The sequence below is a fragment of the Lynx rufus genome, unplaced genomic scaffold, assembly GCF_022079265.1.
Source record: "Lynx rufus isolate CCGP_SWC_20201006 ecotype Redwood Valley unplaced genomic scaffold, mLynRuf1.p SCAF_8, whole genome shotgun sequence".
In the NCBI taxonomy this organism is placed as follows: Eukaryota; Metazoa; Chordata; class Mammalia; order Carnivora; family Felidae; genus Lynx; species Lynx rufus.
Genome location: NW_025814896.1, coordinates 31,142,011 through 31,214,099, shown reverse-complemented (window position 1 = coordinate 31,214,099; position 72,089 = coordinate 31,142,011). Strand labels below are relative to the sequence as shown.

The window sequence follows — 72,089 nt, the reverse complement described above, 5'->3', positions numbered from 1 at the left end:
TCAGAGAGTGCAGGACTGCCCCAATCCTGCCTGACACCGGCTCCCCGCCTACAAGGATGTACAAACAAGCAGCCGAGGAATTAGTGAGACCATTAGCCTCCATGTGAGCCGAGAGGCCAGGTTCGAGGGAATTGTGTCTTCTAGCATTGAGTTGTATGAGGAATGTCATTGAATGTGGAGCATCCTTGATTAAACAGGGAGAACAAGACTGATCCCACAGGGTTGGGTGCTCCATGATGCAAGGGACTCTGATAGATTTCTCTAGAACGTATGAGCAGCAGAAAATTATGTGGATACCAAAAAAAAAAAAAAAATCGATGGAGAAAGGCTGAGGTCCAGAATGCACCAGTGGGTCATTATGATTTCAGCTCCTAGTTCGATTAGATCTTGACCTTTGGAGGGCATTTCTAAATAGAGTGGGCTTTAAGACACAAGGTGCCATGCCAAACTGTATCCGGAAGGGTTAGTGAGTAGGAAGATCACCCACTATATCTTGGCTTCCTGAAGAGAAGTCTGTTATGTGCTTGGACTATATGCTGTGCCAAAGGAGGGATAAGGCCAGCTAAAACAGCTCATGGCCTAATGGCAGAACTGAAACGTGTTTCGGAAAATAATACTGATGAGATAGTTGTGTAGCTGTCTAGCTGCACTCAATTTCTTTCTTTCTTTCTCCCCCCCCCTTTTTTTTATTATTTATTTTTGAGAGAGAGACAGGGTGCCAGCAGGGAAGGGGCAGGGAGAGAGGGACACACAGAATCCAAAGCAGGCTCCAGGCTCTGAGCTGTTAGCACAGAGCCCGACGCGGGGCTCGAACTCACAAGCCGCGAGATCACGACCTGAACTGAAGTCGGATGCTTAACTGACTGAGCCACCCAGGCACCCCATCAATTTCTTTCTTTTTACTGGAGTCTACTATTCACAGAAAGCTGAACATATCCTAAGGGCACAGCATTGTGCATTTTTACAAACTGAACACACCCATGTCACCTACACCCAGAAAAATAAATCGAACGTGACTGCACCCCCGAAGCCTCTTTGTCTCCCCGTTGGGTCCCTGCCCTCCGGCCTATGCTGACCACTGTGCCGACTCCTTACGTCCTAGATGAGCTCTGCCTACGGTTGTACTTGGTATAGAGAGAATTATGTAAACAATCTTTTGTGGCTGCCTTGCTCAGCTTGGGTCTTGTAGAGTCAACTGCATTGTCAGTTGCCCGTTCCATTGGGACACTCCTCCACAATTTTCTTCTCTGTTCCCCTGGCGGTGGGCATTTGGGTGGTTTCTGGTTTGGGCTCTCGCCAAGAGTTACTGTGAACATTCTGACACGTGCTTTTTGGTGGAATGGGATTGCTTTTGTGTCGGGTGTGAACTCTGAGGGGTAGACCTGCTGGGTCATAAAATATGCCTGTGTGCAGCTTTTATATTCTTAGAATTCTGATTATTGCTTTGGGCAGATTTTAAATACCACCTTCCGGGGCACCTGGGTGGCTCAGTTGGTTGAGTGTTTGACTTCAGCTCAGGTCATGATCTTGAGGTTTGTGAATTCGAGCCCCGCGTTGGGCTCGCTGTTGTCGATATGGAGTCCACTTCAGGTCTGCTGTCCCCACCTTCTCTCTGTGCCCCTCCCCTGCTCATGCTCTCTCCCTGTCAAAAATGAATAAAACATTTTTAAAAATCTTAAAAAAGACCGCCTTCTCCTATAGCTTGCCCACTCTTTTCTTTTTTTTTTCTTTTTTTCCTTTTTATTTGTTAATGTGTATTTACTTTTGAGACAGAGACAGAGCGTGAGCAGGGGAGGGGCAGAGAGAGGGAGACACAGAGGCTGAAACAGGCTCCAGGCTCCGAGCTGTCAGCACAGAGCCCGACGCGGGGCTCGAACTCACGGACCGTGAGATCATGACCTGAGCCTAAGTCGGCCGTTTAACCGACTGAGCCACCCAGGCGCCCCCACTCTTTTCTTAATCACAGACAAGTGTCTTCCTTTGGGGGTCCCATAGCTCTCGCCACAGAGCCGAATAGTTATACAGGGTACCCTTGCTGTTTACGGGCTCATTTGAGCTCCTAGAAGTCAAAGGACCATGTTTCACTTGTCCCACACGTAGCACAGTGCCTAGGATCTAGAAGCACAGGAATTCCCTCATATCCCTTCCTATCTGTGACTTGGTTGAGGACAGTATAGCCAGAGTCACACACGGGTCACAGCTGCCAAGGCGGGCCGTGTGCCAGGAGGCAGGCCGAACCCTCCAAATCACAGCAGGTCACACACAGAGGCAGCAAGAGGAAATTTTACAGGGTTAAATGCAACAGTTTAAGAATTTGTTTTTGAAAAATCAAGGGCAGCATGTGAAGAGCTATCATGGCAGTAGCCGGAATTCTGTTGGCATATAACTGTCTAGAAGTGTAACCAGAGGCCACAGAGGAAGCACATGCTTGTGTCATTTCCCCTGTAGTCCCCTGCCCTTCCCTGCCCAGATGGCAGCAGGTGCTGGGCACCGGGTTGTGTGGAGTTGACTCAGGGCAGGGAGGTGTGATGATGTGTGCGGGGCAGAGGGTGCGGGAGGGTTGGGAGCTGAGGAATCTCATGGCATATCAGGGAAAACTGAAGGCAGTTACTCATCTTGCATCCCCAAATGTTCGTGGAATAGGATGTTTGTAAGTGAGAAGACAGAGAGCCACCAAAGCTCTAGAGCACAGGTAATGGGGGGAAGGCTGTGTTTCCAGGTGGTCCAGAATGGGGTGCCCTAGGAAAGGAGAGAGACTCCAGCCTGGAGACCCCAAGAGGGGCAGAAAGTGCCAACCTTGGCCGCCATGTTGGAATTCCCCACTTGGCTGCCCACCACTTTTCTCACTTGTCTCTGATGTTTTATTTATTTATTTATTTATTTATTTATTTTTAATTTTTTTTTTCAACGTTTATTTATTTTTGAGACAGAGAGAGACAGAGCATGAACGGGGGAGGGGCAGAGAGAGAGGGAGACACAGAATCGGAAACAGGCTCCAGGCTCTGAGCCGTCAGCCCAGAGCCTGACGCGGGGCTCGAACTCACGGACCGTGAGATCGTGACCTGGCCGAAGTCGGACGCTTAACCGACTGCGCCACCCAGGTGCCCCTCTCTGATGTTTTTAAGATGAATAATTAACTCGATGATTTGATGAGCAGTTTGTCCTCTCTCCCTGACATGCAGGAAAATGTCCAAAAGGAGAAAGGTCTGCCTACCTGGAGCAGGTGAAAGGGGCTAGCTATTGTGTTAGGGCAGGGACCCCTTTGTTACTCGGGTTGACTTTCGTTCTCAGGGGAGGCGCTGGAGATGCTGCAAAGAGAGGGGGTGGGAACCAGAGGCCCAGGTTCGAATCCCCACCCTGCCATCTTCTGCCTCAAGTGACTTCAGCTCTCATCTGTTAGGGACAGCTTAACCTTCTCCATCGTGTAAGCTGCCCTCCATCTCAGAGAATAAATGGTGTATTTACCAGACATCTTTGGCGGAGACAGAAGTTCAACTGAGAATCTGTTTCCATGTTTGTGTAAGAGGTCTCATGCCTCCCCCCAGTCCACCACTATTAAGGCTTATCAAACATTGCTTCACACTGTTGGCATCACAGACTCCAATACAAATCTTTCCCACGAAATAGTATAAAGGCCAGTAAGCTAAGATCTAAAGGCTTCGTTAACACCTGGACGTGTGCTAGCACGTTCACTATTGGCGTGCCAGAAATACTAATGAAGCGTTTACTGTTGTGAAGGCAACTAGCAGAGGCCAAGGAGGCTTATGCCAGGGGCTGGGTCTGTGATAGAGAAAGGAGAAAGAGAGGAGCACCGTTGAGACAGGTCACACTCGGTTGGGCAAAAGTAGCTTCTGAGCTGCAGAGCCAACCAAACTGGAAAATGCAGGTCACTTCTTGGAACTGATAGCTGCAGGGACGAGCTCTAGCAGGATATAGGAATGGGGGATCCATAATCTTAAAGAGAAAAAAAAAAAGCTTTTATCAGAGTATAACCCACATGCAGAACAGTGCACATTTTAAGGGCACGATTCAATAAATTTCCACAAAATGAATCATCTTCTGTAATTAGCAGGATATTCCAAGCCCTCATAGCTACCCTCCACCCAAAGGGCACCCATGGTCCTGACTTCTATTGCCCGCGTTGGTTTCACCCACTTCCGTAATTTACACAAATGAAATCATGCAATACGTGCTCTTCTGTGGCTGGCTTCTTTACTCACCATCGTGTCTGTGACATTCATCAGTTCTGCGGCCTGGAGGTGTTATTTTTCCCTTCTCATTCCCGTACGATACATGGTTGTATAAGCAGACCACAATTTATTTATCTATTTACCCCTTGATGGACATTGAGGTGTTTGAGACTATAATGACCGCAGTTCCTGTGAAAAGTCTCATGTACGTCTCGTGGTGAACATAAGCTCTCATTTCTGTTGGGCGAATCCTCAGGTGTAGAAATGCTGTGTCATTGGATAGGCGTCTGTTTGGCTTTAGCCACAGATTGAGCTGTGGAAGAGGGCTGTGGTGTTCACTGTGCACCTGCTGCATGGCCGCTCCCCTGTATTGGAGACTTCTTTTATTTTTTTTTTATTTTTATTTTTTTTAATTTTTTTTTTCAATGTTTATTTATTTTTGGGACAGAGAGAGACAGAGCATGAACGGGCGAGGGGCAGAGAGAGAGGGAGACACAGAATCGGAAACAGGCTCCAGGCTCTGAGCCATCAGCCCAGAGCCCGACGCGGGACTCGAACTCACGGACCGCGAGATCGTGGCCTGGCTGAAGTCGGACACTTAACCGACTGCGCCACCCAGGCGCCCCTGGAGACTTCTTTTAATTCGCAAATAAACAATGGCAGCAGTTGGGTGACCAGCTGTCCCGAGTGTTCCAGGGATTGAGGGGGCCCCCAGGACATGGGAAAGCATGGGACAAGCCAGGACAACTTGGTCACCTTCCTTCACATGTGTACGTGTAGCGGATCTAAAACTATCCCTTACACTTACCATTGTGAAATTATGGGGGTTATTAGGTGCACCAGTGGATCTTATTTCGTGAGTTTGGAACAAATGTAAACTGAGTCAGTGTCAAAAGTTTTGATAGCTGTATTTCAGCATAATTGGTTTCCCGTGTAACCTCCATATGTTTATTTTATGCATTTAAAAATATTATTCTGAGCAGGGTCCATAGGCTTCATCAGACTCACAAAGGGATCCACGATAGGGATAGATATTTCAGCTGGGCCTTAACATATATATAGGAGCTTGTATGAATAGTGGAGAGGGCAGGGAAGACATTCTAGGTGGAGGGAACAGTGTGAGGAAAGGGGATTCATGTTGCATTTGAATACACCTTGTAAAATTAGGCTTGGGAACATGATGGTCATAAGCCGTGATCACTGGTATTTGTGATTCAGGAAACAGCCTGTCGGCTCAGTGTTTGTGATGGGATGTCCCAGGCGGGGATTATCAGAGCATAGAGGAGGCAGCGATCTTGCGGTAGAAGTCTATAGAGATGACTGTCGGGAGGAAGATGATGAAGCCAGTTCTTGAAGGGACGTGAAAACGGGTGGGGGTAGCATCCTATTACAGGTGTGTGAATGGAGGCCCGGATTGCCAACGTGACGGCTGGGGCTGGGGGCGGATAGAGGGGACGGTTGACGTCTTCAGTGTTCTGTTGGATTTCTTTCACGACCCTTTTGCCCTGCAAGTTTTCCCATTTGACTCAGCTTTGGGGTGTGGAGGAGAGGCTGATACTCACTGAACAGTGCATGGGTCTCCTTGATTTCAAGCGCTGACTGGGTCCTCTTGCCCCTTCACTTTAGCTGCCATCGGGAAGCATCTCAGATTTTCCAACTGGACACAAACCAATGCCTCTCTTCCATCTCTGCTGATCTCCTGACCCAAGTGCAAGTGACACGTAAGTGTGCAATGACAAGGGTCAGGTATACGTGCAAGGAGGGAAAGCCAAGGGGAAGGAGAGCCGATGGAGGGAAAGCCAAAACATCACGTGTGTGATTCGGATGGGCTGTCTGGTTCTTAAAGGCTCCAGCGAGGCCTCTGAGCAGGGCAAGCAGGTCAAAATGAGTAAGACAGGGATGTAATGTGGGCAGCTCAGAAGCTAAGGTTCACATGAGGGCTTCCATTTCTCCAAACCTGGCATTCATACCTCCCAGTCTTGCCAAGGAGTCAGCACGTTCCATGGAAGGGTGTGTCCTTACTCATGTGCATAACTTGCCTATGAGGTGAAGGAACATCTGGGGCTGCCTCCACTGGGCAGATCAAAAAGTCAGGAGAAACGCCATCTTTGGGGAAAAGGGTAAAGTCTCCATCAGGTGGAAGAAAGGTGTCGAAATAGTCTGTATGAGGAGTAATTTGTAATTTAGTAAAAAAAAAAAAAAAAGGCCATCACTAGACTCATTACAAAAACTGGTGCATGAAGCAATTTCCTGAGTCCCTTACTCACTGATTGACTGACTGACTGATTGATCCATTCTTTTGTTCATCAAAGGCCCAAAGCTTTTTCTTGAGGAAATGTTGGTATTTAACACTGAGTAAAGGGTTTGAGTTTCTGCCGCCTATGGGTTAACAGGTCTATACACCTGCTAATGATTTTGTCAGTGCATAATACGAGCAGGTCTTTTAGGAAAATGTATCCCAGGAGGCTCAAGAAGGTTTTAAACTCAACGGCTCTGTGGCTAAATATTGCTGTTCTTTCTTTTCAGGTAGACTTTTAATACCAGGTTAAGTCATGTAGTTACCAAGTAGTTAGACGTTTCTGAAAGGATAATGTTGGTTTTTTTTTAAAGCTCATTCTTACACAAATGTTATTTGTTATTTGCCTGAAACGTTATTAGTTTAAATCTCAAATAAATGCCTAAACCACCCCCTACCTTCGCATCACTTCTTCTTAGATAATTTTATCTAAGAAAGATAAAGAAAATTTATCTATCTTCGTAGATGATTTTATGCTTAAGACAAAGCTTTGTTGAGATATAATTCACATACCATAAGATTCACCATTTCACAGTGTAAATTTAGTGATATGCAGCACAGAGTTACTCATTATCTATCTAATTCCAGAATATTTTTTATCAAATCAGAGAGAAACCCCAGATCCATTAGCCGTCCCTTCTCATGTCCCCACCTCTCTCCAACCTCCAACAACCAACAATCTACTTTCTGTCTCTCTGGATTTGCCTATTCTGGACTCATACGATAAATCGACATAAATGGAATCATACAATATTTACCCCTCGGTGACTGGCTTCTTTTACTTAATATCATGTTTTCAAAGTTTGTCCATGTCGTAGCATGGATCAGAGCTTCATTCAGCGTTTTCATGGCTGAATAATACTGTATGTCTGTGTGTGTGTGTGTGTGTGTGTGCACGCGCACGTGCGTGTGTGTGTTTTACTGTTTGTTGTTTTTTTAAAAAAATTTTAGTTGACGTACAGGGCAATTGGGTTTCAGGAGTAGAATTCAGTGATTCTTCACTTATGTACAACACCCAGTGCTCATCCCAACAAGTGCCCTCCTTAGTACCCATCACCCATCTAACCCATCCCCCACCTCTGTCAACCGATAGTTTATTCTCTATCATTAAGAGTCTCTTGTGGTTTGCTTCCCTCTCTCTTCTTTTTTCCTACCTTCCCATATGTTCATCTGTTTTGTTTCTTAAATTCCACACATGAGTGAAATCACATGGTATTTGTCTTTCTGTGAATGAATTATCTTCCTTACCATAATACACTCTAGCTCCCTTATTGCAAATGGCAAGATTTCACTCTTTTTGATGGCTCAGTAATATTTCATTGTATATATACCACATTTCTTTATTCATCAATCAATGGACTTCTGGGCTGTCTTCATAGTTTGGTTGATAATGCTGCTATAAATATTGGGGTGCAGGTACCCCTTCATGCCTGTGTTTTTGTATCTTTTGGGTAAACATCTAATAACACAATTGTTGGATTGTAGGTTAGGGTTTTTTTTTGTTTTCTGTTTGTTTGTTTTCTTTTGAGAAACCTCCATACCATTCTCCAGAGCAGCTGCACCAGCGTGCATTCCTACCAACAGTACAAGAGGGTTCCTCTTTCTCTGCATCCTCACCAACACCTGTCATGTCTTGTGTTGTTAATTTTTGGCTGAATAATATTGTTGGGTCTACACCCTTCACCCTGAAGGATACAAATGTTCTTCCATTTGATACTGTGGTTTTACTGTGGCAAACTGGGAGATATGGAATAAAACATATCTGTTGTGCAGTTACTCTTTGAGTGAGTACATTAAAAGCAAGATGGTGATTCTCACTTAGCATTTTCCATAAGTTGGCTGGACACAGCCAACATCCCATCCTGGTTTATTCACTGAGTTCGTCTCCTGGCCGATTCTGGGGAATGTGGCAGCCCAAGCTGGTGGAAATCAGGTACACAGCAGAACCACAGTGGACTTCTTCCAAGGGTGACGTGCAAACTGTTGCTTCTAAAATTCTCAAAGCTAGGCATCGTCTCTGACGTACTATATTAGGGCAAATCTGGGCTTGACTGAGCAGGTAATCATTCATTCATTCATTCATTCATTATTCTCTTCATTTATCAAAGGTCCAGAGATAGTTCTTGGGGAAACATTAGCCCTGCCCAATGGCCCTAACTGGAAGCAGGAACTCTCCTTCTGGGCTCTTTCCTCAACAGCCTTGATGTCTGCATGATGCCATGGAAGTAACAAACCCATTGTGTTTCAGTTGCTCCCTGGAAGGCAATGCAGAGAAAAAGGTCTTCAGGTGGTTGGAGGAAAAAAGCCTCCTCAGAGGGCTGGAAAAAAAGGAGATTCAGAGACATGGAAGGGAACAGGGGAGATATGGCATTGGCTGGAAAAAGGAAACACAGTCTCCTTCCTTGTTGGGTTGTCTGGTCTGTGAGTCTAGACAACGATGAGGCCACCTGGCACACAAGTGGGAGGGTCAGGAATCTGTGAGGTTCTCCTGCACTTTGGAGTTAGGGCCTTGGGAAGGTGAGCTTGGGCCATAAAGAAACCTGAATGGACGCATGCCATGTGTGGGCAGCCATTGTGAGCAGGGTGATGGGCACGCCTAGCATTCAGGGTTTGGCAGCGTGAGGGGATAGGATCTTGCCAGCTTTCTATAGCACCCACTGAATCGCAGCTAACGCTCAGATTTATGTTAATTAACTCATAATCAGCATAACCCTAAGCCAGGTGTGTTTGTGGTGTATTTGTGTGTGGGAGGAACATTATCATGCTTAGAGTTTTAGATCGTTGTCGGTAGAGGCCAAACTAAACAAATTTGGCTCACCATGAAACTCTTCGTTCTGTGCCAGCCCTGGGGGCGCAGTGGCCGGGTTTCGGGGGCTGTCTCCAGAACGGAACCATTTCTGCTTGCAGTGTGACGGGCACTGTGAGCTAGGCCAATTGGCAATCCTGAGTGGAGCGGTGGGCAGTGGCCCAGTCTGCTGAAGGCACAGATGATGGCATTTCCATTATAAGACACGAGTGTGTGAATGTGGGGCCCTCGGAGTCCCGGGAATGCCTTTGATGGTGACACTGACACACTGCTATGATGTTTCTAGAACACAGATGGTATTGTGGGCTCAACTGTGTCCTCACAAAATTTATATGCTGAAATTCTAGTTCCCCAAACCTCAAAATGACTGTATTTGGAGGTGAAGCCTTTATTTTTTTTTAAATTTTTTTTTTCAACGTTTTTTATTTATTTTTGGGACAGAGAGAGACAGAGCATGAACGGGGGAGGGGCAGAGAGAGAGGGAGACACAGAATCGGAAACAGGCTCCAGGCTCCAAGCCATCAGCCCAGAGCCTGACGCGGGGCTCGAACTCACAGACCGTGAGATCGTGACCTGGCTGAAGTCAGACGCTTAACCGACTGCGCCACCCAGGCGCCCCTGGAGGTGAAGCCTTTAAAGAGTTAATTCAAAGTTAAGTAACAAGGAGGCCGTGACCGCTGTCCTTATGGAAAGAGATTAGGACACTGACACACAGAGGGGAGACCCCGTGAGGTCAAGGGAGAAGACGGCCATGTCTGAGCCAAGGAGAGAGTCCTCAGGAGAAACCATCCCTGCTGAAGCCTCGATCTCAGACTTCCAGCCTCCACAACTGCGAGGAAATTAATTTCTGTTTCTTTTAAGCCACCCAGTCTGTGGCAATTTGTTCTGGTAGTTCTAACAACCTGAAAGCGATGGTATAATCAGCAAGGAAGGCAATGAAAATGGGGTGTTGGGGTGACCGGGTCAAGCAAGGGCGCGAAGGGATATGGAGTCACTGAAGACTGGTACCTTTGTCCAATACAAAAGTTAAGACAATGAGCTTGTTTTTGCTTATTTGTTTGTTGTTTGTTTTTAGAGAGGGAGGGAGGGAGGAAAGGGGCAGATTTGCCAGGACAGTTAGGGAGGACGGGCTCCCAACCCACACTCACTCTGGCGGCCTGTACCTTGGGGGCTCCAGGAGGTGACCCATGCTCTAGGGGACCATGGTTTAATTGGAGGGGTCCACCACCTGTGAACAACCTTTGGGCCTGGCTGAAGGTCCCCCCTGAAATAATGCTAGGGGGCCACGTATGGGACAGTGAGCAACAGAGGGTCTGTTCAGGGGAGGAGGAATGTTGGACCCAGCTTGCTTTTAGGATTGCTGACCCTTCCTCCAGGTTCTGCTTGGGGTCAGCTAAGTCCCCTGAAGCTGGAGCTCCGTGGGAGACCAGGGGGCACCATTCACAGAGCCCGTGAGCTGCGCACAGTGCCTCAGGCCTGGGACCTCTGAGCCAAACCGTTAAATATCACCGCAAACCAAAGGCGAAGTGTTTCCACAATATACTTTGAGGAACACGCTATTTGTGTGACCTTGGACAAGTGACAGAATGTCTCTGGGTATCAGGTTTCTAAAATAGGGATCTTATGAAGATCAGATAAGGCCTTTCATGCCCAGTGCCATGCATGAAGCTGTACTGAAGTCTGAGAAAACACTAGATCCCTGGAGACCTAATGGCCAGGCTGGTATGTGCCCAGAGAGGAATTAAAAATAATCGTTACAGATCTTTTTCTCCTTATAAAAGCAGTATTTGGTCACTGTAAATTTTCTGGAAAATAGAAAAATAGAAAAATAAAAACTCACCTGTTATCTACACCCAGCAATAAGCACTTTAACATTAAGGCCTGTGTATTTCTGGTATTTTCTTTTTCTGTGTGTTTCTATATTTTATTTCTTTGTCTTATAAAAAATGGATAGGTTCTTATAGGTTCATACTCTGATTTTCACTTAAAATCGTGTTATGCACACTCATGTAACAAACAATTCTTTTGAAGTGTGATAGTTGCAATGCAGCATTCTGTTGCACAGAAACAACTGTAATGTAAAAAAATGGCAGTAATTCTGGTTCACTATTATTATTATTTAGTTTTTTAATGTTTGTTTGTTCTTGAGAGAGAGACAGAGACAGAGTGTGAGCAGGGGAGGGGCAGAGAGAGAGGGAGACACAGAATCTGAAGCAGGCTCCAGGCTCTGAGCTGTCAGCACGGAGCCCAATATGAGGCTCGAACCTACGAACCATGAGATGGCCCAAACCAAAGTCGGATGCTTAGCGGACTGAGCCACCCAGGTGCTCCCACTATTACTGAGCCAGAACTTCACAGGGCCAGTCCTGGCCTGTCTGAAAATATACAGACACTTGCATGGCTTGAGAACATTTGACAAACGAATGACTCTTGCAAAATCCTTCCCTAGTTTCCCCCTAGAAGCCTGAGGGAAGGGCTGCTGCTAACAGTTGCAGGCCCTGGAGGAAGAAAAGAGTCCAAAGGACAGCTTGCAGCCCGTGGCTGCCCTCTCCTCTCTCCACCTGGATCCAGCCAGCACTTTGTAGGCACCTCAGGTTCGTGGGTGTGGGCACCGGGGCCCACGTGTCCAAGTTCTTTCTGAGCTCCCTTCCCCCACAGCTACCCCTGGCTATCTCTCTGACATTGAGGTGTGTATACCCACGGTGTCCACCTGCGGAAGGTCGAGCAGGTAAGAGGACTGTATGAACCTTGGAAGTTGGTTTGGGGCCATTTGGTGGAGAATGCCAGCATCCTCGGTACTCAGAATCTAGTCTAGGAAAGGGGGGCAGTGCAGGCCTAGAAGGGGACCCTTTGAAGTACGCAGCGAGGGCAGGGGCCCCAGAGCTCCAGCCTGAGGGCTATGAGAAGCCAGTGTCTCATGTGGCCTGGGGGGGTGTGGGAGAGTGATGGGCCCTCCGAGGCCTAACTCCCTGTCCCATTTGGCAAGGCTGGAGTCTGGGGAAGCTCAGGAGATTAAGGCTCCCACTGTGGTGGGAAGCAATACAAACCCAAATTTCCATCCAAAGCAGCGGACACTTACTTATTTGGTCTCAGCCCCAGAGAGGTGGGAAACACAAGTTGACACGTGACACTTCCCCAGAAGAAACCTCTCTGGGAGTTAGAATCAGTTAAGTCAATCGTTTTCAAATTGTTTTTTTTCCTTTCTTTCTTTTTTTAAATGTTTATTTTTGAAAGAGAGAGAGAGAGAGGGAGAGACAGTGAGTGGGGGAGGGGCAGAGAGAGAGAGGGAGACACAGAATCTGAAACAGGCTCCAGGCCCTGAGCTGTCAGCACAGAGCCCGATGAGGGGCTAGAACTCATGAACCGTGAGATCATGACCTGAGCCTAAATCGGACGCTTAACCACTTAGCTACCTGCGCTTAACCACTTAGCTACCTGGGTGCTTTTTTTTTTTTTTTTTTAAAGAGAAAATTCTTTTAGCACAACTCACAGGAGTTGGGAAGTAACAGGAAGAAAATACGGGGCCTGAGGTACATGTTAGATCAGGACTTTGGCTCTCTGAGTATCTATGCTTTGGACATTTGAAGTCTTCTCAGCGGGCCACTCTTGAGAAACTATGATCGGCAGGTAATGAAGTTTATTTTTAAAGAATTAGGAAAATGGCCCAAACTGAAAAGAGTTCTAGAAATTTTTATGTTCGGGATTAAGTTTGAGGCTTACTCATGGATGAGTCATGCTTTTGAAACTTAGGTGTCCGTTCCAGCAGTTTTGCGAGCGATAGGGTTCCGACGCGTGGACTTCTTTCTTGCCGTTTTTAGGACAAAGTTGATGCTGCGATCGCTACTGGATATTGGCATTTCCTAAGGTATTAACAAATACTGTGAGTTCAACCACCGTCATTTCCGTGATTACTTCCTGCTCTTGGTAAACTACAGTTGTGAGAGAGAGCCTGCCTCGGAAAATGGAGAGAAGCACGGGGGGGGGGGGGGGGGGGGGTTGCCTTACAGTTGTGAGGAGCTCAGGAAACGAGTATGGGACTTGAAGCACTGTGACAAATGAGTGGCCTTTGTGGACCTGAGGTGTCAAATTTCAGCCCAAAGGGAGGGACTGCCCCTGGGGCTCCCAGGGTCTGGGAGATTTTATGAGCTGAGACTGCGGGTGAGAGGGGTGTGTGTATGGGGGGGAGGGGCAATCAAGTTGGTACCTGAGAGCCTGTTCAGTTCCAATTTAGTCAAGAAAATCCTCTATTTCAAAATCCAGGACAGAAAAGCAGCTTCCAGAGTGCCAGGACTGTCTTCCTCCGTTGCAATAGTGCCTTTGGCATCTACCCAGTGCCAAGGACACTCAAGACATTTGCAGAAAAAATGAAAAGGTAGCAGGGAGCAGCTGGCATGCGTGCCCGGAGCACAGCTGAGGGCAGGATCGCGAGCGGGTGCAGGGGACACTGGTCACCACAGGGGCGTGGGGACTGCACGAGCCGCTTTGTTCCAGTTCACCCCCACAATGGCCCTGCCAACACAGGGCACAGTGGAGAACATCACTGCCAACACCACAACACGCTCACTTAGCTCCTGTTTAATTCTGGTCCAGATATAGAACATTTATACAATTTTTTATACAAGTACATGCAAAGTTACAAATATAGAAAATATAAAGTACATGCATATTTCAAAGATCCACCATGGATCTTTATACAAAACTATTCAGTGCACATGGAAGCCTGAGGACCACGCAAAAGGGTTTTCTATGTATTAAGTATTTAGTACCTTACAAAAACAGGTGGTACGATAGATCAGATAGATGTTAACTCCTCTAACCCAAATTTCTATGTTGGTCATACACAATATATATATATATAATAATTTTTTTTTTTTTTTACATCAAATACCCGCACAGTGCAAGCCAGTAACATTGCAGGACGGTAATTTATCAGCTAGGTGACAATAATGAATGACCCAGACAATAATTTTACCTTAAATAACAGTAACAGAATTCTTTTTTTCCACTTTGAATGGATGTTTCTGTCATCTGCCACCTAAGGTATTTTTTGGGATGGCCAAACCAGGACTTGACACAGTTCTGGCTTTCGACAGTTATGAGACAGGAATGGAGAAATGCGAGCACTTCTTTTGTCTACTAATCATTTTCTTCATTGTGTAATGCTCTGGGAGAACGGTATTTTCACGCTGCACCTTCGTCTATGTCAAAATGGTTCTGGTTCCCAGGTAAATGACCAAAGATTTGCTCTCAGTGCCCAGAAAGTGGTGCAATTTTTTACTGCCCTACTTCTCTACAGTTTAGGTTGTGAAAGAAAAGAATGCCATGAGTAGGTGCTTTAAACGTCCAAGCCAGGAGCTTGCCTCCAAGGGCACCAAGTGTTGGGCTATTTTTTAGTCTTTTTGTGTTGTTGGTTACGCGCGTTCCCTGTGAAAACCTCGTCTGCCGAGGTCTAGTGCCTCTTGACACGATAGCTGCTGTGTAGCCCACACTGCAAAATGCAAGACTCTGTCCCAGCTCTGTGCAGACACAGGGCACGTGCTCTCTGGCGCGCTGAGCCTGGGCCCAGGAGCTAAGGATCTCTAGTTTTGTTTTTTGAATGAGTATCATGTGGCCATGATACTCAAATTTGGCAGAAATGCTCTCTGAACGGGGAAATGTAGTCAGGTTCTCTTAAAACGGGTGAGGAAAATGTCCCACGTTGCCGTGAAATCACGGCTAAGATGGGGCATTAGTGTACTGAGCTCTAGCTGGGGAAGGAGCCGGAGGTATTCAGGCGAAGGGACTTGAAGGCTGTTTTGAGAATCGATTTCGCCTCAATCTGCCGCACTAGACAAAAAAAGGAGCCCTAGATCAACCAATGATTATTTGTTGTTGTTATTCCCAGCCCAGCACTAGCACTGGCCCATGAAGGACTCAATCCCTCGGGGCTCGAATAAATAGCATCCTGGGTCTGCTCTACATTTCCCGGGGCCATCGGTGCCAAGGGTATTAGCCTATGGGCGATAGAGAAGCAGGAATGAGACACCATCACTACAGGGCTGTAGGTAGACACCCCCTCCCCAACCCGTAAAAGATGAAGAAGATGGGGAAGACGGCAAGGCCGCCCTCAACCCCCGATCAGGAGGATGAGGAGCGAGAGGAGGAGAATCACGGGAGGCGGGGAGAAGAGGATGGCGCTCGCCCCTCTTTGGTAGTAGGCCTCGGACTCTTTCTGGTACTGGGTGACGCACATCTGCTCCACCACGCGCTCCATTATCTTCATGTCGGTCTCCGTGAAGTTCTCCCCCTTGGTGGTGGTGGTGACCGTGTGCTGCCTGACCGTGATGTTGACGCAGTCGTGCACAAAGTTGTTCTGGTTGCTGTACTGATCCACTGGCCTGTAGTACACTTGGTTGGGGTAGCGGTACATGTTTTCACGGTAGTAACGGTCCTCGTAGTCGTTGCCAAAATGAATGAGGGGCCGGCTCATGGCACTCCCCAGCATGTAGCCGCCGAGGCCCCCCACTACCGCCCCGGCTGCCGCGGCTCCTGCCATGTGCTTCATGTTGGTTTTCGGCTTACTGGGTTTGCCCCACTGACTGTGGGTGCCACCACCTTGACCCCAGCCACCGCCGGCGTGGGGCTGACCCCAGCCACCGCCGGCGTGGGGCTGACCCCAGCCTCCGCCGGCGTGGGGCTGACCCCAGCCGCCGCCGGCGTGGGGCTGACCCCAGCCGCCGCCGCCCTGGGGTGGGTAACGGTTGCCTCCAGGACTGCCCTGCCCCGGGTACCGGCTCCCCCCAGTGTTCCATCCTCCACCAGGCTTCGGCCGCTTCTTGCAGAGGCCCACGTCACTCCATGTGGCCACAAACAGAACCAGGATCCAGCCGCCTATGTGGCCTTTCACCATGACGATGTATCTGCAAAATGAGAAGGGCGTCAGCATCTTACGTTCATGTTGGAACCACTCGGCGCTTGCTGCGTAATGAATGAACGCTCGAGTGAGAGCGTCTGCATGTCGGTCACAAAGGCTCTCCACTCCTACCTCTCCTCTGTGGCACTTATGACAAAAGTAATGTCAAATAAAGCGTTAACACAGCTTTGTCCTTCTCTAAGGACAAATTTGTCCTTCAGATCATTTCTGGCTCTGTTTCCTGGAAACCTGATAACAATGGAATGTTAGCAATGTTGCTTATGGTAAAAATAACCCGATTGATAAAGTGCGTCTGGTGGGTCTGCCATACCTTTGAGCATCCCTAGAGGGGTGATTGCTGTAACCAGGCATGTCCTTGTGGGAACCCTGGAAGCAGTGCCCCTTTGGGGCTGTCACGAGGGACGCCAGATCCTGCAAGGTCTGGGGCTTCTACGTGAAGGGGAACTCTTCACCCACCAGTACGGGCCTCATTCCCTTGCACCCAAGGAGTTACTTGTAGGGGCTGGGAGTGGAGGCAAGTCCCTGGCTGCTGTGTGGACTGCTACGAGGATCCTGGTGTGGCCCCTTCTGGAACCTTCTGGGAACTTGGTGTGGCCCCTATGGAAGTCTTGTGAGCTAGGAAGCCCCCCCCCCCCCCAGTTGAGTTTGCAGTAATTAAATGACTTTGAAAATCACTGGTTCATGTCTTCTTTCATCTGCGGGAATGAATGTCAGCAGGGAGCGAGTCCTGTTTGTTGCTCTCTCCTCGGGACCTGGGGTGGCACCTGGCAGAGCAGGCCCACGATAGGTGTTTGTGCGTGAAGGAATTCATACCCTCACAACGTGTAAGTGCCGGCAAGAATCTCCTCAAAGTAATTCTCAATACAACAGTTTTTGGAAACGGGAAACATGCAGGATCTTGCAAGCCTGCTTGTCAATTCATCTTTTCTTCTATAAAAAGGGCTGCTCAAAGCAGGTAAAAAATGGCCGTGTCCACAAAATTTGCGGATACTCAGTCACTGAATGAGTTTTAGTTCGGCATTTAATGGCTTTTGAGTGACTTATTCTCTAATTGTTGGTACAAAAGAAACCGGTCTCACATACAATGACCAGCACAGCTTAGGACTAAACCAGCCAAGTATCCTGGATAATGATTAATGACCCTCTACAGAATGCACGTTCATCAAACTAAAAACCTCCCTTCCGATTAAATACCTTATTTCCCCTGGGTGCTCCGTTCCAAGCGCAGAGATCAAAGACACACACACACATGCAGGGGAAGGAGAACGATGCAGTAAGTAAATGAATTCACATCTTGTTTATGCTTCTACTATCATTACTGAAAATCTCGGTGGCCATAAGTGAATAAAAATATATCTGAAAGTTACAAGCCAAGTTCAACTGCTCAGATCATGCCAGTCAGGATTTTTGGAGGCTCTTCTGGGTAGGGTTAGAGGGGCAGGGTCCTGGGACACGTCAGCTGGCCTTCTTCTGGCACCCTCAGCACGAGTCCCCGGTGCCCAGCCTTCTACAAGCCTGCTCCCCTGGGGCATTCTTCACTTGCACACAGGCTCCAGCTCTCGGCCTCCGTGCTGCCCACACTTCTGCTCACACACTGCAGGGAACTGAACTAGGGGAGTGTCGCCCCAGTCAACATTTCCCAATTTAATGGAGTTTTATGTCAACAACTACTTTGTTCACCCCAATGAGCCGAACCCAGCCAACACCGTGGAGTTATTCTTGCATTTCCTCTTTCTCACAGGACACGATGATTCCACCAGCAAATCTTATCAGCTCTATACTGAAAATAAATCCTAAATCCCAAAACCACTCACATTTCCCGACACTACTTAGTATCCTGAGTGAAGCATCTACTGCTCCTGGACGGGCTCTTTCAACAGCCTCCAACCAGCCTCCCTGCTTTCCGCAGGCCCCCACTGTGTGTTCTCTACTCAGCAGCCCAGGGCTCACACAACCTTTTAATATGTAGCTCACACCATGCCTCTTCCCTTCCCCCCAAGTGGCACTCCTTTATGCCCAGGGTAAGACCCCAAGTCCTGACCATGCCGGCGGGGCCCCACATGGCCTTGCCTCTCTGGCCTCCTCCTGCTCCCCAGACTTAATAAGCACTTTCCCATCTCAGGGCCTTTGCACCTGCTGCTCCCAGGACCGGAAGGTTCTCCCTCCACAGTTACTCATGTGGCTCAAGTTTGCTCTAATGTCACCTCTGCAGGGCTGCCCATGCCACTCTACCTAAGCCAGCACCCTGCATCCTATCCCCTTATCCTGCTTCATTTTTTTTGGGGGGGGGGAGGGACAGGGGGGAGGAAGAGAGAAAGAAAGAGAGAAAGAGATAGAATCCCAAGCAGGTGCCATGCTCATCACAGAGCTTGATGTAGGGCTCAGTCTCATGACCACGAAATCATGACCTGAGTCGAAATCAAATGTCAGGACCCTCAACGGACTGAGCCACCCAGGCGCCCCTCCTGCTTCATTTTTCTCTAGAGCAGGGATGCTTACTTGACATCTACGATTTATTATTTGCTTCCTGTTCACCTTCTCCACGGGAGTGCAGGCCACCCCATGGCGGGAGTTTTGTTTTGTTCACAGCTGGGCCCCAGGTGCGTAAACACAGTGCCTGGCTTACACAATAAATGCTGAGTGAATGGAGGAGTGTGAACATATCTGTTATAAAGCATAAGAAATAACCAAACTAAAAATCAAATTGTTACAAGAGTGAACCATATTTATGAATTCTCACAACACTCTTTCCTGCAACGGCCGGCTGTCTAACAACTACGATCCACTTATCTAAAGGTTGACCTCACGTGCCATCTTGACTCCGGCTGGATGGCGATGTTACCTGATATGGTTGAGGCAGCTGGAAAAGCAGGTAGAAAGGGAAGTAACACCGAGACTGGCTTTGAACATGCCCTGCCCAAGGCTGTAAGAGTCCCAGCTCTATAAGCGCGTGCAGGTATGTGAGCAGACGGTGACACCAAATAGTAAAGGCGGCACAGAGAGGGACTCGGTCCTCGGGAGGTTGGGCACGGGACGTGGAAGGGGGCACAGAGCATGCAGAGTGGAGACGGGCAGTGAGAGTGTCAGCAGGACTGGGGGCCGCAGGTGGCTTCATCGAAGTGGGGCCTTCATGTGCAGCAGAGAGGCAGGTGGGGTCAGGCAGGAAAGGGCCTCACCAGCAAGCTGAGCAGACACCCCCACTGCCCTGGGACAGTCTACACCCGTTGTTCCTGGTGCTAATATTAAGAGCGCCCCTTTCATTCTCAAGAGTGTCCCAGTGTGTTAACACAGGCAGCCTAATTATAAGGCATATTAAGTAGTCTGGACTTGATCCTGAATGTACTAAGGAGCCAGTGATGAGTTCTGGGTTCTCCCTGAGAAAGAACATTGTGGAGAATGGACTGGGGACTGTGTGTGTGTGTGTGTGTGTGTGTGTGTGGACACAGGGAAATTAGTTTCAAGGCTACTGCAGTGATTGAGGTAAAAGATGGCGGCCTTGCCAGGGAAGGAGATGGTCTCCTTCCATGGATGGTGTGCGTTAGAAGGCAGCTTCTGGAGGACTTGGTGTTTGTTGTGGAGGATGGGAGCCTGGAAGAGTCGACGTGGCACCCAGGCTTGTGGACTGGACAACTGCATGGACAGAACACAGAAGTGTGGGGCAGGTCTCGGGGGGAGGTAAATGAGGGGCTTGGCTTTGGCAACGCTCTCACCAAGCTGTGTGTGCCATGGCACGCATTGCTGCCCAGTACTTTATTAAAGCCAAATACTGGATAAACTAGGCTAATCACAGAATATCTGAGGACAAGACCATTTGGAGATGAGGATCAGTTGAGAACAACAAAAGCAACATTTAGTTATGAAAAGTTATTAAAAATAACAGCTACAGTTTGAAGTATAGAACCATTTCTAAAGGTAAGTGGGACTCAAAACTTACAGAAGACCTTGGAGAGTTTCTTTCTGTTTGTGATAAAATTGGGAAGATCTTCTATTATTTAATGCAAACCTCTCACTCTACAAATTAGGCTACCAAGATTCAGAGAAGTCAGGTGACAATAGCCATGATTACAGTGCCGGTTAGTAAAATCGCGGGGGATGGAGATTGGGATTCTGAGTCCCTGGCTGTGCTAGGACACTATTCCTATAAGATACTCTCTGTGAATGGTCAGGTTGTAGCCCAATCCTCTGGTACATTTCAAGACATTAAGTACGTCAAAGGTCAACAGCTCTTTATCACTTTAAAAAAATACTCTTAGCAGACTAGGAATAGGAGGAAACTCCCCTAACCTGATAAACGTTATATAACAAAACCAGTAAACACACTTAGCAGATAGCCTCTGAAGGCACTCCTGTCCGAGATCAAAAATAAGACAAGGACGTCCATCATCACAGTACTGAAGGTCCCGTTCAATGCCACATGCAGAGACAAAGAAGTAGCCAGGGCAAGAAATGCAAGGACAGAGCCAGCTGTCGTTATTTGCAGTTAAGGTGATCACACAACAGAAAACCCAACAGACTCATCAGAAATGACACGAGACCCAGTTCTAGAATTCAGCAAGGCTGTGGGATACAAGACCGGCCTAGAAAAATCAACAGCATTTCTCTACACCAGCAGGAATCGACTAGAAAAAAAAAAAAAAATCACAGTAGCGAAACCAAACTGTAAAATTTCCAGGAATGGATTTAACTGAGAAAAAATAAGACCGGGGAAACAATTTTTTAACTCCAATAAAGAACACTGACGATGATCTGTAAAAATGGAAAGGTATTCATGGCTTTGACTGGGATGACTCAGTATTAGGAAGATATCTGTCAATGACCCCCCCCCCCCGCAAGTGAACCTATAATTTCAACCAAATGACAGTCAAAAGTCTACCTGGATTTTTTGAGGGGTTCAATAAGCTTACAAGGTGAAGGAATGTCCATGAATAGCAAACTCCACCTTAAAAAGGAACAGAGAGGAATCTACTGCATCAGATATAAATCCTACTAAAGAGCCATAGCAGTAGAGACCGCACAGTAGAAGTCTAGGAACAAACCAACAGACCAATGCGAGTAGAAGATAAACCCTTGAATACATACTTTAGCAGGGACTTGATATACAATAAAGCAGGTACCACAAATCATTGGAGAAAGGAAGGTTCTGGGAAACCAAAGAAAAAATAAAACTGGATCCCTAACGCCACATGCAAGAGCAGACTCTAGATGGAATACAGACCCAGCTGTGAAAGGTAAAAGTAGGTCATTAGAAGAAGACACAGGGGCGCCTGGGTGGCTCAGTCGGTTAAGTGTAGGACTTTGGCTCAGGTCATGATCTCGCGGTCCGTGAGTTCAAGTGCGGGAAGCCTGCTTGGGATTCTCTCTCTCTCTCTCTCTGCTCCTCCCCTACTGCTCTCTCTCTCTCAAAATAAATAAACTTAAAAAAAAAAATAAAAGAAGAAGAAAATACAGGTGTATGTCTATGTGACCTGGAGGAGGAGTAGGGAAAGGACTTTTCATTTTTTTAAATTTTATTTTAGAAAGAGACAGAGACGTGGGGGGTGGGAGGGAGGGGAGGGTGGGTGATGGGTATTGAGGAGGGCACCTTTTGGGATGAGCACTGGGTGTTGTATGGAAACCAATTTGACAATAAATTTCATATATTGAAAAAAAAAAAAAAAGAAAGAGACAGAGACAAAGCATGAGCAGGGGAGGGGCGGAGACAGAAGGAAACACAGAATCTTAAGCAGCTCCAGGTTCTGAGCTGTCAGCACAGAACCTGACATGGGGCTTGAACTCATGAACCGTGAGAGCAAAGCCAGAGTCAGACACCCAACTGACTGAGCCACCCAGGTGCCCCAAGGAAGGACTTTTTAAACAAAAAGCACACACCAAGAATAAGAATCTTATGATATGAAAGTTAAGGATTCTTGTTTAATGCTATGAAGAACACTACAGACAAAATTAAGAGAAGGAGTACACAATGGTAAAAAAAAATATTTTTAGTATTTAAGACCAACAGAGTCTAGAACATTTCTAGAACTGACAAGGAATCCTTGCAAAGCAGTAAGAGACAGTAATTCCAACAGACAACAGGGCCACAAGATATAAAAACTGATCATTTATAAAAGAGGGAAAGCCAAAAGGGCATGAAAAGATATTCAAAATCATTAAGAATCAGATAAAATGGGACAAAAAAAAAAAAAAAGTCACTTACACTTGACACTCTAGCCGAAAAGAAAAAAATTACCAAACCAAACCAAAACCACAAGAGAGTTGGATGATGCCAAGAAGGCAGAGATGTGGGAATAAAGGAACCCATGTGACTGTCAAAGGTGTGGGTGGTTTAACTGAACAGAAAGAATGAAAATAAATTAAATGATTATTCAACTCAAAAAAGAAGAAAACAGAAAATTTCAAAATACATCATAGTTATAAAGAAATAAGAGATGAAACTAGAACTTAATAAATAAAACCCAGAAAAATAAGGAATTTTTTTTCTTTTTTCTTTTTTTTCTTTCCTTCTTTCCTTCCTTCCTTCCTTCCTTCCTTCCTTCCTTCCTTCCTTCTTTTGATAGAGAGGGGGCAAGTGAGCAAGGGGCAGAGAGAGAGAAAGAGAGAGAGGAAGAAAGACAGAGAATCCCATGACAGACAGTCCCATGAGGGGCAGAGAGGGAGAGAGATGGCGCAAGTGAACAAGGGACAGAGAGGGAGAGAGACAGAGAATCCTATAAGGGACAGTCCCATGAGGAGCAGAGAGAGAGAAACTGGGAGGAAAGAAGGGAGGGAGAACGAGAAAGAGAGAGAGAGGAGTGGGGCTCACTGGAAGCAAGGCTCGAACTTCTGAACAGTGAGATCACTGCTTGAGTCAGATGCTCAACCAACTGAACCACTCAGGTGCCCCAAGGAATTTCTAAATAAAATCGAATGACTTGAAAATGTAATACAAACACAAGCACACATCACTACACAGAGCCACATGGGGAATGGGAAAGGCAAAATAACCTTAGAAAAGGAAGCCTTTGGGGGCACCTGGGTGGCTCAATCGGTTAAGCGTCTGACTTTGGCTCAGGTCATGATCTTGCGGTTTGTGGGTTGGAGCCCCGCACTGGGCTTCATGCTGACAGCTCAGAGCCTGAAGCTGCTTTGGATTCTGTGTCTCCCTCTCTCTCTGCCCCTCCCTACTCAAGTTCTCTCTCTCTCTCTGTCTCTCAAAAATAAACATTGAAAAAAAATTAAAAAAAAAAAAAAGGGAAGGCTTCAAAAGAGTAACAGCCTTCTATGTGTAGCTGTGTTCCATGAATTAAAATCTGTGGGATGGACTGCCTTTCTGTTAAAATATAAATTACAAATACTGACTTTAGAATTAATTCAGCCAACAAACATTTACGGAATAACTAGTATGGGCCAGTTTTTAAATAAATAGAAATTTTGAACAAACCACTAACCATAAGAGAAATGAAAGAAAAAGTTGTGAAAAAATATATAGTATAATGTAATATTTACAATACAACAACTCATTGATTCGTTTAACAAATATTTTTTTAAGTTTATTTATTTTGAGAGCGAGAGGAAGAGAGGGAGGGAGAGAGGGAGAGAGGGAGAGAGAGAGATCAGGGGAAGGGCAGAGAGAGACGGGGGGAGAGAGACAGAATCAGAGAATCCCAACATGGGGCTCAATCTCACCAACCGTGAGATCATGACCTGAGCCGAAATCAAGAGGTGAACACTTAATCCGACTGGGCTACCCAGGCACCCCTCGTTCAACAAATATTTCAGTGCCTTCTAAGGTCCCAGCATTGTGTTAGCTGCTGGAGACACCATGGCGAGTAAGATATTTAGCTTGGTGGGTGATGTCATCTAGTGAAATGGGCAAAACTGGTGGGGAGTCCTGCTTGGAGAGAAACCGAGAGCTGTGGTTTGGACATGTTAACTTGGCAACATCTATGAGATGTTCAATTTAGGCAACTGTTTTAAGAACCTGGAGCCCAGCAGAGAGAACGGTTAGAGTGTCTTTACCTGAGCAATAGCGTCTAGAGCCAAGGGCTGATAAAGGGCCGAGACTGAAACCCCAGCACTTCCAGGGTAGGGCTCACGCCCTTAGTCACCCAGCCTCCACCAATATGGGTGCCAAAATCCAGCAGAAAATACCGCCAAACTGATTTTGGCAGTTAGTAAAAGAAGAATACACTGTGACCAATAAGGATTATTTTAGGAATGCGAGGATGCCTCAAAATCAGTAAATCTATTAATAGGTTAAAGAAATAAAACTGTAAGATTCTCCGCAGATACTGAAAGTTTTCAATTAAAATCAACCACCAGGGGCGCCTGGGTGGCTCAGTCGGTTAAGCGTCCGACTTCAGCTCAGGTCACTATCTCTCAGTTTGTGAGTTTGAGCCCTGCGTCGGGCTCTGTACTGACAGCTCAGAGCCTGGAACCTACTTCGGATTCTGTGTCTCCGTCTCTCTCTGCCCCTCTCCCACTTGTGCTCTGTCTCTGTCTATCAAAAATAAATAAAATGTAAAAAAAAAAAAAAAATCAACCTCCATTCTTATTTTTAAAAAGGCGGGGTTGGGGGTGGGGTGGGGTTGGGGGTGGTGCCTGGGTGGCTCAGTCGGGTTAAGTACCTGACTCTTGATTTCAGTTCAGGTCAGGTCATGATCTCAAGGTTTGTGCGATCGAGCCCCATGCTGGGCTTTTTGTTGACCGCATGGAGCCTGCTTGGGATTCTCTTTCTTTCTCTCTGTCCCTCTGCCCACTCTCAAAATAAATAAATAAATAAGTAAACAAACAAATAAACAAGCATTAAAATAAATAAGAGCATGTGGCCTTGGTGCATGAGCAGATGGCAAAGCAATGGAACTCGAGAGAAGGCATGTAAAAGATCCATGAATTACCCCATTTATACACAGGGATACGAGAGTCAGAGCTGGTAGGAACTAGCCTAATGGTCATGTGCCAGGGGCCAAACCTCTAATACTTAGAACGTGTTATAACTTGAAACTTAACTGGCTAAATTGGGAAGTGGCACCAAACAGCTTCCCCCACCCCCAAAGTCCCCGGGGAAATTCCTCATCTTACCAGAGCAAAGTAGAACCTTGTCCTATTTTCATCTTTTTGAGGTCACTGCCCCTTAAAGAATCTGACGCAAACTCGACAAGATTTTGCAAAAACACTTTGGGATGTGGGGTTTCACGGGTACCTGAGGCCCAGGCCTGGACTGAACAGGACCCCCAACCCGGTCCATCACCAGAACTGCCGGAAGCGCTTTTAAAAAGCAACACTTCAGGTGCCCATCCCAGGCCCGGAGCCTGTGAGTGTCTAGCAATGGGATTTGGGGATTTATAGAAGCTACCCAGGGAACTGCACTCCCAACCAGGCTTCAGAGCTAGGTCCTCAGGAGCACAACGCTGAACCACACTTATAATGCTTTTCGTGAAGGGGCACGCTTCCCCGGCAGTGATCGCACACACAGTTTAACAGCATTAAGTACAACACAGCTGAAGAAAAAGGATTAACAAACCGGAAAAAAATAAAATGCTCCCAACTGTAAGTCCTGCTATCCACACTATTCGCTGAGGATTATTTTCCAGTGCAGCACAGTCACTGGGTGAGATGCAGGGGCAATCTGAATGTTTAATACAAAGCAGTTCACAGCTGCTACAGGTGCCTTAGAAGAGAAAGTAAGATCTGAAAGGGAGAATGGAATTTTTTTTTTTTTAAATCTTTATTCATTTTTGAGAGACAGAGTGTGAGCAGGGCACGGGTCAGAGAGAGAGCGAGATACAGAATCGGAAGCAGGCTCCGGGCTCCGAGCTGTCAGCACAGAGCCTGATGCGGGGCTCGAACTCACAGACCGTGAGATCATGACCTGAGCTGAAGTTAGACGCCCAACCGACTGAGCCACCCAGGCACCCCATCCAGACCCTTATTTTCTATGACAGTTGGACACTTTCAACCTTCAGAAGACCAAAGAGATTCCACAGGGTACATACGTCTGTCGTGGCTCAGCTGAGCTGGGATTGTGCCTCCGAGAAGACCGGCTGCTTCGGCTTGGCTAAAGTTATTCAGTTTTCAAATATATTCGGGAGTCCTTAAAAACAACAAAAAAGAAAAAACTAGAATTGATAAATAAATCTAAGAACTGATTCCTTAAAAGAAAAACCTAATATATATATTACTAAACTAATAAATCTACTCAAGAAAAAAATGAGACAATATTTGAAAAAAAAAGAATGAGATCATTTTAAAAAGCAGCAAACAGGGGCGCCTGGGTGGCTTAGTCAGTTAAGCGTCCGCCTTCAGCTCAGGTCATGATCTCGTGGTTAGAGAGTTCGAGCACCACATCCGGCTCTGGGCTGACAGCTCAGAGCCTGGAGTCGGCTCTGGATTCTGTGTCTCCCTCTCTCTCTGCCCTTCCCCCACACGCACTCCTTCTCTCTCTCTCAAAAGTAAATAAACATTAAAAAAATAAAAATAAAAAGCAGCAAACAGGACACAGCTTTCCCTCCTTCACACACAGAAAGCTGTGGGTCTGTATCATTTTATATATTGAGACATATGTGACCCATTTAAAAAACTGTATTATTTAGTAAAAGCAAATACTAACAAAAAAGAACATTAAAATCACCTCTAACTTCTATTAAAATGTCCATTTTTTGGTGCTTTTACTTTCAGATTTTCCACATATGCATTCACATTTGAGTAGTTTTGAAACCTGCATTTTGACATGTCAGTTTCCCCCATATATCAGAGGCTCCAAAATCATGACTTTTGATGGTTACATAATGCTCCTTCCAGTGAATGTGCCATGATTTTCTGAGCTACTGCCCTGCTGTTGTTTCCCAGTTGGTTCTAATTTTAGATCATTCTGCACCAATATGTGCCTGCATCTGGCTTTTTTTCTTTTGTTTGCTTGTTTCTTCCATTGCAGGTAAATTCCCAGCAATAGGGTTTCTGGGTCACCATTTTAACTTCTTAATGGAAGCACTGCCAGATTGTTTTACAAAAAGTCTGCAATAATTCAGGACACCCAGAGGGGTGTGACTAGGAAAAGAATAAAGGTATATCACATAAATTTCACATAAGTTTCACATAAATTAATCTTGGCAACAAACTCGGATGCAGGTATCATTTCCTCTATCATTTCTTCTATTTTATGAATGGACTAGAGGAGGATTATGACATTAGGTGACCCTCCAAAGTCAGGAAGTCCGTAGCAGGGCCATCTTTCTAACTCCAAAGCCCCGCCACACCTTTGGAAAACTGAATATTCAAGTTTCATGGCAGTTTTCTTTCTTTCTTTTTTTTATTTTTAAGTAATCTCTATCTACCCAAGGTGGGGTTCCAACTCACAACCCCAAGATCAAGAGTCATATGATGTACAGACTGAGCCAGCTAGGGGCCCCTTCATGGCAACTTTCTTCTAGGGGTTACTGTAACTATTACCGTTTTTGGTTTTGTTCATTTAATAGATGTAAAATGATACTACAGAGTTCCTTTAATTTGCATTTCATTGTGTAAATCGCTCATCATTTCGCCATTTTCCTATGATAATCTTGACATTTTCCTCTCACAAATATGAAAACCGTGTCAGATACAAAACACCCCCTAGCCCTCTGTTTTCCTTCCCTTTCCAGCTGGTTCTTTTTAAGAGCTCCCCGGTGGTCATGGAAGTTAAACTGTTCCCTATTGGTGATTTTTCGCTTTCTCCTTGAAGTCTGAGAGAGTTCTTCATTTTTCCAGAGGTCTGACCTTTTTATTCAATTTTCTGTTTCCATTTTTTTGGTAATTTGATTTGTAAACACCTTAATCCTATTCCACCTGGAGTTTTTTCGCCAGGAAAAGGGAAACATCTCAGATGTTCAGCATGTGGGGAAGTGTTTATTAAACCGTTGATGCTCTGAATGGAAGAAAAATACGCAACCATGACGATAGTCACGATCAAGGCAGGAGCCGTGTGTCCCCGGCCACCTGGCACACCAGGCCTCGAGACCGGAGAGCCGGGCCACCCCAGGCCCCACCCCGCCGAGGGCCCCGCCCACGCCCACCCGCTCGGCCCACGCTTTACCGAGGGCTGGACTGGTGAGGCCGCCTCTGGGGGGGACCTCGCCGGCGAAGGGGGCCCCCAGGCGCCCGGACTCCCCTCCCGCCGAGGCCCCGGCTCCGGGCTGGCGCCCGCTCCCCACCCCCACTCCGCGCACCCTGGGGCGTCGGGTGGGGCCGGGCCCGGCGAAGGGCGTCCCCGGCCTCTGCCTGCGGGCGGGGAGGACGACCAAACGGCGAGCAGCCCGGAGCCCCGCGACCCCCCGGCGGCTCTGCCCGGAGCCGCTGGCGGGCCTTCTTGGGTTCCCCGGGCGCGTTTGCGCGAGGTGATCGCCACCACCTCGCCGGACTTTCGGCCCCTCGGGCCGCGAACACGCTCTGGGCAGGACTAGACACCGTAGCATATCGTCATCCCTCCCCAGGGGGCCAGGCCGGCCGCGTCCGCCGCCCCCAGCCCCAACCAGGAAAGCGAAACCAGGCGTTTTCGTCACCCGAAAGCCCACGAGCACCCTGGGGCAGGCCGGACGCGCCCCGCGCCCGCAGGGAAGCCCCCTTCTCCTCACGGTCAAGGTCTGCCCCCGCCCCCCAAAGCCGCACCCCGGTGCTCCGGACCCCCGTCCCCTCCCCGCGGGTTCTCGCTCCCGGGCTCCGCGGCGCCCCCCCCCCCCGCCGCACCCCGGTGCTCCGGACCCCCGTCCCCTCCCCGCGCTGGGAGTCGACCAGGCGACCGGTCTGTTTACCTGCCTCGGTAGCACAGGAGAAGCTCTCCGCGCCGCGGCTGTCAGCGACTGGCGCGGAGGCTGGCGAAGCGCACCGCCCAGGACGACGGCAGGGGGCGGGGAAGGGGGCGGCGCGTGCACCAATGACCACGCGGTCTCAGGCGCGCTCCCGTGCGCCGCGGGCGGGCGGCGGGGGTTTACTCCCGGAGGTGCGGACCTGCCGGGGCTCCCGGGCGTCTGAGTCTCCCTGAAAGGCGTGTTGGGATTCGCTTAAACGCTTGCACCGGCTGATGCCACCTCCCGGTGTCATCATTCCCTGACGTTGCTCATTGACTGTAAAAATCATCTTTAAAAAGAAATTCGGCCCGAAGCCCCAACTCCCCCGTTACATAATGGAGAGAATGAGACGTTAGGGAATGAGAAAGCAATTTCTGGAACTTTGGTAGCCAGGAATTTCTAGAGAGGAAAAATTTTTTGCTACCTTGGATTGAGCCCAGTTTTATGAATTTTCGCATAAATTCTTAAAATTTGAGGCCTAGGAAGAACATTGGCCATCACCGGTTCTTTGATTTACTCAGTTTCTGTTCCTTATTTTATGCAAGAGAGGTGATTTAGATTGTGACACGCACAGGGAAAAATGCACTCCATTTAATAAGTCCACTCACATCACCTGTGGTAAACAGACGCGTTCTGTTTATTATTATTCCTGTTCGCATTATTCCTGCTAAGAAATTAGGTAGAGATTTGTCTCATGTAAAAGATGGTCAGGGATGAAGTGATAGAAGGATGGGAGTTAAGGTTTGGGGAACCATCTAAATTATAACCCCGAACTGGGTCACTTTTAAAGTGAAATGGGCACCAGTATTAATTAAGCAGGTCAGTGGGCATAAACCAAGACTGCTGGGAAAAATGGGACATCTAGTCCCCTTTTTATGGGCAAGAGGCCCCACTAAGTTTGTAAGAAAGGAGGTTATAAACTGAGACACCCATTGGAAACAGGATTTGGATTACATACCCCTACCCCAGGGTGGATCACTTAAGTGGGAGGGGACAAGTGGGCAGGAAGGGGAGAAGTCAGAGACTACAGGGATGTGGAACAGTGCCTCGTGATGTTTATGTGAATGAGTGATGTTTATGTGAATGTGGGAGGTAAGTTGAAAGGTCAGCTGGGATGGGAAATGATAGGTCTGGAAAACATGGATGGCCATCCCTTGGGATGATTCAGTAACAGAGAGCTGGACTTCGGCCAGTTAGAAAGGAACATTAGGCAAAAATGCTATGGCCATTTTCTATCCATCCAGTCTTACGTAATGATTAGGACGACAGTACTTTTAGAGCCTTAGCTTCTTCCTTTGGAGATGGCTTATTGCCAGGTAGACTGGGAGCAGTGAGGCATCTCTCTGAGTCATAGCTGGGCTGGAGCCTGGAGTGAGGTGACCAGATCAGACTGGGCAAGGGGCTGGCTTCCCCCTGGCAGGAGGGACTCTGGAAAGCTTGGTTAGAAGACCCTAAAACTCGGTTGTTGTTTTTTTTCCTCCAAAGAATCCTGTGTCTGCTGGCCACATGCTCTCCCAGCAAGAAAGGGCTCAAAGGCAGAAGATTTCTTAAGGGGATTAGGGAACCAAAAGCAATTGCCCTATGTCCTATTCTGGCTATAATTGCTATGTAGCAACCACCCATAAAACTTAGTGGTTTAAAACAACCACCAGTTTCTTATGCCCATGGATGCTTGTTGGCCAAGGAGGTGAACAGGCACAGTGGGGACTTGGCTTCTCCCATGATGTCTGGGGCCATTGTAGACTCAAAGTCTCAGGGAGACTTGATAGCTGGAGGTTGGAATCACCGAAAGGCTCTTTCACTTGCATGGCTGGCACAGGAGCGGAAGACTGGAAAATCAGGTGTGCTTATCAGAATGCCTATGCATGGCTTCTCCACATGGCCTGGCTTCCCCCCAGCATACTGGTCTCAGGTTTGAAAGAATTCTTACATGGCTTCTTAGGACATGAGAGTTCCAGAGATGGCATGGAACCTGACTTGCAGCTTTCAACCTAGTCTTGGAAATCACGTAACCTCACTTCCGCGGGACCCTATCGACCAAAGTAGTCACAGGTCCATCCAGATTCAAGGGGAGGGGACATAGACCCCCTTGGGAGTATGGAGGAGGAGTAGCAAAGAATTTGTGGCCATTTTTTTTTCATAGTTCAATACATTTTTAATATCTGATTTTTCTTTCCAAAGGCAATGTTTGCCAATTGGGCAGTTGTCTTTTTATTTTTTAATTTATATATATATATATATATATATATATATATATATTTAATGTTTATTTATTTTTGAGACAGAGAGAGACAGAGCATGAACGGGGGAGGGTCAGAGAGAGAGGGAGACACAGAATCTGAAGCAGGCTCCAGGCTCTGAGCTGTCAGCACAGAGCCCGACGCGGGGCTCGAACCCACGGACCGTAGGATCATGACCTGAGCCAAAGTCGGACGCTCAACCGACTGAGCCACCCAGGCACCCCTTTAATTTATATTTACATTTTAGTTAATATACAGTGAAAGACTGGTTTCAGGAGTAGACTTCAGTGATACATCACTTTCATGCAACACCCAGGGCTCCTCACAAGTGCCCTCTTTAATACCCATCACCCATCTTACCTCCCTCACCCACTTACCTCCATCAACCCTCAGTTTGTTCTTTATCCTTGTTTGTTTGTTTGTTTAATTTTTGGACTTTCTCCATAGTTTGGCTATTGTTGATAATGCTGCTGTAAATATCAGGGTGCGCACACCCCTTTGAAACTATATATTTTTATCCTTTGGGTAAATACCAAGTCGTACAATTGCTGAATCATAGGGTAGTTCTATTTTTAATTTTTTTGAGGAACCTCCATACTGTTCTCCAGAGTGGCTGCACCAGTTTGCATTCCCGTCAGTGGTGCAAGAGGGTCCCCCTTTTCCTGCAACTTCACCAACAGCTGTTGTTTCTTGTGTTGTTAAATTTAGCCATTCCAACAAGTGTAAAGTGGTATCTCATTGTGGTTTTGATTTGTAGTTGCCTGATAATGAGTGATATTGAGCATCTTTTCATGTGTCTGTTATGTCTGGATGTCTTCTTTGGCAAAGTGTCTATTCATGTTTTCTGCCCATTTGTTAACTGGGTTATTTGTCTTTAAAATAAATTACTAGTGGGGCGCCTGGGTGGCGCAGTCGGTTAAGCGTCCGACTTCAGCCAGGTCACGATCTCACGGTCCGTGAGTTCGAGCCCCGCGTCAGGCTCTGGGCTGATGGCTCAGAGCCTGGAGCCTGTTTCTGATTCTGTGTCTCCCTCTCTCTCTGCCCCTCCCCTGTTCATGCTCTGTGTCTCTCTGTCCCAAAAATAAATAAACGTTGAAAAAAAAAATTAAAATAAATTACTAGTAAGTGTTTCCTATAGCTTTTGAGACCACATGGCAGTAGTTACCAGTTAGCTCATCTGATTCAGAGTTCAAAGTCCATGACTGTGACCTTATTTATGATCCTAAGAATGAACCACAGGCCAAGAACTAGTTGACTTTTGGGTCTTTTTTTTTTTTTTCCAATATATGAAATTTATTGTCAAATTGGTTTCCATACAACACCCAGTGCTCATCCCAAAAGGTGCCCTCCTCAATACCCATCACCCACCCTCCCCTCCCTCCCACCCCCCATCAACCCTCAGTTTGTTCACAGTTTTTAAGAGTCTCTTATGCTTTGGCTCTCTCCCACTCTAACCTCTTTTTTTTTTTTTTTTTCCTTCCCCTCCCCCATGGGTTTCTGTTAAGTTTCTCAGGATCCACATAAGAGTGAAACCATATGGTATCTGTCTTTCTCTGTGTGGCTTATTTCACTTAGCATCACACTCTCCAGTTCCATCCATGTTGCTGCAAATGGCCATATTTCATTCTTTCTCATTGCCACGTAGTACTCCATTGTGTATATAAACCACAATTTCTTTATCCATTCATCAGTTGATGGACATCTAGGCTCTTTCCACAATTTGGCTATTGTTGAAAGTGCTGCTATAAACATTGGGGTACAAGTGCCCCTATGCATCAGTACTCCTGTATCCCTTGGGTAAATTCCTAGCAGTGCTACTCGTGGGTCATAGGGTAGGTCTATTTTTAATTTTTTGAGGAACCTCCACACTGTTTTCCAGAGTGGCTGTACCAGTTTGCATTCCCACCAACAGTGCAAGAGGGTTCCCGTTTCTCCACATCCTCTCCAGCATCTGTAGTCTCCTGATTTGTTCATTTTGGCCACTCTAACTGGCATGAGGTGATATCTGAGTGTGGTTTTGATTTGTATTTCCCTGATGAGGAGAGACGTTGAGCATCTTTTCATGTGCTTGTTAGCCATCTGGATGTCCTCTTTAGAGAAGTGTCTATTCATGTTTTCTGCCCATTTCTTCACTGGATGATTTGTTTTTCGGGTGTGGAGTTTGGTGAGCTCTTTATAGATTTTGGATACTAGTGTCGCCATTTTTTAAAACTGCCATAATAGAGTTGGTGGTCTGGCCTATAAGATTCTTAGGGGCTCTCATTGACCTCATGAACAGCACTACGGGTAGGCAGCCCACAGGAGGAAGCTTTTACAAATGGCCCTACATCATTCTTTATCCCAACCTCATTCACAATTGCCTCCCCCATCATGGCAACTACCATACCCCATTATGAACAAGAAAGGCGATTTTCTAGATTGGTGGGGAGTGGAGTTCAAGCTCTGTTCTCTAGGGCTTCATCTTGTGGCCTCTCGGGCACCTGCTGTGCTGAAGTTCACAGCACTGTCAAGTCATTTTTGAGAATCTTCCTTTGCACCCCATCTGTCCTGGCTCCAAGGTATTGTCAATGTCATATAGATCCTTCTCAGCAAATATGAAGAAGCTAAGGAAGTCAAAGTCTAAATTCACTTATTTGCAAAAGGAGAATTATTTCATTCAACGACCAACTTATAGAGCACCTAGTGTGAATTATACAGTTACAGTGTGTGACCTCAGACATCAAAGGGGAGCACGGGGAGCCACATAGAAAGTGATCAAGTCGTGCAGGACCTAAGAGCCCATGACGAGGTATTTAGATTTTAATTAGATGTGACAGGAAGCCCTTGGAGATTAAGCAGGGAAATGATATGATCTGATTTAAGTTCTTAAAAGACCACTCTGGTTGTTGTGTGAGGTCTCAGGGGGGAAAGTGGAAACAGGGCCTGGAAGGTGGCTCTTGTCGTGGTCCAAGGGAGATAAAATGGTGGTTTGATCTAGGGCAGTAGTAGAGGAGGTGCTTTTATCTGACATGGTAAAAAATGGACAAAGACCAAGTTTTAGAGGGCCCAGGTGTTAGAGAAGTTCCTTCCATGTCAGATACGGTGAATTTGAGATGCCTGTGTCACCCCCAGATGGATACGCCTGGGGATTCTGGAGTTTGGGTGGGTTGGTGCTGAAGATGTGCATTTAGAAGTTGTCAGTAGGTAGATCATTAGCAAAGTCACAGGCTTGGATAACATCAAGGGAGAAGGTGTGGCCAGGGAAAAGAAAAGGAATCCGCTCTGAACTGCCAAGAACTCTGGAAGTTTTCGATCAGCAGTTCTCCGTGGTTAGCGTGAGTCACCTAGAGGACTGGATAAAACACAGGTCCCTGGGTCCCACCCTGGAGATTCTGATCAGTAGATGTGGGATGGGGTCCAAGGATCTTTGTTTCTCACAGGTTCCCAGGTGCTGGTGCTGCACCACACTTGGAACTAGAGAGATCGTAGCTGACAAGATAGACTGAGGAGTGAGAGCCAGTGAGGCAGAAGGAAATCAAGAAGGTCCCAGAAGCTGAGAGAGGAGAGTATTTCAAGAAGGCAGGAGTCAGCTGCTGTGACCAAATAGAGTGGCAACAGGAAAGAGCTCGCTGGATTTGGTGACATAAAAGTCGTTACTGGGGACTTGATGGGAGCAGTTTTGACAGAGTGATGGGGACAGAAGTAAACTAAAGAGGGAATGAAAGTCACAGGCATAAAAGGCACAGCACAGAGAATGTAGTCAGTGGCCTTGTAATGGCATTGGGGGGTGACAGATGTAGCTACGCTCCTGATGAGCACAGCATGACATATGGACTCGTCAGATCGCTCTGTGTACGCCTGAAACGAACGTAACATGTGTCAGCTCTACTTCAATAATAATAATAAAAAAAAGGTTTTTATTTTTTTTAATTAAAAAAAAATTTTTTTTTAACGTTTATTCATTATTGAGAGACAGACACAGGATGTGAGCAGGGAGGGGTAGAGAGAGAGGGAGACACAGAATCTGAAGCGGGCTTCAGGCTCCGAGCTGTCAGCACAGAGCCCGTCGAGGGGCTCGAACTCATGAACCGTGAGATCATGACCTGAGCCGAAGTCGGTTGCCCAACCGACGGAGCCACCCAGGCGCCCCCCAAAAAAGGTTTTTAATTAAAGGTGAGGGGATGAGATTTTTGGGTCTGGGGTTAAGGTTTTGTGGAAGGCCCTGCCCGTGTTCTGATGGCATCTCTCCCTGTGTCCCCTGGGGCCGTGGTCCTACTGGGCCACTGCCCCTTTTTTAATCGAAGCTCTGCTCAGGCAGTTCCCTCAGCCCCAAATTCCTTCACCACCTCTGCTGTGGGGTTCTAGCTCAGATGGGTCCCCTTCTGTGGAATCTTCCCGTGTCTGCCCCCCACCCTGCCAAACTCAACTGCCTTCCTCCTGCCCCAGCAGTGACTGGTTTGGGCCATCCAGCCCCACTTTGAACTGCCCTGGTATTTCTCTGAAATCAAGTTCAACTTGATTTCTCTGTCTGTCTTTAGGAAAGTTGTAAATTCCTTGAGAGGAGAGCCTCAGGACCTTACAGAAGGAAACTCAGCTGAACTTGAACGTCATCCTGAGTGTTACCCTCTCCCATTTCCTCTGATGGCTCTGGTTCTCATTCCCCCCTGACTCCAACAGAATTTTCTGTTCTCTCTTTCTGTCTAGCCATGTGTGAGGTATCCCAGCTACCCAAACCAACGCTTTGTGTCACCTAGTATCCTTGCCACACTCGGGTCCTTCACTTGCTTTGTTCTGCATCACAGATTCGGCAGAATCAACTGTCTGATTTTGTCAGCATTTCATTGTCTCCCACCCCAGGCCTGGCTTCTGACTCGTTCCTTTGTTCTGGAAACTGGAGACTTCCTGTGTTTCTACTGGCAGTTCCTTCCCCATTGGTAATCTTTCTCGTCACCGGTTAAAATAATTCTAACATCCAATTTCTTTTTTTTTATTTTATTTTATTTTATTTATTTATTTTTTTAAATTTTTTTTTTCAACCTTTTTATTTATTTTTGGGACTGAGAGAGACAGAGCATGAACGGGGGAGGGGCAGAGAGAGAGGGAGACACAGAATCGGAAACAGGCTCCAGGCTCCGAGCCATCAGCCCAGAGCCTGACGCGGGGCTCGAACTCACGACCGCGAGATCGTGACCTGGCTGAAGTCGGACGCTTAACCGACTGCGCCACCCAGGCGCCCCTCTAACATCCAATTTCAATGTGTGTGTGTGTGTGTGTGTGTGTGTGTGTGTTTAGTGGGTGGGTGGGGGTGGGTGTTTTCCTGCCACCACCAAGCAATTCTCTAACCCCACCAGGAAGTCCTATAGTTCAACTTGATTCTGACACAGTCTGCCTGGAGATCACGGCAGGTCCCCCAGGTTAAGGGCTCTGTCCTGCAGGAATGACCGCTCCCTCCAACCCCCGCCCTTCAGATGCCAGCTGCAAGTCCGGTTGTCCCCTGAGCTTCTGACTGACCGCTACAGACAACAGGTCCCAACCATCCCCTTGCTGGAATGGTCACAGAACTCACGGTAACATTTTACTTGCGAGATCACAGTTTATTATAAAAGGATATCACCCAGGAACAGCCAGGCGGAAGCGATGCATAGGACAAGATTTGGGGAAGGGTGTGGGGCTTCCATGCTCTGAACGCACCACTTTCCCCAGATATCCATGCGTTCACCAACCCGGAAGCTCTCTGAACCCGGTTCTTTGGGGGTGTGATGGAGGCTTCATTAAGTAGGGATGGCATTAAATCACTGGCCGATGGTGATCATTCAACATCCCAACCTTGCCCCCCGTTGCCCTTCTCTCTCAGAAAATTTTAAGGGCTTTGGGGGCTGTGAGCCAGGATCTGTGAATGAAGGCCAGATGTATATTGCTTTTAAATCTGAGGTTGCACTGATGGAGAGGCGGTTTCCAAATATATTTTGAGCGCTCTAAACTTTTACTGACATTCAAGACCTTCAGCTCTAAGTGGGGGCGGGCAGCGAAAATAAAGAAGCATTTATATGCATTACTGGGTATTTACCCCCCCAAACACAAAAACGCTGAGTCAAAGGGGTATGTGTAGCTCTATATTTATAGCAGCTTTATTTATTTATTTATTTATTTATTTACACCCAAGGTAATTAGCATATAGTGCAGCAATGATTTCAGAAGTAGATTTCAGTGATTCATCCCCTACGGATACCACCCAGTGCTCATCCCAACAAGTGTCTCCCTTAATGCCCCTTGCCCATTTAGCCCATCCCCCCACCCACAACCCCTCCAGGAACCCTCAGTTTGTTCTCTGTATTTAAGAACTTCTTATGTTTTGTCCCCTTCCCTGTTTTTGTATTATTTTTGCTTCCCTTCCCTTATGTTCATCTGTTTTGTATCGTATATTCCTCATATGAGTGAAGTCATATGATACTTACCTTTCTCTGACTGACATATATTTATGTATTTATTTTAAATGTTTATTTATTATTTTTGAGAGGGAGAAATAGAGACACAGAATGTGAGCGGGGGAGGGGCAGAGAGAGAGGGAGACACAGAATCTGACTGAAGCAGGCTCCAGGCTCTGAGCTGTCAACATAGAGCCCGATGCGGGGCTCAAACTCACGAACCGTGAGATCATGACCTGAGTCGAGGTCGGACCCTTAACCGACTGAGCCACCCAGGTGCTCCTCTGACTGACTAATTTAGCTTTGCAAAATACCCTCTAGTTCCATCCACGTAGCTCCAAATGGCAAGATTTCATTTCTTTTTGATTACCGAGTAATACTCCATTTTATATGTATACACATCTTCTTTATCCATTTATCCGTCAATGGACATTTGGGCTCTTTCCATACTTTGACTATTGTCGATAGTGCTGCTATACACATTGGGGTGTATGTGCCCCTTTGAAACAGCACACCTGTATCCCTTGGATAAATGCCTAGTAGTGCAATTGCTGGGTCATAGGGTAATTTTATTTTTAATTTTTTGAGGAACCTCCATACTGTTTTCCAGAGTGGCTGCGCCAGTTTGCATTCCCACCACCAGTGCAAAAGCGATCCTCTTTCTCCGCATCCTCGCCAACATCTGTTGTTGCCTGAGTCGTTCACGTTAGCCATTCTGACGGGGGTGAGGTGGTATCTTGGTGTGGTTTTCATTTGTATTTCCCTGATGAGGAGTGACGTGGAGCATTTTTTCATGTGTCTCTTAGCCACCTGGATGTCTTCTTTGGAGAAGCGTCTATTCATGTCTTTTGCCCGTTATAGCAGCGTTATTTATGATAGCCAAGATATGGAGGCAGCCCAAGTGCCCATTGATAGACGAATGGATGAAGAAGATGTGGTAGGAGCTGGGAAAATGGCAGAGTAGGAGGACCCTAAGCTCACCCCATCCCATGTGTGCAACTAGATGTCATCCACGAGCAATCTGAAGACAGGCAGAACAAACTCCACAACCAAATAGAGAGAAGAAGCTGCATTTGAAGAGTTAGGAAGGGCACAAAGGCAGTGGGAGGCTGCTCATAGGAGGGAGGGAGACGCGCCCACAGAGAGGGCAGAGAAAAGGGCCCTCATGCCAGGAAGCCCACTTGGGGAAGACAAATCTCCATAATATTTGGCTTAGAAAACCAGAGAGGCTGGGGGTGCCTGGGTGGCTCAGTGGGTTGAACGTCTGACTTCGGTTCAGGTCATGATCTCACGGTTTATGGGTTCGAGCCCTGCGTGGGGCTCTGTGCTAACAGCTCGGAGCCTGGAGCCTGCTTAAGACTCTGTCTCTCTCTCTCTCTCTCTCTCTCTCTCTCTGCCCCTCCCCCGCTCACACTCTGTCTCTCTCTCAAAAATAAATAAACATTAAAAAAAATTAAAAGAAAAGAAAACCAGAGAGGCCGAGTTCTGTGAGTTTGTATCAGCAGTGGGACTTTAAGCCTGGAGCTTTAAGAGTCAGCTGACTCGGCACTGGGCTAGCAGGGAGGGTGAGCTGACGGCTGGGTTGCTGCCCTTAAAGAGAGAGCAGCTTGCATGGAGAGGCGACTTAAAACGGCAGTTAACGCTGCCAGGGGCAAACAGGAGACAGATCTGTTCGTACTGATTTCAGAGCGTGTTAAGGGACTTCTCTGGAAATGAGGGTGCCAGCGGGCACTATTTTCTCCTCCCACTCCCCAGCATAAGCACAGACACGTCTGTAGGAGACCGGGCGGCACAGACACCTGATACCTAACCTGCTGGCAGTGCATCCTGCCTACAAGGTCTCCTGAGGACTCACTCTCTCTAAGTCTCGGCTCAGGGAAAATTATTTTAAAGCCACATGAACCCTATCCAGCCACGGTGCACAGGCCACCGTGCTGTGCGTGCCACACCCGGCTGTGGCCCCAAAAGACATCTTGCTGCCCAGCCCCCAGCTGCTCCCAGGCTTCAGGGGATCCAGCCAAGGACTAGCGGTCCAGCACAAGTTTTGCTAACATTACCACCCAGCCTCCAAGCTCCCTTGCCAGCATGCCTTCTCAGAGCTGGCCTGCTCGGATCTCGCTAATGCCAGAGAGCAGGTACAGCTCACAGCAGGCGGGGAGTCAGAGCAGACAGTGAAAGGAAAAGCGACTCAGACACAAAAGCAGGGTATACACAATACACATAGGATACTCTCCCAAAGTGCCAGGTTTCGGTGAATAGGGGACACTGCGTGGCACGGCCCTCCGGGACCTCTTCTTCCTAAAGTCACTACTTGCAAGAGCAGAAGACAGAGCTGACTTTCCTAATAACAGAAACAGACACAGAGAGGCAGACAAAATGAGGAGACAGGGAATATGTCCCAGATGAAAGAACAAGACACAATCACAGCGAGAGATCTAAATGAAATGAATGCAAGTAATACGTCTGATAAGAATGTAAAGCAATGACCATAAAGACGCTTTTTGGACTTGAGAAAAGAGTGGAGGACCTGAGTGAGACCCTTAACAGAGAGATCAAAAATAACATATCAGGGGGCGCCTGGGTGGCTCAGTTGGTTAAGCGTCCGACTTCGGCCCAGGTCATGCTCTCGTGGTCCGTGAGTTCGAGCCCCACGATGGGCTCTATGCTGACAGCTCAGAGCCTGGAGCTTGCTTCGGATTCTGTGTCTCCCTCTCTCTCTGACCCTCCCCTGTTCATGCTCTGTCTCTGTCTCAAAAATAAATAAACATTAAAAAAAATTTTTTAAAATAACATATCAGAAATGAAGAGCTCAATAAATGAAATTAAAAGTTTACTAGATGGAATAAATAAATAGTAGATTATAGGAAGCAGATGAGCATATTAGGGACCTGGAAGATAGAGTAATTGAAAACAATGAGCAGGTGAGAGACAAGCAAATACTGCAGAATGAGAATAGACTTAGGGAACTTAGTGACTCCACTAAGCATAATAACATTCACATTATAGGGATCCCAGAAGAAGGGGGCAGGGCAGAAAATCTATTGAAGAAATAATAGCTGAAAACTTCCCGAATCTGAGTTTGGGGGCAAAGAGCCAGATTCAGGGGGTACAGAGACCTCCCAACACATTCAACTCAAAGAGGACCACACCAAAACACATAGTAATTAATTTTTTTTTAACATTTATTTATTATTGAGAGGCGGAGAGACAGAGCATGAGAAGGGGAGGGGCCGAGAGACAGGGAGACACAGAATATGAAGCAGGCTCCAGGCTCTGAGCTGTCAGCACAGAGCCCATTGTGGGGCTCGAACTCCCAAGCCTCGAGATCATGACCTGAGCCGAAGTCCAACTGATTGAGCCACCGAGGCACCCCAAAACACATAATTAAAATAGCAAAAAAAAAAAAATAGTGATAAATAATCTTAAAGATTGCAAGAGAAAAGAAGATTTACATACAAAGGAAACCCCATAAGGCTATTGTCTGATTTTTTAGCAGAAACTGTGCAGGCCCGAAGGGAGTAGCATGGTATTTTCAAAGTGCTGAAAGGGAAAAATCTACAGCCATGAATACTCTATCCAGCAAGGCTATCATTGAGAATAGAAGGAGAGATAAAGAGCTTTTCAGATAAACAGAAACTAAAAAAGTTCATGATCACTAAACCAGCCCGCCAAGAAATATTAAAGGGGACTCCTTGAGTGGAAAGGAAAGACCATGAGGGAGAGTATGAAAAATAGGGAACACAGCAGCAGTAAAAATAAACACTTCTGTAATAAATTAGCCAAGGGACTCACAAGATAGGAGGACGTAGAATATGACACCATATACCCAAAACATGTTGAGAAGTGGAGGAGTAAAGAAGGACCAAACTTAAGTGACCATCAACTTAATATAGACTGCTATATGCAGAAGATGTTATATACAAATCTAATGGTAACCACACATCAAAACTACCAATAGATATGCAGAAAAAAAAAGAAGGAATCCAAGTATATCACTAAAGAAAACCAGCAAACCATAAAAAAGAACAAGAGAAGAAAGGATCAGAGAAAAGCTACTAAAGCAATCACAAAACAAGTAACAAAATGGCAAAAAATACGTATGTATCAATAATTTCTTTGAATGTAAATGGAATAAATGACCCAAGCAAAAGACATAGGGTGACAAAAGTGGATAAAAAAACAGGGCCCCTCTGTATGCTGCCTACAAGAGACTCATTTCAGACCTAAAGACACCTGCAGATTGAAAGTGAGGGGATGGAGAAACATTTATCATGCAAATGGATGTCAAAAGAAAGCTGGAGTAGCAATACGTATTTTGGAAAAAATAGAGTTTAAAACAAAGACTGTACCAAGAGACAAAGAAAGACACTATATAATAATAAAGGGGACAATCCAACAAGAAGATTTAACAATTGTAAATATTTATGCACCCAACATGAAAGCACACACATACATAAAACTGTTAATAACAAACATAAAGAAACTAACTGATAATAATACAATAACAGTAGGGGACTTTAACATCCCACTTCCATCAATGGACAGATTATCCAAACAGAAAACCAACAAGAAAACAATGGCTTTGAATGATTCACTGGAATAAATGGATTTAACAGATATATTCAGAACATTCCATCCTACAACCGAATACACATTCTTTTCAGGTGCACGTGGAACATGTCTTCAGAATAGATCACATATTAGCTCACAAAACTAGCTTCCACCAATACAGAAAGATCAAAGTCATACCATGCATCTTTTCGGACCACAGTGCTATGAAGCTGGAAGTCAATCATAAGAAAAAATCTGGAAAGACCACAAATACATGGTGTTGAATAACATGCTACTAAACTATGAATGGGTCAACCAAGAAATCAAATAAATAAAAAAAGTACATGAAAACAAATGAAAATGAAAGCACAACAGTACAAAACCTTTGGGATGCAGCAAAAGCAGTTCTAAGAGGGAAATTTATATCAATACAGGCCTACCTCAAGAAGCAAGAAGAATCTCAAATAAACAAACTCATCTTGCACCTAAAGAAGCTAGAAAAAGAACAACAAACAAAACCTAAAACCAGCAGAAGGAAAAAATAATAAAGATTAGAGCAGAAATATGGGGTGCCTGGGTGGCTCAGTTGGTTAAGTGGCCAAATTCGGCTCAGGTCATGATCTCACAGTTCGTGGGTTTGATCTCCATCTTTGGCTCTGTGCTGATGGTTCAGAGCCTGGAGCCTGCTTTGGATTCTGTGTCTCCCTCTGTCTGCCCCTCCCCCACTCGCACTCTGTCTCTCTCTCAAAAATAAATTTAAAAAAACATTAAAGATTAGAGCAGAAATAAATCATATAGAAACTAAAAAAAAGAGTAGAACAGATCAGTGAAACCAGGATCTGGTTCTCTGAAAAAAAGTCAACAAAAATGATAGACCTCTAGCCAAACTCATTAAGAAAAAAAGGGAGAGGACTCAAGTAAATAAAATCAAATAAATAAATAATAAAAACATAAAATCACAAATGGGAGAGGAGAAATAACCAACACCACAAAAATATAAACAATTATAAAAGAACATTATGAAAAACTATATGCCAACAAATTGGACAACCTAGAAGAAATAGATAAGTTTCTAGAAACATATAACCTACCAAAACTGAAACAGGAAGAAATAGAAAATTTGAATAGACTAATTACCAGCAAAGGAATTGAATCGGTAATCAAAAACCTCCCAACAAACAAAAGTCCAGGACCATATGGTGTCACAGGTGAATTCTACCAAATATTTAGAGGAAAAATACCTATTTTTCTCAAACTATTCCAAAAAATAGAAAAGGAAGGAAAACTTCCAAATTCATTCTGTGAGGCCAGCATCACCCTGAAACCTGATACCAAAACCACAAAGACACCAAAAACAAAAACAAAAACAAAAAACCCACAAAAAACTACAAGCCAATATCTCTGATGAGCACAGATGCAAAAATCCTCTACAAAATACTAGCATACGGAAACCAAAAATACATTAAAAAAAAAAAAAAGCACTCACCATGATCAAGTGGGATTTATTCTTGAGTTGCAAGAGTGGTTCAATATTCGCAAGTCAATCAACATGATACATCACATCAATAAGAGAAAGGATAAGAACTATATGTTGGTGAGAATGTGGAGAAAAAGCAAACCTCATGCACTGTTGGTAGGAATGTAAACTGGTGGAGCCAATGTGGAAAACATTATGGAGTTAAATGTTAAAAAAAAAAAAGTTAAAAATAGAACTACCATCGGATCTAGTAATCACACTACCGGGTATTTAACCAAAGAATACAAAACCACTAATTCAAAGGGATACACGTACCCCGATGTTTATAGCAGCATCATTTACAATAAGGCAAGCTATGGAAGCAGCCCAAGTGTCCATAGATTGATGGATGAATGGATAAAGATGTGTTTATAGGTACAATGGAATATTATTCAGCCATAAAAAAGAATGAAATCTTGTTATTTGCAACAACATGGATGGACCTAGAAGGTATAATACTAAGTGAAATAAGTCAGTCAGAGAAAGACAAATACCATATGATTTCACTCATGCTGAATTTAAGAAACAAAACCAACAAAGGCAAAGAAGAGAGAGTGTGTGTGTGCAGCAGAGAAACCAAGAAACAGACTCTCAACTTTAGAGGGGCATGGGTGAAAAGATGGGGGAAAAAAAGAAGGATTTATAAAGGAAGTGAATTTCCTCTTTGGTTTTCTTCTCCTATCTCTGCTAACACAAACATGGTTTGCTTCTGCTGTAATTACCCTTGAGGTTGTTTTCACCTACATTATGAATGGACCTTGCTTTGGGTGGGTTCCTGTAAATGTGCATGCAATTTGAGATTTTGGTGGGGAATAAAAGTGTGAAAATATGTCAAAAGCGTATTAACCGTTCCAACAATCGTTTTGCAAGACAAATCCCTCCTTCACCTATTTGTGGATCCATATTCTCAGATGCTAGTTTGCAAGGCACATTTTCTAGTACCCTTCGCATCACGGTCACGCCTCCTCCGAAATCACCACTGGTATCCTGGGCTTCCCCAGGACTCTCCCAGGACTCTGGCAGCCGCCTCTGTGCCTTACCCCTCAGCTGGAACTTTCTCTTTCTGCTTTGAGTATTTCCAGCCAGGGCCAGCTTCCAGGCCTGTTGCACTGACCACATGTTCTTCTCCTCAGAGTCCATGGTGTGATTTCTTGTTGGTGCTGGCACATTAATATTCTAAGTCTGCACCAGTGGAACCCTCTCCCAAATGATATGCTGTCTCTTGTTCTCGGGAACTCCGTGCACTTGTCCTGTGGTATTTTCTTGAGAGGCACATAGAGATTTTAATTGTTTGAATTTTCTGGTGAACTATTATTTCTTTGAATGGCACTTTACGGCAAGACTGAACTGAACGGGGTGGGGCGGGGGGCTGGCTTTAGGTCACTTGTAATGGTTAGGCAGAAAGCCAGGCAGGAGCGACAGGAGGAAGGACCTTAGGCTCTCACCGAGGACCTCCCAGGGACCACCCCATTGCATCCATCTAGGAGTCGCTTTGTGGTTACAACATCCGGGCCCAGGAAGAGCTACGTTTGTGGTGTTTGTTGCCCTTGTGTAGAAAGCAGACCCTTGTCCTTACTTGACCTCTGTCTCTAGAGTAGAAATAATGCTGTGGTTTCCTATCCCATGCAGGTATTCAGCATACATCTTGGGAAAGGACATGCTAGTTGGCTAGTTATTACATAACCCAGGCCTGTTGCCAAATGTTGTCAAATGTTGCCATCCTAGGACCCACCCAAGAGAAAAAATTAATACCAGCCGGCATCCCAGAGGTTCCCGGCCTTTGTCTCTCTTGACCGGCCCCCTCTTCCCTTGGAGTGTCCGTGAATAAAGCATCGCCCTGCTTTCCTTCCATTTTGCTGTCCTGTAATTCTTTACTGCAGCGGTGAAAAGAATCAAGGCATCTCTCCTTTTCCATCTCATTCTCCATAACCTTAATTCCTTGCCTGGGGCAGCAATGGAAAATGCCAGAAAAATTTTTAATCAGTGACATTTGGAAAAAAAACAAAACAAAACAAAACAAAACAAAAAAACAAAAAAACCCAACGACACACAAAAAAACAGTTCATATTGTGGAAACAAAACTGAAGATCAAAATGAACAATCTGAATGTAAAAATGCTTGGAGGCTATGCCAAAACTCATTCTTGATGGTGTTTGTTCTTTTTCCTTTTGAATGAAGTAAAAGAGACCAGCCAGGACTGGAAATGCTCCCATTCCCAGCTCCCAGAAGCTGTCTGAAGAATTACTCTGAAAACTCTGGTTTTACTTAACCGACTCAGCCGTGCAGGTGCCCCGCCAACCAGATCTTCTAAACCAATCAGTTCCTCCCTTTCCCTTTTTTATCATCTAAATATTAAGAAATTTTTTCTTGCAAAGCAATGTTCTCTATATACCATATACAGAGAAACTAGAATTTTGTGTAGAAAATATTAGTATAAAGGAAATAAAACCCTTACTATCCCCACCCTTTTCAAATTACTTCTATGTGTATACGTAAATTTTGCTTGCCCAAATACAATCATCATTTTTGGACAAGTAACCTCCCCTCCCCCACACTCCATGTAACAATAGCTTGTGCAATACCATATTTACCTAGCACTCTCTTCCTGTAGCTGAGAAGAGCATCCCTGCAATTAAATAAGCTGCCAGGGGTAGAATTGTGCAAAGGAAGGGCACACTGCTAGGCTTCTGAAGTATGCAGCCAGAGCGGTTGTACCAATTTACACTCCCACAAATGTGTGTTCCGAATTCCCCAGCACGGTATTACATTTTTTCCCCCTCAATCATTGCCAACTGGATAAGTGGAAGTGGCATTTAATTATTTTAATGAATGATTAAGGCTTGTTGATCGCTCTAAAATTAAAATGTGAAATCCTGGCTTTTACCAAGAGGCTCACGGGACAAAGTAAAGAGGACACCTTTCCTAACAAACTTCTAAGTCGTTGCCTCTTGGTTTCTTGGTCTCTTTGCTTGTTCTTACTTGTCCGAGGAACCCAGCTACTCCTACAATTGATTTTACGTCCTGTTTTGCTGATAATCCTTATGAATGTTGTTGTACTCAGCCTGGAATAGTCTAGATAGCTTCCCTTATAAATGAGTCAGATACGCGGAAGTATGATAGAAAGTAGAATGGGAACTATAGCAAGCCAGGAATTTCTTTCCTGATCAGATCTCATGAGAGATTGTCTTCTTTCTCTTTGAAATTCCTTTTCCTTTTTGTGAAATGTACTTTTTCAGTACAATGTTTCCTCTTTCAATGGGTCTTTATTTACAAGAAACTGTGTGTCCAGTGTGGCAATTCAGTTGCACACTCCTCCGTTTCTTTTTCTTCTAAAGAATAGGGACTAAGAAATTAGGAAGAAAAAGGAATTTACATTCTTATTGGTATTTTTCAACTTTCTTAGACTTTGGTTCTGACACAGTGGTATGGAGGTATTCTTATGCACACCGTTTTTCTGTCTGCTGGTCAGAATTGTTCTATTTCTTCCCAGGAATTTGTAAATGTAAATGTAAATGTAAATGTAAATGTAAATGTAAATGTAATTAATTAATTAATGATTTGAGAGAGAATGAAGGAGAGCACAAGTGGGGTGGGGGGAGAGAGAGAGAGAGAGAGAGAGAGAGAGAGAGAATTTTAAGGAGGCTCTACGCTCAGCACAGAACTTGACTCAGAGCTCAATCCCATGACCCTGGGATCATGACCTAAGCCGAAATCAGGAGTCAGATGCTCAACCAACTGAGCCACCCAGGCGCTCTGTAAATGTAAATTGTATGTAACAAAACCACAATATTATTCAGATAGGAAGTCACATTCCTGTATGACCATCTGATAATTGTCACAAGAGGGACCCAGTTGGAGTTATTTTTCTTTTCTTTTCTTTTTTTGGAGTTATGTTTCTAATGATGTTGCTGGATTTATTTTAATTTTCTTGTCCCAGGGATACATTGGCAAGGAGGTCCAGGGTGGTCAGGGAAGCAGATTTTGCCTGGGAATTGAATTAATTTGGCCCATGTAGCCCTCCAGGCCTTTTCTAATCTTTAGGAAGAGCGGTACATCAAAATGAGTCCTAAAATTCCTGATAGAATGAAAAGGTAAATGTGGAAGATGACAGCGTCAGCACTGACTTCATAAAAGAAATCCTCAGATCAAAATATCAGCTTTAACTGTGGTGTTTACAGCTGCATATTCCACTTGGTAGCTACTTAAGCCACATGGGCCATTTACATTTAGATTAATACAAGGGGTGCTTGAGTGGCTCAGTTGTTAAGCGTCTGACTTCAGCTCAGATCATGATCTCATGGTTCGTGAGTTTGGCCCCACGTGGGGCTCTGTGCTGACGGCTCGGAGCCCGGAGCCTGCTTCGGGTTCTGTGTCTCCCTCTCTCTCTGCCCCTCCCCTGCTTGTGCTCGGTCTCTCTATCAAAAAAAAATAAACATAAAGAAAATTTTATTTAGATTAATACAAAATAAATGAAACTAAAATTCAGGTCCTCAGTCACACCTGCCACGCATTTCAAGCGCTCAGTAGTAGCTCCACGTGGCTCGTTCTGGTTAAGTAACTTTTATTCTTGAATAGAAAGTCTCCAGAAGTGACGTGCATTTATGCTAATACCCAAACACTTGTGAGTTTAGACTGTTGTTCAGGAACAATTTTTGGCAAAACTCCAGAGGAGGAGGAATGTACTTCCCCCGACCCACTGATGTTGGGGCTTGTTTGCGTAAATTACAATGTGTCCAGAGACTTGAAATGTGTTCCCCTTCTTGCTCTCCCGTCTCCATCGTCTCCATCGTGAGAAGAGCCTGCCTTTGCTGTAGCTCTTGGTTCAAAGGAGATGAAACACTTTTGGACTTAACCTGTAGTAAAGATCCAAACCCGTTAAACCCATTCTGTCGGTCCAATCCCAGCTGACCCGCAGCTGTGTGAGCAAAAAATAAATATTTTTGTGTTGGATGCCACCGAGCTTTGGGCGGTTTGTTACACAGCATTTTTGTTGATGTGTGAACTGATATCATGCTATTCACTCGTCTTTTTTATAGAAATTGTTCTCCCTGCTTTGAATATTCTCCCCTTCTTCGTCCACTGGGAGAAATCCTTGGTATACTTCCAGGTCCACATTCAAATATCACACCTGCTATGAAATCTTCCTGGATTTGTTTTGTCCACCATATAAATATAGGAAAATATTCTGTTTTCTGTTTTTAGTGCAACATGCTTATGTATGTATCTTCTTTTGTTCACCTGTCAGGCACGACACAGGGTAATGGAGATACAAACCAAATGTAACCAGTGTCTTCACGCACCTAGTGAACTTTTTCTTATACATCTAGTACAGCCTTTTTATTATACGGTGTTATAACTTTCTTTTTTTCATTCTGAACTCCATAGAGATAAGGATCATATTTTATTCCTCTTCCATCCTTGGGAATACATTTACCAAGTCAATAAATTTTGAAACTATTTTGCTTATAATTTGACTTCCCATTTTTACCAAAGTTATGCATGCTAGTTTACAGAATCAAATAGTTCCACAGTATTTTCGAGAAAATGAGTAGGACTCCAACCTACTCCTTTTTCTTAGAAGCAAATATTTTCATCTCCTTTAGATATTATTTTTGGTATTTATCCCTATAGTCCTAATAACACACTTCCATTGCTATTTCTTGATTTTTCAATTGTAAACATTACCTTCTGACATCCTATTATAGAAAATGAAAATTTATGTCTCTTTGCCTTTCCAATCGCCCACATTCAACCTTACTCTTCCTGTCCTTTACCCCATCATTCCAGTAAAGATATATTATAATTTTACATAGGTCAGTTTTTTATATTGCCATGATCTGAAAATTTTACTCACAAAGGAGCCATGTAGTAAGCTAGGATTATTTTTCCTTTCCTGTTCAACCTTGTGTTTTCTTAGAGTTAACAATTGCATATTGTTTCCTTTTATTTCTTGTAATACCATGAATCCAGCCCCCAAACTCTTCTCCAATTGTCTAAATCTCTCAATGCATTCAGATACATCATAATTTCCTTTTTCCTGAAAAAGACTCTCCTGAGGTTTGCTGACTGCTCTTGTCTGCACAGCCACTTTCCTGAATTCTTTCTCCTCCACCATCCTGAGGATTTCCTTAGCCTCTCCCATGCTGGGTCTCCTCTTTTGGTGCCCCTTGTCTTTCTCTTCCTTGGTTTATTCTCTCATTTTGGTGGAGTACATTGTAAGGACAAATAAAAATGAAAAATAGAGGCTTAAGAGCTTTATTTCAAAGATAAAGGCTTAAAGGAAGGGGGTTAAGAATATACTTACCTTGACGAGCACTGAGAAATACATAAAATTGTTGAGTCATTGTATTATACACCTGAAACTAAGATAGCACTGTATGTTAACTATACTTGAATAAAAAATAAAATAAAATAAAATAAAATAAAAATAGATTTATTTCTCCCCATTGAAAATAAGAAAATTCCTCCTTTCCTTTGTCTTCTTCTTTTAAATTTAAACATTTTGGGGGCGCCTGGGTGGCGCAGTCGGTTAAGCGTCCGACTTCAGCCAGGTCACGATCTCGCGGTCCGTGAGTTCGAGCCCCGCGTCAGGCTCTGGGCTGATGGCTCGGAGCCTGGAGCCTGTTTCCGATTCTGTGTCTCCCTCTCTCTCTGCCCCTCCCCCGTTCGTGCTCTGTCTCTCTCTGTCCCAAAAATAAATAAAAAACGTTGGAAAAAAATTAAAAAAAATAAATTTAAACATTTTTTTAAGTTTAAGACAGAGAGGGAGAGAGAGAGAGCAAGATGGAGTGGGGGACTAGGGAGAAAGAGAATCCCAAGCAGGCTCTGTGATGACAGCGTGGAGCCCAATGCAGAGCTTGAACCCATGAACTGTGAGATCCTTACCTGAGCAAAAACCAAGAGTTGGACACCTAACTGACTGAGCCACCCGGGAGCCCCTCCTTTCCCTTTCTTAGAGCATTTACTTTAGAAAACTGACAAGTTTTTTCTCTCTATGATACGTACGTAAACCTTTTAGAAGGAAAAAACCTCTTGCCAGTTTTATGAACCAGGAATGTCTTATCAAGGACCTGGGAGTCATCTCTTTGAAATAAAATATCAAAGGAGAGAGCATTCCTAGCTCCCAGTTTCTGTAAGAGGGGGGGACCCTGTGAGCGCCTCACTCCAAGTTGCAAAACTGCCTCTCTCCCCACCCCCCCCCGCACCCCTACTTTGGATAAAGATAATTAGCAAATGCAGATGACCAGTCCAATTACCAGGTAAATTTAGGCACTAAGTTCTCTTTCTTGAGGACTAATTGTTGTTTGTCTTGAAACTATGTATGTATGGGCTTATATCTCCTTGGCTTTATAAAAGGGCAAGATAACCCAGAAAACCGCCAGAGGATTAGCAGAACAGAGTCACCGGACCCAAGTGCAGACGAGAGGCCCACGGAAGAGGGTAGGAAGGGCGGCGAGGCGGTGCGCGCTCCACGGACTGGCGGGAGGGAGCCGGGGCGGAGGGGCGGCTCGCCGGCCAAGCAGAGCCCCCGAGTCCGGCTTGCAAAAGCGGAGGGGCCTGACGGACTGTGTTCCGGCAGCAAGCGCGACTTAGCGTCTGGGAGGTCATAAGTTAACAGCTCTGCTCAGAAAGCGGGAAGGCTGGAGGACAAAGGGAGGGTGAGCTGCGGAGCCCCCCGGACGACAGAGCTCAGTTTGGCGGGGAACAAAGGCGCTCTCCAGCGCCATCTCCCCCGCCCATCCCCCAGCCAAAATCCCAAAGGGAACCGGCTCCGGCCAGGGAAATTGCTCGCTCCGCGCGAACACCCAACTCTGTGCTTCTGCGGAGCCAAACCTCCGGCAGCGATCTGACTCCCTCCGGCTGCACAGGGCCCCTCCTGAAGTGGATCACCTAAGGAGAAGCGAGCTAAGCCTGCCCCCCCTGCCGCCGTGCACCTTGCCTTCCCACCCCAGCTAATACGCCAGATCCCCAGCATCACAAGCCTGGCAGTGTGCAAGTAGCCCAGACGGGCCACGCCACCCCACAGTGAATCCCGCCCCTAGGAGAGGGGAAGAGAAGGCACACACCAGTCTGACTGTGGCCCCAGCGGTGGGCTGGGGGCAGACATCAGGTCGGACTGCGGCCCCGCCCACCAACTCCAGTTATACACCACAGCACAGGGGAAGTGCCCTGCAGGCCCTCACCACACCAGGGACTATCCAAAATGACCAAGCGGAAGAATTCCCCCCAGAAGAATCTCCAGGAAATAACAACAGCTAATGAGCTGATCAAAAAGGATTTAAATAATATAACAGAAAGTGAATTTAGAATAATAGTCATAAAATTAATCGCTGGGCTGGAAAACAGCATACAGGACAGCAGAGAATCTCTTGCTACAGACATCAGGGGACTAATGAACAGTCACGAGGAGCTGAAAAACGCTTTAAAGGAAATGGAAAACAAAATGCAAACCACCACAGCTCGGATGGAAGAGGCAGAGGAGAGAATAGGTGAACTAGAAGATAAAGTTATGGAAAAAGAGGAAGCTGAGAAAAAGAGAGATAAAAAAATCCAGGAGTATGAGGGGAAAATTAGAGAACTAAGTGATACACTAAAAAGAAATAATTTACGCATAATTGGTATCCCAGAGGAGGAAGAGAGAGGGAAAGGTGCTGAAGGGGTACTTGAAGAAATCATAGCTGAGAACTTCCCTGAACTGGGGAAGGAAAAAGGCATTGAAATCCAAGAGGCACAGAGAACTCCCTTCAGACGTAACTTGAATCGATCTTCTGCACGACATATCATAGTGAAACTGGCAAAATACAAGGATAAAGAGAAAATTCTGAAAGCAGCAAGGGGTAAACGTGCCCTCACATATAAAGGGAGACCTATAAGACTCGTGACTGATCTCTCTTTTGAAACTTGGCAGGCCAGAAAGAATTGGCACGAGATTTTCAGGGTGCTAGACAGCAAAAATATGCAGCCAAGAATCCTTTATCCAGCAAGTCTGTCATTTAGAATAGAAGGAGAGATAAAGGTCTTCCCAAACAAACAAAAACTGAAGGAATTTGTCACCACTAAACCAGCCCTACAAGAGATCCTAAGGGGGACCCTGTGAGACAAAGTACCAGAGACATCACTACAAGCATAAAACATACAGACATCACAATGACTCTAAACCCGTATCTTTCTATAATAACACTGAATGTAAATGGATTAAATGCGCCAACCAAAAGACATAGGGTATCAGAATGGATAAAAAAACAAGACCCATCTATTTGCTGTCTACAAGAGACTCATTTTAGACCTGAGGACACCTTTAGATTGAGAGTGAGGGGATGGAGAACTATTTATCATGCTACTGGAAGCCAGAAGAAAGCTGGAGTAGCCATACTTATATCAGACAAACTAGACTTTAAATTAAAGGCTGTAACAAGAGATGAAGAAGGACATTATATAATAGTTACAGGGTCTATCCATCAGGAAGAGCTAACAATTATAAATGTCTATGCGCCGAATACCGGAGCCCCCAAATATATAAAACAATTACTCATAAACATAAGCAACCTTATTGATAAGAATGTGGTAATTGCTGGGGACTTTAACACCCCACTTACAGAAATGGATAGATCATCTAGACACACGGTCAATAAAGAAACAAGGGCCCTGAATGAGACACTGGATCAGATGGACTTGACAGATATATTTAGAACTCTGCATCCCAAAGCAACAGAATATACTTTCTTCTCGAGTGCACATGGAACATTCTCCAAGATAGATCATATACTGGGTCACAAATCAGCCCTTCATAAGTTTACAAGAATTGAAATTATACCATGCATACTTTCAGACCACAATGCTATGAAGCTTGAAGTCAACCACAGGAAAAAGTCTGGAAAACCTCCAAAAGCATGGAGGTTAAAGAACACCCTACTCACGAATGAGTGGGTCAACCAGGCAATTAGAGAAGAAATCAAAAAATATATGGAAACAAACGAAAATGAAAATACAACAATCCAAACGCTTTGGGACGCAGCGAAGGCAGTCCTGAGAGGAAAATACATCGCAATCCAGGCCTATCTCAAGAAACAAGAAAAATCCCAAATACAAAATCTAACAGCACACCTAAAGGAAATAGAAGCAGAACAGCAAAGGCAGCCTAAACCCAGCAGAAGAAGAGAAATAATAAAGATCAGAGCAGAAATAAACAATATAGAATCTAAAAAAACTGTAGAGCAGATCAACGAAACCAAGAGTTGGTTTTTTGAAAAAATAAACAAAATTGACAAACCTCTAGCCAGGCTTCTCAAAAAGAAAAGGGAGATGACCCAAATAGATAAAATCATGAATGAAAATGGAATTATTACAACCAATCCCTCAGAGATACAAACAATTATCAGGGAATACTATGAAAAATTATATGCCAACAAATTGGACAACCTGGAAGAAATGGACAAATTCCTGAACACCCACACTCTTCCAAAACTCAATCAGGAGGAAATAGAAAGCTTGAACAGACCCATAACCAGCGAAGAAATTGAATCGGTTATCAAAAATCTCCCAAAAAATAAGAGTCCAGGACCAGATGGCTTCCCAGGGGAGTTCTACCAGACGTTTAAAGCAGAGATAATACCTATCCTTCTCAAGCTATTCCAAGAAATAGAAAGGGAAGGAAAACTTCCAGACTCATTCTATGAAGCCAGTATTACTTTGATTCCTAAACCAGACAGAGACCCAGTAAAAAAAGAGAACTACAGGCCAATATCCCTGATGAATATGGATGCAAAAATTCTCAATAAGATACTAGCAAATCGAATTCAACAGCATATAAAAAGAATTATTCACCATGATCAAGTGGGATTCATTCCTGGGATGCAGGGCTGGTTCAACATTCGCAAATCAATCAACGTGATACATCACATTAACAAAAAAAAAGAGAAGAACCATATGATCCTGTCAATCGATGCAGAAAAGGCCTTTGATAAAATCCAGCACCCTTTCTTAATAAAAACCCTTGAGAAAGTCGGGATAGAAGGAACATACTTAAAGATCATAAAAGCCATTTATGAAAAGCCCACAGCTAACATCATCCTCAACGGGGAAAAACTGAGAGCTTTTTCCCTGAGATCAGGAACACGACAGGGATGCCCACTCTCACCGTTGTTATTTAACATAGTGCTGGAAGTTCTAGCATCAGCAATCAGACAACAAAAGGAAATCAAAGGCATCAAAATTGGCAAAGATGAAGTCAAGCTTTCGCTTTTTGCAGATGACATGATATTATACATGGAAAATCCGATAGACTCCACCAAAAGTCTGCTAGAACTGATACATGAATTCAGCAAAGTTGCAGGATACAAAATCAATGTACAGAAATCAGTTGCATTCTTATACACTAACAATGAAGCAACAGAAAGACAAATAAAGAAACTGATCCCATTCACAATTGCACCAAAAAGCATAAAATACCTAGGAATAAATCTAACCAAAGATGTAAAGGATCTGTATGCTGAAAACTATAGAAAGCTTATGAAGGTAATTGAAGAAGATTTAAAGAAATGGAAAGACATTCCCTGCTCATGGATTGGAAAAATAAATATTGTCAAAATGTCAATACTACCCAAAGCTATCTACACATTCAATGCAATCCCAATCAAAATTGCACCAGCATTCTTCTCGAAACTAGAACAAGCAATCCTAAAATTCATATGGAACCACAAAAGGCCCCGAATAGCCAAAGGAATTTTGAAGAAGAAGACCAAAGCAGGAGGCATCACAATCCCAGACTTCAGCCTCTACTACAAAGCTGTCATCATCAAGACAGCATGGTATTGGCACAAAAACAGACACACAGACCAATGGAATAGAATAGAAACCCCAGAACTAGACCCACAAACATATGGCCAACTCATCTTTGACAAAGCAGGAAAGAACATCCAATGGAAAAAAGACAGCCTCTTTAACAAATGGTGCTGGGAGAACTGGACAGCAACATGCAGAAGGTTCAAACTAGACCACTTTCTCACACCATTTACAAAAATAAACTCAAAATGGATAAAGGACCTAAATGTGAGACAGGAAACCATCAGAACCTTAGAGGAGAAAGCAGGAAAAGACCTCTCTGACCTCAGCCGTAGCAATCTCTTACTCGACACATCCCCAAAGGCAAGGGAATTAAAAGCAAAAGTGAATTACTGGGACCTTATGAAGATAAAAAGCTTCTGCACAGCAAAGGAAACAACCAACAAAACTAAAAGACAACCAACGGAATGGGAAAAGATATTTGCAAATGACATATCGGACAAAGGGCTAGTATCTAAAATCTATAAAGAGCTCACCAAACTCCACACCCGAAAAACAAATAACCCAGTGAAGAAATGGGCAGAAAACATGAATAGACACTTCTCTAAAGAAGACATCCAGATGGCCAACAGGCACATGAAAAGATGTTCAGCGTCGCTCCTTATCAGGGAAATACAAATCAAAACCACACTCAGGTATCACCTCACGCCAGTCAGAGTGGCCAAAATGAACAAATCAGGAGACTATAGATGCTGGAGAGGATGTGGAGAAACGGGAACCCTCTTGCACTGTTGGTGGGAATGCAAATTGGTGCAGCCGCTCTGGAAAGAAGTGTGGAGGTTCCTCAGAAAATTAAAAATAGACCTACCCTATGACCCAGCAATAGCACTGCTAGGAATCTACCCAAGGGATACAGGAGTACTGATGCATAGGGGCACTTGTACCCCAATGTTCATAGCAGCACTGTCAACAATAGCCAAATTATGGAAAGAGCCTAAATGTCCATCAACTGATGAATGGATAAAGAAATTGTGGTTTATATACACAATGGAATACTACGTGGCAATGAGAAAAAATGAAATATGGCCTTTTGTAGCAACGTGGATGGAACTGGAGAGTGTGATGCTAAGTGAAATAAGCCATACAGAGAAAGACAGATACCATATGGTTTCACTCTTATGTGGATCCTGAGAAACTCAACAGGAACCCATGGGGGAGGGGAAGGGAGAAAAAAAAAAAAAGACGTTAGAGTGGGAGAGAGCCAAAGCATAAGAGACTGTTAAAAACTGAGAACAAACTGAGGGTTGATGGGGGGTGGGAGGGAGGGGCGGGTGGGTGATGGGTATTGAGGAGGGCACCTTTTGGGATGAGCACTGGGTGTTGTATGGAAACCAATTTGTCAATAAACTTCATAAAAAAAAAAATAAATAAAATAAAATAAAATCGTAAAAAAAAAAAAAAAAAAAAAAAAAGGGCAAGATTTTTCTGTCTTTGTAGTCTCTAGCAAATTGCCTGTGATGGGCATCACGTTCTGGTTTAATGCTTCTTCAATACTACCTTTGTGGAGAGGTTTTCTAGGTTGGGAGAAGGTTTTGTTTTTAATTATATTTCTGCAACCACATTCACTCATGGTCTCCTACGATAGGGGACCTTGGACGTAAATGTTTTTGAGTTATTGCATTTCTGAAAATACCTTTATTCTAATTTCTAGTTTTGGTGGATATAGAATTTTCGGTTGGATATATTTTTCCTTTAGACTTTGGTAGGCATTACTCCATTGGCTCTGGCTTCCAGAGTTGCTGCTGAGAAGTCTGAAACTATTCTGATTCCTGGCTTCCTGTGTGTGACCTGTTCTCTCCTCTGGAAACTTGTAGGCTATTCAGTCTCTCTGTCCCTGGTGTTCTTAAAGTTCATAGTGATGTGCTTTGTGGTGGGCCAATATTCTTCTTTGTGCCCAGTACTCACAGTCTGGAAACTGACATTATTTAGTTCTGGAGAATCTGCTTAAATTGTTTCTTTGAGAATATCTTCCTCTCCAGTTTCTCTGTTCTTTTTTATAGAGTATCTTTTTTTTATAGAGTATCTATTTATCAGTCACTGGGTCTCCTAGACTGGTTTTCTTTTTCCTATTCCCCACCCCCCTCCCCCGCCCCCGCTCCACCACCCCCACCATGCTTTCCATTTCTTTGTGTTTTTTGACTCTTCTTTCTGGAAGTTTCCTCAACTTCATCTTCCATTGCTTCTCTTTTGTGACTCAGTCTTGTCATGATTTAATTTCTATGTATTCTTTTTGTTCTCTGGAACGATGTTTTACCTAGCATCCTGTTATCACTCTATGGATAATATTTCTTCTCTTATCTCCCTCAGGAATGAATGATAATATTATTTTACAGTAGTTTCACTTTCTTCCAGCTGATTATTTTGTGTCCGTGTTGGATTTGTCTCTCATGGTAGATGCTTTCCTGAGACATCTGGCACCCATTTAAGAGTGAACACTTAGCGGCTGACTGGAAGCACTGAATGGAACAGCAAGTGGAACTTGTTGGCTGTGGCTCTCGGAGCCCTTGCTCTGGAAACCTTTCTGTTTCCTGTTTGGATGGGAGCTGGCATTCTGGGAACTGCATGGGGAACAAGGCTGGGCAGAGGCAATGCTGAGGCATCAGCATCCAGAATGCCCACATTCACATGAATCCTTTATTTTCACTGTGGCAACCCTGCTTTGGAGGGATTGGAGTCTCCTCGGGAGACCCTGTAGTCACTCTCTTCAGGAAATGTGTCCAGCCTTCTGTAGCCGGAGGGCAGAAAGCCAGTGACCTGGCTGAACAGAACTGGGGAGACCTGGGGATCTGATCACTTGTCAAACAGCCTTTCAGCCAATCCGCTTTGCCTTAGGCTTTCCCTTCATCGTCACTTCCAGAGACATCAGGTGTCATCAATTCCTCAGACTTTTGGGGATTCAACAGTGCAAACGGGGTGGGCTTGCCGCTTTCCCCAGGCAAGCTTGGGACTCGACTTCCTTGGATCAAAGACACGACTTCTCATCCATCTGCTTGCGGGTTCCCAAGATGTGGTTCCAGGGTCTTCTCTCTCATTCGCCCTGTGTTCGCCCCGCTGGGCTTCCAAGCTGCTGTTTTTACCTGGACCTGCCAATCGATCTGTCTTCTTCAAGCCATGCTCTTCCCTTGGCTCCTGGAGTACCGCAGTGCTGGTCCTCTCCCTCTCTTGCTGCCTCTGCCTCCCTACTGTCAGGGCGCGGGGACGAGTGCCCCAGGACTACGGACAAAGTCTCCTTTTGCTCCCCATCATCTCATCTAGGGTCATGGTTTTAAACAGTATCCCTTCGCTGGTGACACCCAAATTCACATCTCTAGCCGTGGCTTCTTCCTGTTTGAGTAGATACTAGAAGGAAACTAGGGGCAAGCCCCCTGGGTACCAGGGGAGGCTGCGATCCGGGCACGGAAGCAGCAGGGGCTGGTGCCCGGGGTGAGGTTTGTTTCGTGCCCTGAGCGGCGGCGGCACCGGCCTCCAGCAGGGAGGACGTATGGTCTGGTCTACGTTTCTGGGTGACGCCGTGGCTGAGTGGAGAATAGACTGAGGGGCATGCGAAAGTCCCGATGTTTATAGCCATAGTGGGATTACATTAGCCTTGAACCTCCTAAATTTCCCGACTGCAGAAAATATGCCATGTAGCTGACGCATCGACACTGCAACACACACGTGTAAAGGCAGAATTTCTTTGATGTCCTTTTTTAAAAGTTTATTTAGATGAGAGAATGTGCGCATGTGCGAGTGCAGGAGGGGCACAGAGAGAGGGACAGACAGCAAATCCCAAGCAGGCTCTGCGCTACCAGCGTGGAGCCCAACGTGAGGCTCACACTCACAGACCGTGAGATCATCACCTGAGCGTAAATCAGGAGTAGGGCACTTAACCAACTGAGCCGCCCAGGCGCCTCTTTAGATGTAATGATCATTCCAGCAGGGACTAGGGGCTACGGCCAGAAGGGTAGGGGCTCTGTGGAGGGACAGCAGCGGTGGCCCCTTTTCCTTTCCTCAAAGAGCTGTTCTCTTTACATGGGGCTGCCCTTCCTCTCTAGATGCTGCAGGGCTGTTTACAGCCTTGCTGTGGCAGGGAGCCTTCAGCTGTGAATATTTTCCAAGCAGGCACAGATGGGGCACAGGAGGTGTCCCGAGAGTGACATATTTCTCCCTGACCTGTGAGCTTTCTCACAAAATTATTGTGCAGGAGACAGGCTTTAAGAACATCCTTATTGCCTGAGGCTCCTTTCTCCACCCTTCACAGGGAAGTGACTCAATTTCTAGTTAAGACCTTTGGACTTCCAGTCGCCAGGGAAGCCCCACCCTGGGTGCTGGTCCAAAGTCTGGGGAGAGTCCTTGGCTCTGGTTTCCTGTCCCATCAGAGCATTCCCAGTTGAGATAAACTGCCCAAAAGAACAGCTTTGTGCTCGTTGTTTCTGAATTCCAGGAGGCCCCCCCTCACCTCATCCCTGCTTCCACCTGTCAGTCCAGAGGGGGTGTGAGGCTTGCCTCTTCATCTGGTGGCTCCCCAGCTCTCACTCCCACCTCTTCTGCTTGGTCCCTAAGTAGTCTTGGAGCAAAACCACCTGCCACAAAGGAAATACTTAAGAACTCGGGTTTATGTGTTTGAAACTCAAACCCAACAGAGCCGCCTCGTTTTGACTTAGAATTATCTCAGCTTTGCCAAAGGAACCCTTCAAAGCACAGATCTATCGTGAGTGACCAAGGGGCGACGGTGGTGAGGTCGAGGGGAAGGGGAGGGGGGAATGAAAGAGAAAATCCCTTGGGAATTAAGGGATAATTTTACCTAGCATAATTAGACAGGGTCAGAGATATTAGGTCTCTAGATGAAAAAGACATATTTGTCAAATCTGAATGGTAATCCAAAACTCTTTCTGCCACCAAAGCTCCAAGTTTCCACAGTTTGAAAGTTTGGGTTGAAAAGTTAGAGGTGAGCCTGTCACAGCAGCAGCCACCTCCTACTGGTTTGCTCTACAGGAGACCAGATGGCGGAAACAATGAATTCTGGTGCCAGGAAAGGATCTAGGAAGTCAATGCTATGGGGGTGACAAAGCCATGGGCCCTGTCTGTAGGAAACGGGAAGCAAGGACGTGATGCCTACCGGTTCAGTGGAAAAGCCGTGTAAATAACCAGACTACAGGAGTGTATCTTATGGCCTTGCTACTCAAACTGTGGTCCGTGGACCAGACGCATCAGCATCATCTGGGAGCTGGCTAGAAATGCAGAAACTCAGGCGCATCCTGGACCAAGTCTGTGTTTGCATTTTAGCAAGACACCCAGGTAATTTGTGTGCACGTTGAAGTTTGAGAAACACTGTGTTAAGTGTTCCAAGTTAAGTGTTGTTGAGTCATCAGAAGGGGGTGGTGCCAATCTACACAAGTTCCTGAAGATACTCTACTCATGATTCGAAGGGTCTATATGTTACTAATTCTACATGGTAATTAGCTGACCATGGAGATGTAAGGGACACGCCAGCAAAGTGTCAGGGATGCGGTGCTGGGCACCAGTATGGGAGTAAATCTCGAAGAAGTTTGGACCAGACATTCCACAGTTTCCTTTCCAGCACCAATGTCTTATGCTTCTATACAACAACCCTCCTTTTTCATGTCTTTGCCTACTCGTGCTAGTGTTTCTCTTGGACAAATTCTTATAAGTGGGCACATTTAAGATATTGCCAAATTTCCCAACAAAAAGTTCACCCATTTCTATTCCTGCTAACAGTGTTGAGAATACATGTTCTCCACCCTCTTGCCAACATTACTCATCAATCTTCGACTCTGGCATCTGGAAACACACAAAAATTATATTTAGTCATTTAAATTTACAATATTGGAGGCTTGAACTTTTTTTTAATGTTTATTTATTTTTGAGAGGGGCGGTAGAAAGCTGGGGAGGGGCAGAGAGAGACTCTCAAGCAGGCTTCACAATGTCAACGCAGAGCCCCACGTGGGGCTTGATCTCATGAACCATGAGACCATGACCTGAGCCAAAAATCAAGTACAGGCTGCTTAACCGACTAAATCACCCAGGTGCCCTGAGCTTCTTTTCAGATTTAGTGTAGTGGTAATTTATACTTTTTTCCTGTAATTAATCTGTTTATACACTTTCATAGTATTTTAATGAAGTATTTTTCCCACTACTGACTTGTATCTACATTTTGTATATTAGGAAGTTATGTTTGGCTTCTTTTACATGTTGCAGATACCTTGTGATTTCATTTAAGGCATACACACACATCTGTATAGGGATAGAGATGTAAAATTGTTATGTAGCCATATTTATTTATCATGTCCTTTGTGACCTCTAGGTTTCACGCAGATGTTTAGGAAAGTTATCTCTGTTCCTGGCTTGTAAAAAAAAAAAAATGTGCACTGATGAAAACGGTGTTTTTGTCTGCATTTTAAAAATCGAAATCTTTGCTTCATATAAAATAAATTGGGATTAAAAGAAAAAGAACCCACTCTCTTTTCTCCACATGGTTAACAGATTATGCTTACAGATTGTCTCATGTAACAGATTTTCCTAATTGATCTGAAGTGCCACTGTTCAATCATGTACTGAATTCTCATATATACACTTGAGTTTATTTCTGTGCTTTTTATTCTATTTTTCTGTCGCCAATTCCACGATGGTTTCTTCTAAAAAATTATTATTGTAGCTTTGAATTATATTTTAATATCGGGAGGGCTAGCCCACCTATATGGCCCTTCGTCCTATCTCTCCCCCAGGGATTTCCTTGGCTTTTCTCATGTGTTATTTTTGTAAGGCAATAATAATAATCAAACTAACATTTACACACCTACTCTGTGCCAGGTGCTGTTACAAATACTTTATACGTGTTAGGGCGCCTGGGTGGCTCAGTCAGTTAAGCGTCTGACTTTGGTTCAGGTCATGATCTCATGGTTCGTGAATTCAAGCCCCACGTTGGGGTCTGTGCTGACAGCTCAGAGCCTGGAGCCTGCTCCGGATTCTGCGTCTCCCTCTCTCTCTCTGCCCCTCCCCTGCTCTCCCTCTGTCTCTCTCTCTCTCAAAAATAAACATTAAAAAAAACAAAACAAATACTTTATATGTATTAATTAATTTAATATTTTATTATAAGAACTTTTATTATTTCCATTTTGCACGTGAAGAAACAGGCACAGAGATAGTGAATAACTTGCCTATGTTTTCACAGTGGAACTCAGAATCATAATCTTCCTATTTTGATTAGGATTGCACTTAAGACAGTTTGTATTAGAAAGGATCAACTTTTTTTTTTTTTACCATGTTATATCTTCCCACTATGACCAGAGATAATAAAGCCTGTCTTATCAGGTTAATGGAAGGATTACCTGAGACAAACCCCAACAGAGCCTCATAAATGCTTCGACTATGATTATAAAGAATTGGTTCTTATTATTTAAAAAAAAATTTTTTTTTTAAAGTTTATTTATTTTTGAGACAGAGAGAGACAGAGCATGAACGGGGGAGGGGCAGAGAGAGAGAGAGAGACACAGAATCGGAAGCAGGCTCCAGGCTCTGAGCCATCAGCCCAGAGCCCAACGCGGGGCTCGAACTGATGGACCGCGAGATGGTGACCTGAGCCGAAGTCGGATGCTCAACCGACTGAGCCACCCAGGCGGCCCTGGTTCTTATTATTAACACTATTATTTCTTCAAATCTTTTATGTTTCTCTGATTTTTTATGGTTACTTTTATATGGATCATGGACATTTGTTTTGTTTTTGTTTTTGTGTTTACTGTTTATTTTTGAGAGAGAGAAAGCATGAGTGGGGGAAGGAAAGACAGAGAGGGAAACAGAGGAGCCAAAGCGGGCTCCCCAGGGACAGCAGAAAGCTTGATGTGGGGGCTTGAACTCACAAATTTCAAGATCATGACCTGAGCCAAAGTTGGACGCTCAACTGACTGAGCTGCCCAGGCGCCCCTGGACCATGTACATTTCTAATCAAGAGTATGTCCATATATATCATTTGCAAATACCTTCTTCATTCAGCAGGTTGCCTTTTTGTTTGGTTGATGGTTTCTTTCAATGCACAAAAGCTTTTTAGTTTGAAGTAGTCCCAAGAGTTTATTTTTGCTTTTGTTTCCCTTGCCTGAGGAGACAGATCCAAAAAATGTTGCTAAGGTCGATGTGGAAGAGATTAGCGCCTATGTTTTCTGGTAGGAGTTCTGTGGTTTCAAGTCTTATATTTAGGTCCTTAGTCTATTTTTTGTGTATGGTATAAGAAAGTGGTTCAGTTTCATTTTTTTGCATGCAGCTGTTTAGTTTTCTCAGCACCGTTTATTGAAGAGACTGTCTTCCCCATTGTGTATTCATGCTTCCTTTTTCATAGATTGACCATGTAAGTATGTTGGTATAACACATATAAGTGTATTGGTAACTACACTCACCATGGAGAGTTATCACATACGTAATGTATAGAGTTGTCAAATCACTATGTTGTACACATGAAACTAATATAACATTTGTACCAATTATACTTAAAAAATAGAATATGCCCTTATAAATTATATTTGTTTTTTATCACTACTGGGAATGGGATATTTTCTTTCATTTTATTTTTAACTGGTTTCTCTTTAGTTATAGAAAGGCCTTTGGTTTTTGTATGTTAATCTGATAAACTGTCACCTTACTAAGTTCTCCAGTTGTTTCTTTTTTTTTTTAATTTTTTTTAACGTTTATTTATTTTTGAGACAGAGAGAGAGCGACAGAGCATGAACGGGGGAGGGGCAGAGAGAGAGGGAGACACAGAATCCGAAGCAGGCTCCAGGCTCTGAGCCATCAGCCCAGAGCCCGACGCGGGGCTCGAACTCACGGACCGCGAGATCGTGACCTGAGCGGAAGTCGGACGCTTAACCGACTGAGCCACCCAGGCGCCCCTCCAGTTGTTTCTAAAAAATGTTTCAATTGATGCTTTCAAATTTTAAGAATACAATCACAGCATCCACAAATTATGATATTAGGGGCTCCTCCATGGACCGTGTTTTTCATTTTGTTCTCTCCTCTAATTGGATTGAGTCAGGCTTTTAGAACCACGGTGAATAAAATAAAGTAACAATGGTTATCCTTGCTTTTTCCAACATCTAACTGGGGCAGCTTCTAGGGTGGCATCATTAATCATGGTGCTGTGGTTATTTTGCAGAAAATATCCATTTTTTACCATTTTACTAAAGATTAAAAAAAAAAAACAGGACAGAATCCTGGATTTCATCAAACAGTATTGTGTTGTTTGTTCTTTTATTCACCAACATAGGACTTATAATAAATTTCCAAATATAGAACAAATGAACAAATAATGTGCTATTGTTCGAACGACTGCTGGATTTCATTTGCTAATATTTAACCCTTGGAGGTGTGCTCAGTATTCCTAGGAATGACTGAGGTGCAGATTTCTTTTTCTGTATGGGTCTTAGCAGGTCTCAGAGTAGGGATTTTGCTGCAAGGAGCTAATTAGCAGAAGAATGATTTCACTCCTGGAGCTGCTAAGGCTGGCATTCCTTTGTTGGTAAGTCTATGACAACTTTTCACATTTCTTTCTTGGTTCTTGGTCTCTTTTCTTTTTTTTTTTTAATTAAAAAAATTTTTTTTCATGTTTATTTATTTTTGAGAGAGAGAGACAGACAGACAGACAGTGTGTGAGCAGTGGAGGGGCAGAGAGAGAGGGAGACACAGAATCTGAAGCAGGCTTCAGGTTCTGAGCTGTGAGCACAGAGCCCGACGTGGGGCTCCGACCCACAAACCATGAGATCATGACGTGAGCTAAAGTTGGACACTCAACTGACAGCCACCCAAGTGCCCTTAGTCTGTTTTCAATCATTAGTTCTTCTTATTTTTTTTTAATTAAAAATTTTTTTTTAAATTTATTTTGAGAGAAAGAGGGAGAGAGAGAGAGAGAGAGAGAGATACCCAAGCAGGCAGGGCTTGGACTCATGAACCACAAGATCATGACCGGAGCCTAAGTCGATGGACGCTTAACCGCCTGAGCCACCCCAGCGCTCCCATTAGTCCTTCTTCATTCTTAGTTCTTATTTTGTATATTTGTGCTTCCTCCTTTAATTTTGATGATTCCATTAACTGGGAGTTGTTTTTTGTGGTTTTTTTGTTTGTTTGTTTTTTATGGTAACTACATTTACTTATGGTTCTTTTTTTCAAATTAACTTCTAATTTTATCATTTTAATGCCTTTCTCTTATTTTGTGTTTTTTTTTCCTTTTGTCAGACTCATAAGTTGACACCTAATTCATTTTTATGCTTTCTGTTAGAAATGAAAGCTTTAAGTACAATCTACAGATTCTGCTATGTAACATTTTGATTTTCTAGGTCATCTGAGAATGAAGCATTTCCTCTATTTTCTTTATTGGGGTATTACTTACATACTTTAAAATTCACTGATTTTAATTACGTAGTTTCGGTGAACTTTGTACATAATCCTGTAAACACCACCACCACCAAGATATAGAAGAGACCAGCACCCTAAGAAATTTCCCTGTGCACTTTGAACTGGATTCTCTTCCTCTTCCGAACCCTAGGCGACCACTGATCTATCACTACAGTTTTGACTTTCCTAGACTCATGTTGTTGGAATCGTACAGCAGCTATTTGTTTGTTTTTGACTTCTTTCGCTTAAAGTACTGTCTGAGATTTAGCCACGTTGCTGTGTTAATATTTCATTCCTTTTTGCTAAGCAATGTTGAGAAAGCATAAAATCTGGGAGGTGGGAGCCTAAGATGAATTTTGAATGTGAAAAGAAATGTCTTACTTAGCAGGAATTGCATTAGGTTCTTTCCTGTGCGGGGTGCAGTGCAAATTCTGCTGTCCAACTTCCCACAAAATCTTCACTACGATCTGATCTATTACTTGCCTCGGCTCTGCAGAGAGCATTTACTTCTTGGTGAGTCAATAAAGCACAGTAAAACCTCAGTTTGTGAGCGTAATTCGTTCCAAAAACATGCTTGTAATCCAAAGCACTTGTAGATTAAAGCAAATTTCCCCATAATAAATAATGGAAACTCAGATGATTCTTTCTACAATCCAAAAAATTCATATAAAAATGATTACTATACTGTAATACAATACAAAATAATAAATAAAATATGAAGAAAAAGAAACAAATTAACCTGCACTTAACATTTGAAAACCCTACGTGGCTGGCATGAGGGAGACAAGAGAGAAGAGGGTTATGGTGTAGGACACCTTTCACTACCACTAACCTAATCACCACTATCTATTGGCTCAGTGGAATTTTTCTTTTCATGCAACTTTTTTTTTCACTGTTTTTATTTTTTATTTGTTTATTTATTTTTCAATATATGAAGTTTATTGTCAAATTGGTTTCCATACAACACCCAGTGCTCATCCCAAAAGGTGCCCTCCTCAATACCCATCATCCACCCCCCATCAACCCTCAGTTTTGTTCTCAGTTTTTAAGAGTCTCTTCTGCTTTGGCTCTCTCCCACTCTAACCTCTTTTTTTTTTTTTTTCCTTCCTCTCCCCCATGGGTTTCTGTTAAGTTTCTCTAAAAAAGAACCTGTCCAATGACACTTGCTTTTGCTTCCTTTTGAGGATTTCCCAGAAATGCGACATCGCATTGTCATTCAATAGGTCCATTGCTTCCACCGCTACAGCTTTATTCGGGTGGCTCTGTTCTACCAAATTTTGCCATGTTTCCCACATTTGACACATCTCCCTAACTCGTTTGAAGTGAGGGATCCTTCTGCCTTTTCCTCCTCCTCCTCCTCTGCAGAGAAGATGCAGACGTAGACATCTTATAAACTCTTGCAATTTCGGCCACTCGCATACCTCGTTCATCTTCTCGATGATTTCCTTCTTAACTTCCACCGTAATCATCTCCTTCTTACCACCTTTCTTTTCAACCTTTTTCTGCGTGGGGGCATTGTATATGCTTGCGCGGATGTTGACTACAGTACGGTATTAATAAAATCTTGTCATATACTGTGTTTAATGTAACTGGCAATGAAGCAGCAGAGGAAAGGGTCTATACCTGCAGTCAGCCTGACCTAGAATGAAGCAAAGCATTCCTGAACTTACACTTGCATGAAAAAGCAAAGGACTGTCCATAGGTGCTCTCAAGTGACAAAAAATACACTAGAGCCAGTCGTGGGCACCTTCCAATTGTTCTGAAAATCACTGATTTCTGCCAAATGCCGCGGCCTGAGACCAAGCATCTGAGCATGGGAGATGATCACCCACAATCGCTGAGAGAGAGAGAGAGAGAGAGAGAGAATAACCATTGGCTCAGTTGTGATCACGTGATGTTCGGTGTCACGTACTACTCATATTGCAGTGACATCGCTTGTTTATCAAGTTAAAATTTATTAGAAATGTTTGCTCATCTTTTGGAACAATCGCAGAACAAAATTACTTGCAATCCAAGGTTTTACTGTACTGAGTCTAGCTTTGAAATGGGTGTGGGGTGAAGACAAGCATTTCCCGGGAAAACAGCACACTGCTCTGTGGGTTTTTTCTCTTCTTCTTTTTTTTTTTTAATGTTTCTTTATTTTTGAGAGAGAGAGAGAGAGACAGAGACAGAGACAGAGACAGAGACAGAGTGTGAGTGAGGGAGAGGCAGACAGAGAGGGAGCCGCAGAATCCGAAGCAGGCTCCAGGCTCTGAGCCGTGAGCACACAGCCCAACACAGGGCTTGAACTCATGAACCACGAGATCATGACCCGAGATGAAGTTGGACTCTTAACTGATTGAGCCACCCAAGAGTCCCTTGTTTTGTTTTGTTTTCTACACTGCTCAGCAGTCTGTATTTTCTTTATTTTTACCTTTTGTCCCCTCCATCCTCATTATTTTGAAAACTGTTTTATCTCCACTAGTGGTTGTTTATATATTCTAAAAATGTATTTTTAATATCTTAAATCTCTTAGTTTATCAAGCTTAGTGAAGCGGAGCACGGTTCGCCACCCCGTAATGTGCCACTTGGGCGTGTGGATTGTTTTGAGCTGAAGGCAATCAAGACACAGCAGACTCAGGAAAAGCTTTTTACCTTTCCCTTAACAGCTTACAAGAGTTTAGATAGGAGTTTGTCACCTGAAAGAGAGCTATTACTAGACAGAACTTTTTTTATCTGAATGACCTACCAAACAAATGAGGGCGTCATATAAGCCTCCACCTTCTGACTGCCTTTGAGTCTCGGGTTTTTGTCGGGACTCCTGCGCATATGCAATTAAATTTGTTTTTCTCCCATTAACCTGTTTTATGTCAATTTAATTATTAGACCAGCCAAAGAACGTAGGAGGAGGGAAGAACATTTTTTCTGCCCTTAGGTTAGAAATAAGAGAATGTATGTTGATGACATGAGCAATCTTATCCATCCACATTCCCCTTGACCCCTCTGCCTTCCTTTTTTTGCTGTCATATTTTTGGACTCTGGTACGGACCTATTATCGATGACTTATTTTGACATTTTGTGAAATTGTAACAGTTCAATTGTTTCCAGAGGAGAAAGCAAGAAGAGATTTTAAGACACTTTTATGTTTAACTGCCAGACATTTTCTTTTTGAGAGTTATTTGGTTCATCGGTGTATATAATTTTAGCGGGAAAGAGAGCACAAGCAAGGGAGGAGAACAGAGGGAGAGAGAGAGAGAGAATCTTAGGCAGACTTCACACTTAGCTCAGAGCCCGATGGGGGGCTCGATCCCACAACCCTGGGATCATAACCCGAGCTGAAATTGAGAGTTGGACACTCAACCAACTGAGTCACCCAGGTGCTCCCTCATTATTATATTTTAAAGTCAAGTTTCCAGGGAAGTTTTGGGGGGTGGTAACTTTCTAAATTAGCATTTCTAATTCTTGTGTCTTTAAAGATGCTGTTCTGCTGCTTTTACTTGCAAGCAGAATCTTTAGCGGGCTATGGCATTCTTGGTCATATCTTATTCCCTTCAATTCTCCGAACCCAAGATGTTAGTCATTTTGGGGCCCGAGCTCCCAGAAGGTTAAACCAAAAGTAACACTGATAGGGAGAGGGAGGAAATAGGCCACTGGGCTAGCAGAGTTCCTACTGGCTCCTTATCAGTGGCGTACCCAAGAACATGTTTGTTACAAAAAAAGCAGGAAAGCCATCTGTCTACCAGCTGCTTGCTCTGAAACGAACCCCCGTGTCAGTGACCGTCCCTCCCGTGAAAAACCGTAGGAACATTTAACAGGCATCTTTCAGATGCATATGCTGTGTGCCTTTTCTCTCCCTTTGGAACATACCCACTCACGGGCAGGGCTAGAGAGAGGGGCCTCTAGGCCTTCACTCCGAAAACACAACATTCGACGCGACCTCGGGTGGGGTTATGCCTATGCCTTGGCTTCTTCTTAGACGGAGTTTCCTCCTCCACTTTTTATTCTCTTTGTGCCTTTTCTTGGGTTTCAGAGAGGGGCGGTTGGTGTGCATTTGTACTGCCGTCTTTCTGGAAGTTCTTTCTCTTTTTCCTGTTTTTCAATTGCCATCATTATATCCCTTTTTTTTTTAAAGTATCTGATTTCATGTCTTTGTTCCTTTTCATGATTTTTCTTGAGTAGGTAGCCTAGGATTTGCCTTTGTATTTCCCGCCCCCAAGAACAGGGAGCAGCCAATTTGCTGAAAGCCACTTAGTTTACTGAAGGATCATTTTATCAGATGATAAATTCAATCTTTTAAAAACATACCTGCGTGGATGGAAGGTTCGTGACCCCCAAATTCATATATGTTGAAGCCCTAACCTCTAATGTGATGGTCGTTAGAGGCAGGGCCTTTGGGAGGTAGTTTAGATGAGGTCTTGAGGGCAGGGCCTCTTGGTGGATTAGTGCCCTTATAAGAAGAGAAGGAGAGATCTCTCTCTCTCCAAGAGCAGGCACCAAGAAAAGCCCATGTGACCATACTGTGAGAAAGCAGCCATCTGTAACCCACAAAGAGAGCTCTCACCGGAACCCAGCCGTGCTGGTACCCTGATCTCTGACTTCCAGCCTCCAGAACTGTGAGAAAATAAACTTCTGCTGTTTAAGACACCAAACCTATGGTATTTTGTTACAGCAGCCCAAGCTGACTAAATATCTATGGACTAAACTCTGGTTCTAAGAAACATATTAAGATGTATCTGGTGAGTAGAAATATGTTCTGTGGCTTTCTGTATTCGTTAGACCATATGAATTCGACAATATTTATTGATCACTATTTTTGATTCTACGGGCGCAGCAGTTTTATTTCTGTCCTTTGGGGGTTGCATTCTAGAATTAAAACAGTTGGGGGGTGTTCTTCTCTGTAGGGCGAAATTTGGGTGAAAACCTGAAGAATGTAAGAGAGGGGGCCATGGGGTTACCTAGGGGAAGGGTGTACCAGGCCAGGGGAAGAGCAGGAGCCCTGAGAAGGAAGCTTCTAGGCTGGAAGAGCAGCTTGTATGGCTGAAGCGCAGGAGCCCCAGGGAGTGTCAGGAGATGGGGGAGGGGAGGAAAGGAACCATTGAGGCAGGTAGGGGTTGCTACTTTGTAGGGAGGGATTCGCTGGAGAAATTAATTTGAGGGACGTGAGGAAAGACTATTCCAGCAGAAAGAACAGCAGGTACAAAGGCCCTGAGGTAGCGGCCTGCTTTATATGTTTGAGGAATAACATAGAGGCCAATAAGCCAAGGTGGAGAGCCAAAGGTGAGGTCAAAGATAAAGGGTGGGGGAGAGGGCTGGAAAGGGGTATTATAAGGATTTGGGTTTTCTTTCTGAAAGAGACAGGAAACTATTGGAAGATTTTGAGTAGAGGAGCCACATAACATGACTTGTGTCTTATGACTGCTGTGTGATGAACAGGCTGGAGGAACAAGGTGAGAAAGGATGGCAGCCAGAACTGGAGTGGAGATATTAGAAGAAGATAGAGGTTGTCGGATCCTGGGCATAATTTTAAAGTGGGACCAACAGGAATTACAGTGAAGGATGACCACAAGGGTTTTGTCCTGACACTTGTAGAAGGATGTTCCTGCCATTTTCTAAGATGGAGACACTGAGGGAAAAGCGGGCTTGGGGGGTGGTAGGGGTGATGATTCAGGAGTTCAGATTTGACCTGTTCCACTAGAAATGTTCATTAGGCATTCAGGCAGGGGTGTCTGGTGGGGAGATGGGGGTCCACATCTGGAGTTCAGAAGAGAGATCCTGTCTGGGTATCTAAACATGGAAGTCATCAGCATGTTGATAGATGGTATTTATAGATAGGAGACTGGGTGAGGCCACCAAGGGAATGAATGTCTGGGGATTGAGTCTTGGGGAAGATTGGGGTCAAGGAGATGAGGAGGAGGAAAAACCAATGTCAAGGGAAGAAAGTGTCTCAGGAAACAGAGAAGCCAACTTGCCAAATGCCCCTGAGAAGTGGAGTGAGTGAGGTCTGGGAAATGGCCGTTGGCTTTGACAACATCGCCTGGACCGGGAGACCTGGATAAATCCTGAAAACGGCTGTTTGGGAGGAGAGGTGGGACCCAACTGAGGTAGTAGGTTCATGAGAGGAGAGGAGGGGGTGAGCTGGAGACAGCAGCCTGGATGTCTTCTGAGGAGTTTCCTTGTAAAGG

At 44.8% G+C, this 72,089-nt stretch overlaps 1 protein-coding gene across 1 annotated transcript; it reads right to left on the bottom strand.

Moving 5' to 3' along the window:
• Positions 1-13,852: 13,852 nt before the first annotated feature.
• On the bottom strand, positions 13,853-29,060 carry PRNP (prion protein). The gene is made up of 3 exons (XM_047068634.1): positions 28,967-29,060; positions 26,177-26,274; positions 13,853-16,191 (listed from the first exon to the last, which is right to left on the bottom strand). The coding sequence occupies exon 3, from the start codon at positions 16,179-16,181 to the stop codon at positions 15,399-15,401; it is 783 nt and encodes a 260-aa protein (XP_046924590.1). The 5' UTR covers positions 16,182-16,191; positions 26,177-26,274; positions 28,967-29,060; the 3' UTR covers positions 13,853-15,398.
• Between the last annotated feature and the right edge of the window lie 43,029 nt (positions 29,061-72,089).

Bases quoted from the DNA above. Each gene is read 5' to 3' on its own strand.
- PRNP (XM_047068634.1), bottom strand. From the start codon at position 16,181: ATGGTGAAAGGCCACATAGGCGGCTGGATCCTGGTTCTGTTTGTGGCC.